This window comes from Vigna unguiculata, chromosome 3, assembly GCF_004118075.2.
Source record: "Vigna unguiculata cultivar IT97K-499-35 chromosome 3, ASM411807v1, whole genome shotgun sequence".
NCBI lineage: Eukaryota > Viridiplantae > Streptophyta > Magnoliopsida > Fabales > Fabaceae > Vigna > Vigna unguiculata.
The window spans coordinates 55,751,404-55,823,492 of record NC_040281.1 but is presented as its reverse complement, the minus strand read 5'-3'; the positions used below and the strand labels follow the sequence as shown (position 1 = coordinate 55,823,492).

Here is a 72,089-nt window from a genome sequence, read left to right as displayed (position 1 = left end):
GACATCATTTTTGCTTATCAATATTCGTGTTCCAACTTTAGTTAAAAGGAGGGGAAAAAACTCATTAAGAATTATCATTTGTTGAGAATTATATAGTTTGGGCCAAAAGTTTGGTGCTCCAATTGGGCTTGAATAAAGTCTTTAATTTGAGCCCAATTTTAGGTCTCATACAACTATAATTAAAGTCCAAAATTGCAATAAATTGACCGACTATTTTAGCTCTTTAATACTCTTGGAATTATCTTTGCATATTTTTGCTCATTTTCTTCTCCATTCATGCCCTTATCATAAGTGAGGGTTTAAATGAAAAAATAAACATGCTAGATAATTCACAATTTTTTAAGTTATAAGCTCATTAATGAATTTTGTCATCAAACATTTTGATTTGATCTAAGTTACTTAAATAAGCTAGTCTAAAGCTTGTTACTTGCCAAACCCACTTGCTTTAGTTATTAATTCGATTGTGCTACCCACTGACAGTAACTTATATATATCTGTACTTTTTGCAGTTTTATACGAGTTTTTGTAGCAAACTCGGAAGCATTATTTGGAAACCGGCAGGGAGCATGCGAAATTCTAACACGCTTAAGCAACTGACTATATAATCCAATCCTTTGAAGTTATGAACGATGCAAATCTGCTTAGAAGTGCACCGGGAGCTTCAGCTGGTCCCCGAGTATACTAAAAAGCTGGCATGCATGCTTTGTTGGCTTAATAATCTCGAGAGAAGGAAGGAAAAATACCTGTAATCCATTATTGGGTTCAGGGAGAAATATGTATAAAGAATAAACACAATGGAAACGATGATCTTGCTTTTCATCTCCACTTATGTCTCTGGGTTTGAGACATGCTCATTATGTATAAAAAAATATGCGTGTTTGATTAAGTATGAAGTGAAATTTAAGTTAACTTTTTTATTTTTTTATTTTTTAAAGGGTAAAGAATAGTGTGAAACTGTAAGAAAAATTCTGATTTCAATATTTTTAACCATACTACTACCATGATTTTGTGGGTGCAAAGTGTAGTCCTGTGTACTCAACCCCAAAATTACGCATTTTATTTGACATTTGTCGGAGCACTAGTGTACGTACCTACTTTACCACTTGTGTGGTCACTATCTAGACTGCATCATCTCTGCTTACACAAACAGCAATTGCGACATGCGATAATAATTTAATAACTCATCACATCTACAAACGACACTGATGATTTTATTGAGAATTTGATTTGAAAACACATTGGAATCATATTCTAAGTACAGCTACGTGGCCTTTTATCAAAGGAAACTAATGCATGGAAATTTTGAAAATATAATGAATAAGTGTGAATTAATAATTGTATAATTAATATAACTTTATCATATACATATTTACTGTTTTGAAAGTCAGTTATTTTAATTACTTTATATATCATTATTAAATTCATAACATTTTAAAAAATTATGATGATGAACAAAGCTTAGTAAGTTGTGAACACACACACACATTTAACTATTTAGTTATTCATCCCAAAAAATTATACTTTTTTTAGAATAAATCCTTTATACTTTTTATCTTTTCTTTACTTTTTAAAACTATTTTTTACCCTTTATCCAAATAGATTTCCCTTTCTATCTTTCCGTTGGACCAATCTTATTATACTTTATTTTTAGGTTAGTTTCTCCTTCACTTTAAACTTATCTTGCTTTTTCTTGTTGGTTTTATATGTGAATATCACAGGGTTTTACAGGTTTAATGAATTGAAAATGTCTTCTTTTGATTGAACTCTCATAATCAATGTTTTGGTTAGTTAGGTAGTATAACTTAGAGGTATGAAGACTTTTTTGGAAAAGGGGACAGGGGGTTCTAGTTCTTTGTTCCAATTTGAAATTATTATTGCTTGATAAATAAACAACTGTCACGTAAGGAGAATTAAACTGTGTATATGATGTTTTAAAGTAATTCTATTTACTGAGATTGCATATGGATATTTGAATGAATAATTTCTAGTATGACGTATGATTTCAAATTAATGATCAGTGTTTTGTTTTGGATTGGATTGGAGTGTTGAAAATACCTATAAGCAACAAATGATATAATTGTGGTTTGAATTGTTTGTTTTAGTTGTCGTTGAGATTAAAATGGGTCTGAATGAATAAGAGGTATTGAAAATTTGTTTTGCCAAATCTGCATAATTTTTTTGTTCGGCATATATGCCACTTCAGTGACACTCAAAAAATAGTATTTATTTTATGTACAGGATATTATTGGTCTTTTAAGCAATATAATTCCTCGTTCAAGTAATGGGTTGAAGTTAAAGTGAGAGAGATGTTAAAACATTTATAAGTCCTCTGAAATTTTCATTCCTCCAGCAATTGTTAGTTGTTCAAACGAGATGGGGTTTTGTAAAGAGATTTTGTAGCTTTGGATGCTTGAGTGATGAAACAATGCTTGAGTGAGGGAGAATATGTTGAAATTTGGAAATAGAAGAGATATATATTAAAAAATTGTAATTTATTTTATTCATATACTCTATTAATAAATTAAAAAAATAACCTAATATTAAATATATTTTTTATCTTTATGTAAGAGATATATTAAAAAATATATTCTTAAATACCAACTTAAATAGAATATAGACTTAATTATGTCTTGAGTCCTAGTAAATTTAGAAACTTTCAATTGAGTTCGTGATAAATTTTTGTTGTTTATTGAGTCATTATAATTTAAAATTTTTTTAATTCAATCCCTATATTTAATTGTTGCTATTGATTGTTTGTGATGTGGCAATTATTTTGCATCCTCACTTGAACGTCATCACGTAATATTTTGTTACAAGAGACTTGATGACAATATTTTTTTTGAATATTTATTGTATTTAATGAAAAATAATTTTATATTTAATTAAAACTATAAAATTAAAAAATATGAAAATAAAAAAATTTATAAAATATAAAATATATAATTATAAAATTATCAAATACAAAATTCTAAAATTATAAAATTAAAAATCTAAAAAATACAAAATTACAAAAGTTAACAAATTACAAAATTATAAAAATATATAATTTCATAATTATAAAATTATAAAATATATAATTATATAATTATATAATTATAAAACTATAAAATTATGAAATTATGGAAACACAAAATTATCAAATTATTAAATTGTAATTTTTTAATTTTGATTTTTGTAATTTTATAATTCATAATTTTATATTCATATATTTAATATTTTTATAATTTATATCTTTTTATTTTGAAATTTATAATTTTAATTAAAGTTAAAAATAATTTTTGTTAAATACAGTAAGTATTTGGGAAAAATCTCGTCAGCATAGTCTCTTATTGTAATAAAATATTATATGATGATATGTGACGACATTTAAGAAAGGTGACACTGCAAGATAACTGTCACATCACAAATTTGACAGAAACATACTCAATTGGAAAATTTTAAAATATTGAAGATTCAATAGACCAAAAATATTTATTAGAGACTCAATTAAAAATTCTCAAATTTATCAAAGACTCAAAACATAAATAAGCTGAAAATATATTAAGCAAATATTCTCAATTTTTTAGAAAGACCTAACACCAATAAGCATTGATATCATAGTTTACTCGTATAAGAATAAGTAATGAATAATGCTTATTAACAAAAAACTGTTAAAATTTACAAATAAAAAAGATATGCTATATGGAGGAATGTCTAATTTATTTTATTTGTATACTCTATTAATAAAATAAAAAGACAATGTAAAATGTTAGCTTTTTAAATATAAATGATAAACAAATATGTTTTTATCTTGTAAAATATATTTAAAAAAATTTTAAAAAATCTAAAAATTAATTTATTTCCTAAAATTTAGGGAAATACAACCAATGAGACATTAATCAATGCCACATAAGAAATTAACATCCTCTTCAACTCAAAATCTGACCACACTAAATTTATAGGTCATCTTCTTTACATGTTATTTAACTTTTTTATTTTTACTTAATATGAGACCTAGACTAACACTTAGATTCCTAACATGATAAATGTTAAAGTATGATTCTTCATCTATTTTATGCTCTTGGATGTCAAACTTCTTCAAGATATATCTATATTTCTTTTTGATTTGATCCTTCTTTGTCTTTGTTCCTTTTACATTTTGATTTGGATTATAGTGAGATTTTCAGGTTGACAGATCAACAATGTAATTCTCTTCCACATAAATCTAACTCCTCTTGATAAGTTTGCATTTTTGCAAGTCAGAGATAATAACTTTTGCCATCAAAGAATGGATAGAGACTTGTAAGAAATTTATTTTCTTTCTCCTTCTATTTCATTGATGTTGTAAAAACTAGAGTTTGATACCATTTTTTAAATGGAAAATCATATTTTAACTCCCACAATTTGATTATCATTTTTTACTCTCTAATGTGGCTTAGTGTGGAGCATTAATCAATATACTACTATCTTTTCCTTTGTAAGAATCAATGTCCAATACTAAGCCACATCAGGAAATACAAAACGAGAGTCAAATTGTGGGAGTCAAAATATCATTGTCCTTTTTAAATCTTTTAAGTTTTGAAAATATAAAAAATACATAAGATGAAGCAGCTTGTGATTTATTTTGTTCATGTACTTTGTTTATAGAGTAAAAATATAACAAAATATCAAATATTAATAATATTTTAGTCTTAACTTCCTAAATCTAAATAATAAATAAAAATAATTTTTTATCTTTGTGTAAAATAGATTTAAAGAAACTAAAATTTTCCTAAAAATAAATTAAATAAAAGATATTGAGTAAATATTATCAACAAAATCGGCATTAATTCTCTCTATTAGTAGTTTGAGTGCTCAAAATCAAATGAGATCATTTATAGTTCAAGAAACATTGTTCTATTAATATAAAAGTAAAAATATCACCACTTGAGTTAGTGATGTCAAAAAAATTTGTACCCGTGAGTATCTTCAGATAAAACTCGTAACGGGTAGAAGATGAATATTATAAATAGATACCCAAAGATGACGGGTATGAGTATTTTTTATACTCGCATGTTAACGAGTACGGATATTGTAGTATTCGTACTCGTGGATACCCGTACTCGCTATACTATAATTTAAATATAAAAAAAATAAAAAAAACATGACTAAAATATTAACACATTGATCTTGAATGAGTTATTTTATATCAATTGGTTTCAAAAAAATATTCATTTTTTTGTAAACTGTCATTCAACACTGTTTAAATGGGTTATTTGCACTTTGTTTGAAATGTATGAATGTTATGCATTGTATTTTTATTTAAATATATAGTTAAGATATATCGTTAAATATTAAATTTTTCTTCTGTAAATACCCGCGGTACCGTAGATATTAAAAAAATATGCAGGTACATGTTTATCAGATACTCGCACATATATGAATACAGTACGGGACAGATATTTATTTAATAGATAAGGTACAATAATAGATAAGACATGAATACGAGTATGGGACAGATATTTATGGGACAGATATTTAATAGATAAGATATGAATACGAGTACGCGTATCCTATCTGCCCCACCTGTCCTGTTTATTAATGTGTTTTTTTCATAATTGTCTTCTATTGCTCCTAATTGAAAGCTAAGAATATGTTTTTCCAATAGATACAACTTACGTTATTGATTATTAAAGAATGAAATCAAAAAGTGTGAGTAGATCATCTAGTATTTATAAATTATTATATTCAAGATATGTAATATATATTATGAGAGAGAAAAATTATTTAAACTTACGAATGTTTTGTGATAAATCAATAGTTCATAAATTTTATAGAGAGAACAGCCATTTTTTCTTTGAGTAAATTAAGTTGGTAGCTTCTCCCCATAAACAGAGAAAGGGTGATTTTGACTCATCCATGTCCACAAAAATCTTCCACTTCGCTGTCGGAATTTCGTAAGTCTTCACTGCCTATAGGCTCACACTGTCAGACCCACACCCACCCACCACTAAACACCAGAAATTTTTTTGGACAATTCTTTCACAGAAGAATTGAGGATCCAGAAACCTAAAGGAACACAGCTTAACGAAACAAGAAATGTAATCTGACAAAAATATTCTCATATTTATACCAGCATAAGAAAAATATATTTCCAAAGAAACTCTTTTTTGGCAACTAAACAAAAAATCTGGCGGTTTAAAATGTTTTCAGAGACGAATGGTTTGTGTATGTATTGTGCAATAATAAAAATAATATATGTAATTGTGTAAGATATCTGGACCAACATAATTTTATTTACATTCTTTATACGATGTACCCTTTCTTTCGTAAGGTGTCCTTCTACTTCTTTCTCACTCATCTTTGATTCATTTTGACCCAGTTGTTAATGCTGGCTTAGTTCTGCAGAGGGGCCAACCTTGTTTTGTTGCTCAGCCACACACCAAGTGGGTCTCCTTAGTACTTCCTTTAGCATGTCAGGGTTTCCCTTGTTCTCTTGTGGTTAAAAAAACTAACAAAACAACTATCTTTCCATCAAACTATAATGTCAACCACATCAACCGAAGTTTGAACAAAGAATCAAGTACATATTACAGTCAAGTTAATATGGGATTGATTGAAGGTTGATAATGTTAATTAGTTCATACTACACAGTTCACACACCAAGTACACTGAAAATTGCTCAAGCATAAACTATAGGCAAGCCGCTACAGTGTGTACCTAAAAGCTTTTATGATCAACTTAATTTCAGGGCTGAAAGAACTTGTTACCACATTTGCATTTCCAAGAGAGAAGATAGTAGCCCTCGTCTCTTTGAGCTGTTGTTGCCTTGTGAATGTGACTGACCCTGTGATGAGGGGAGATTACAAGAGCAGCCATGCAAGGCTTGCAACTCAAGCACTTGTTCAAACACCTTGGAGGCCTTGACCCCAACACTAACTTCTTTTGCTTCAGACCCTTCCCATCTTTCGTTGAACCTGACCCTACTGTTCACAAGTCAAGTCAAGAACATAATAACCATGTTAATCACACCAAGTAATGAAATGACACACACACACACAAGTTATTGATTCCATCATGTTGACACAGAAATATTTGGACACTCATGATGGTGTGTATGTTTTACCTGAATTAGAAGGAAATAGGGTGAGGGAAATTATGAGAATCAGAGTCACAAAAGTTTTTAGTCCACTGAGATATACGTTTGGAGAATCCATCAGTCTTATAAAAAAAAGTAATGATCAACAGAGAGAAGTTAGAAGATGGGGTTGTGGGAGAAAGAAATGGGAGGAATGGGTTGTGCAATAATATGGATGTAAAGGGGGTTGGTATTGAATGTGGTATCATTGATATTGATATGTATGAAAAATTGAAGGGTCCCAAAAAGATGAGTTTGGTGTTTGAAGTGTTTTAAGAGCAACAGGTGCTCTGACTCGAGGTTTTCAGTGTGAATGACCGAAGTCACAGTTTCTTTTCATCTTTTGCTGGCTGAATTGACTACCCTATGCTAACTTTTGAAATTATTGAAGTACTACACCATCTTTCCCTTGTCATCATCTAAGGAATGGCCATGAGCTTTTGGTCATTTGCACTTGGCTCTGCTCCTCAATAATACTATTACTAATACTACTATTATATGTTACCGCTACACAGTGTACACAGTGTTTGCCTCAATACAACAAACAAATAGAGGGCAAAAAATCAATTCAAATTCCACTCCATTCCATCACTATTATTTCCTTTCCACAAGGGACCACTTCATTCAATACAAGCCTCAACCCCATACTAGTTACTATTTCTATTCTCTTTCAAGCTCCTCAAATATTCACACTTTCTCTTCAACCCACTGTTCTAAATCACTTTAACCCAGGAATCAGAATCAGAATCAGAAAATAGGAACATAATATATATAATCACCCAAGAATGTAAGGTGAGTGAGAGAGGAACACAATCTTTCGATTCTCTGAAAATAGATTTTCCTTTTTTCTCAAGAACATATTTCTTTAACATACCTCTATATCACAACATTTGTATTATTTACACATTTTATTTTGGGCAAGGCTCCCACTAACCTCCATTCGTTTACCTCTGATTCTTAATTAGAAGGGTGAAAAATACAGCGATAAAACAGTTCAATAGGTTCATGAATAATGAGTGTGACTACAAAACAAATTTAGATACACAAAGCTGCATGTAGCTTACAAGGTAGATATATATTTATATATATACATATACATATATATAGATATATAACTATATATATATATACTACAGCTATATAGCTATGGCTATGTCTTATATATGCATGAGATGAGATGAGAGATTCCAGTGACTTGAAGGAGCAGAGCAGTGGTGTCGTTTCGCTCGTCTTAATATTACCACAGTATATATCTGCTGAATGCTGCTAACTTTTTTCGTCATCGAAAGGATAACTCTGCTTTCAATCTCAAACATGCATGCATCTTTTTCCTTTCTCATTGTTTTAATCTTTTTGTTTGAGAACACAGATATGAGATACTGTTTTCAAGAGATAATCTTATTTAAATCAAATGAAATGATCACCAACAAAAAATTTATTCTTTAAGAGATTCATATCCCAGATAAATAATTAAACTGAACTGATTGATCTTGTTTAGGGGTTCTTTCGCATTATTTTACATGATCTTATTAAAAATGGCTAAAGATGTGGTTTGATTAATAGACAAACAGGACATTGTTAAAAATATTATTTGATTCATAAGAGAGTAGAAAAATTATATTAAGAAAATATTTCAATAAATATTTCTTATTATAGGTGAATAATTACAACAACAAAAAATTAATGAAAATAAAATTCATTAAAGCACGCTTGTTATTGACATTTGTACAAAATTAGATACTAATTTCTTAAATACTTTTGTGATATATTAGTATAATTAGTTTCAGTTGTACCGTTATTGTTATTATCACCTAATAATTTTATACAAATATTTTCTAACGTAGAATTCACAAGTTAGGCAATTTTACGAGGAGAGGAAGAAACTGAGAAAAACAGTAAACAAATAAAATTAAATATTTAATTATTTGGTAAAGTAAGCGTATGTGAGGAATAAAAAGAAAATATTTTATTTTTTTGTGTAATTTAATTAATCTAAAAAAATTTGAAGAGAAATGTATGAATAAAAATAGGTTAAAAAAATGGTAAAATGACTTTTACTTACTTTTCAAAAATATTTTTTATTTTTCCAATCTCCAAACTCATAATATTAATTTATTTTTCTTTGTACTTTCTTCCTACCCTTTCCTTCTTAGAAAGTAACTTAATGTATGCTTTGTGAGACTCAATTTTAGGAATATGATAAAGGTTTCATGTCTTAGGCGATTAAGTTATGATCATATTAGTTTTTAAGTATATGAAAACCATTTTGTGCTAGGTGAGTATTATATTGATTTTGAAGTACCTAATGCAAAATGTTGTTTTAATATTTATAAGTGGTGTGGAACAAGCAGGTTTTGAAATGTTTTTTTCCCCTTCATATGTATATATTGTTTTTCTTAAGCAAGATATGCTACCTCAAACAAAAACAAAAATAAGACAGATATTTTATTTTTGTATCAAATTAATATAATTTTACTCAAACAAAAATTAGGTAAAGAGATTTAGTCTTTTTCTTTTTATGTATTTTTGTTCAAACTTGAATCTCGCTCCAATTAAAAATTGTGAAAAAAACAAATTCTCCTTTAAATTTTGTTTAAGTGAAAATTATTGTACTCAAACAACTTTTACATGATGAAATTAATGTTTTTAAATTTAAAAACATTATGAGTAGGTATATGTAAGTAGATGACTTTTTTATGAAGATGTCATTAATTAATTATGTAAGATATATGCATTCATATATTCAAACATATATACCTTTAAAAAGATATATTTAATTATCAAATTAATGTAATGATCTAAATCAAGAAAATTAAGAGATCAACTGATCAAAAGGTAAAAAAAAAAGTTCATATATATATATATATCCAAAACATTTGTAAATGTATAAATATTAATTACAATGAACTTTTCTTGATGTTTGATTCTATGATCTGTTGTATATCAAAGTCTTGGATTAATAAGTGTTTGTATCTTGTGGTACAGTTTATTAAGTCTTCTAATTCTAAAAGCATTTTTTTGACTTTTTTTATTTTATTTTGTATCCTGTTCTAATAGATAATATGGAGTTATTTGGCAATATACTTATATTATATTTTAATAAAAATGTCATCTCATATTTTTGTTTAATAGAGTTAGTTGGCAATATACTTATATTATATTTTAATAAAAATGTCATCTCATCTTTTTGTTTAATGAGTATCGATAACAACAAATCAGGTTAGGTATGGAGAGTGTCTATTCACAATTTGATCTGCAACAAAAAATTTCATTTGTTACCTCTCCTGCTGTTTGCGTGAGTATTTGTTTCAAAAATACCTGCATATATTTTAAAACTCACGGGTACCCGTAGGTACTCACAAATATTTTAAAAAATATATTTTATAATTATTTAAAATTAAATTCAAATAAAATTACAAAAAATGTAAAAGTAAATATAAATTAAATTAAATTTAATAAATTATAAATTAAATTTTAATTTTAATTAAATTTAACTTAATAAAATATAATTTTAATTTTAATTTTTTTACAGGTAACGGAGTAGTATGATACCCACACCCGACTCGTTTATAAGCAGATATTAAAATACCGACTACTCGCAAGTAACAAATACCCACATATACCAACTATTCGTCACGAATTTTATCTGTGGATATTCACAAATACAAATATTTTTGTCATCCCTAAATGAAATTGTTGTAATTTTATGATCATCTATTATTTTACACGGAAACACAAACTTTAGAAGAAATCATTACTATTTTTTAAATTATATATATATATATATATATATATATATATATATTATGAATAAATAGATTTAATGTATGAATAAAATTTTGCAAAATATTATAAGGCGTAAATAAAAGCAAATTATAAATAAAATATTCTCAAGAAGGACAACAACAGTGACGAGGTTGTCTTTTTTTAATCAGCCAAAGTTCATTAGTCTTAATCGAGTATCTTTTACTTTTTGAAATCGCGCTCTTAAAGTGATAATGAACAAACACCATTTGGCAAAGACAACAAAACATTGATATATCTAGTAATTAGTGGCTTTGTGTGTTTATACACTTTATAACATCATTAGTTTAAGAAACTAGTCATTTTTTAAATAAAATAATATTATTATCGTTTTTAAGAAGAAATGGATGTAACACGCACTATGACCAAAACCTTAAAACATTTTATAGTATTGTGTCATAATATGGTATCGTGGCAATGACCAGGTTATGGTAACTAACAGCAAGGAGAAAAGGATAAGATTATTATTACCGGTATGGTTTGAATCCTAAGATGACCAAGGTTAGGTCAGCAACATTAGGTTATTTTATTCTCCAAATAGAGACCAATTAATATGCACAGGTTCCCCCACCCAATTCTTAACCTACCTCCAATGCCCCCTGCAATTCACTGGGTTCATTATGATACTTACCGTGGTGGTGGAAACAAATTTTTTACATTACATGTTATGTAATATAATTAATATAATTAGGGATGTCAAGAGGGTAGGATACGGGTAATAACTCCACACATATCTTATATGTTAGATAAATATTTATCTCGTACTCGTATTTATATTCATCGAGTATCCATTATGTGGATATCTGCATAATTTTTTAATATCTATGGATATTCACGGATATCCGTGAATATTTAAAAAAATTAAAATAAATATTTAACAACATATTTTAATCATAAATTCAAATAAAATATAATATATAACATTCATAAATTTTAAACAAAGTCCAAATAACACATTTAAATAGTGTTGAATGACAGTTTACAAAGAAATGAATTTTTTTTAAACTACTTGATAAAGAAATAATTCATTCAAAATCAATATGTTAATATTTTAATCATGTTTTTTTATTTTGTTTAATTTAAATTAAAATATAAAAGGTATGAGTATCCACGGGTACGGATACTATGATACACGTACCCGCTCCGTTAACATACGGGTATTAAAAATACCCGTATTTGTTACCCACGGATATCCATTTACAATATTTATTTCCTTCCCGTTACGAATTTTATCCAAGATACTTTCGAATACGAAATTTTATGACATTCCTACATACAATCTATCCATAGGATGTTTTTATACGACCATGAATAGATAAACCTTTATATACGGTATACGGCACAGTATAAAAATTTAATTGTATATTTGACTTTTTAGTTTTTAGATTAAGATATTTTTATTCAATGTTAATATGCTATCTAGGTGTAAGCAAGGACTTCTAAATCTATATAACTTAATAAATTTATATTTTTTCATTGAAAATTATTTTAAATCACCAAATTAGAACTGGATTGAAAATGAATTCATAGATTTTAAAATAAGATCAATTTAACGTAATATGAGTACATAGTAAATATATAATACAAAGAAATTTATTTAATTTTATATTTTGTCAAATAATTATTATATATATACACTAGTGGAAACATATATGTTACGTGTATCATTTTATTAAAACAATTATGAAACTATAAAATATTTTTTATTAAAATTAATTATAAAAAAAATAATTTGTAATTTTTTATTATAAATAATTATTTGAATTTATAAAATAATTAAATTTAGATTAACGGTCACTAAAAGAATTAAAATAAAAATGTTATTATTTTAATATAAAATAACAGAATAAAATTGAAAAAAAATGTGTAAAAGTAACAAATCTTCTTTATATATATATATATATATATATATATATATATATATATATATATATATATATCATAAATATTATCATTATTTTGTAATTGTTAAAATATTTATTTTGAGATATGTTTCTCAATAAATTATTATTATTATTATTATTTAAAATTATTCAATCGAACTAAAGAAGTCTAAGTCTGACTTGGTTATTCATACTCTTCTGTGATTTGAATTGTACATTGAACCACTTTAATTAGAAAGACCCAATTGAATTATACACTTGAATTTGAATTTTAGACCATAATTGTGCATAAGATATAAGAATCAACTATTCTACAATTTTGTGTAAACGATTTTAGCCAAAAAGACGGAAACATATATTTGAGATCCAAATCTTGTTGATTGCAGTTTGAATTATAAGCCATTAAAAGCAACGTTTCAAATAAAGTCCATGTAATTAATTGATATCGATACATAGGCTATTATATTAAAGTAGGGATTTTTTCATATAATCAAGTTAGGGTTTTTGCCACAAACTAAAATCATAAATAATCAACTAGTAAGAATTTTGTATGTGCCCAATTCAAGTTAGAATCCATGATTGGGTGATATCCTAATTGTGTTTTTATTTATATATTGAAAATAGAGTGGTTAACATATTCGAATTTCACATTTTTAAGTATAACAAAATATCATTAATCATGTGTTTGGTCAAATGCTAGATACATTCCATGTATCTAGATAATGGTGAATGGTGAAAGGGCAACAAAAAATTATAGACTTCAAAATTTTCGGTTTAAAAGTACACAACTTTTTTTTTTGGGTAAAACAAATATAAATTATTAATCTTCATATCCGTATTAATTCTTCTAGTTCTGCACATTCTTTTCAACTCTACCCTTACTTTTTGTTGCTTGAATAATTGTAATCAAGCAATTAGCAAGCAGTTAAGAATTTGTTCTTTTAATATAACTAAGAACTTGTCAATTTTTCTACTTCTTGCTTTATCGATTAGGTGACCTGTGTGTTTGCGAAAGTCGCAGTCCAACATTTTGTTAACTTTACGAATCACACACGAAAATCTAAAGTTAATTTTTTTTTATAAACTAAAAAAAAAAATACTTAATTAAGAAAGTTGCACTAGCAAGAAAAACGTAAATAGGTGTATATTCTTTTCTACTATAGCACACCAGCAATACACACTTCTCTTCTGCATGCAGCAGTATATTATGCAGTAAGTGAAATCTACTCCCTAAGAAAGAGAAATTGCAATTACTTCATCACAATGACTTGTTGTATTGTTCATTCTGAGAGAGTATTTCTTTGAAGTATAGAATTAAAAACTGGTTTTGTTTTGACAGATTTTTTCACATATAAGTACTTAAATCGCATATATTCATGATGCATAAATACTAGAGAAGTTAAAACTCAGCATTGAGGCAGATGGTAATGGGAAGGCACAAGGCACAGAAACAGAGAGAGTGAAATCTGAAAAGTGGTGCAGAAGGTCCTTGTCTTTTGCTTGCTCTTGCCTTTTTGAGTAGGACAAAGTGAGGAAAAGACTATGAGCAGTTGTAGCAGATCCTCTGCAAACTATCCTTTTCTCCAACACACATTTTCTCACACACCAAACAAAGTTTATCATGCATGTATCTTGTTAATTACACAATCATTTTCCCTCTCTCTATCTCTCTATCACTCTCATAATATTTACCTTTCATCTTTGGCCCCTTTTAACCATGCCATTCCATCAACGTATGGGCATAATCCTCACCATTTCAAGTCCCAACAAGACCTTAACCTCCCATACCATAACCATGCATGGGGCACCCATGCTTTTCTCGTAATACAAAAAGTTGCATTTTGGTGACCTTAACTCAACCAACGTTATTGCTCCTAATTGTATAGGGTCGTCACCATTTATTTCAACAATGGAAACCAAACACATCATAATCATTGTTTTCATCATTGCCTATCATAGCTTTCCATTGCACTATATAACTTCTAAACCAGATTTTCATTTGCTACCCTGAAGAAATAACTAATGCGGAATGTGACAATTGACATCCACAAAACACCCATTACCTGACCAATATCTTCCATTGATTTCAGTTTGGTGGTACCAAAGCATATTGTAAAAGCTTTATTAACGACGTATTACACATTTAAAGTTTGTGTTTGTTTCACTCGGCTTTACTTTTCAATACACTTCTAAATGCTAGTTCATGTCTCTATAGGGTGTTTGATTTTCTATTTAGAAGCTTCAAAATGTTCATTTCAAGGATACTGCACCTATGAATTGAAAGGAATTTGATTTGGAATGTGTGAACTGATACAATACTCATAGATTGGCTTAGAGATGTGCATTTAAATTTTTGGTTCCTTCCATTGAACATAAATTCTCCCTGACACTAGAACTCCCATTTCGACATGCACTAGAAGAGAAAAACATACCGTGTATAAATTCTTATTTCCTTCCTTGAATTGTCCATGAGAATAAAATTCCCATTCAACATGCCTTAAAAAGTTAAAAATACTATCGTAAAAAAAGAGAGTATAAAGCACTAAAACCAAATGCTAAAAAGACAGTAGTTGCCGTTTTAAGTAAAGTAAATGCTAAAAACACATGCTATATCATTGCATATAGCATATATAAAATAGTAGTAATGAAATAAAAAATATTATTAATTGCATAATTATAAAAAAAGAGTTAAATACATAAAATATGTGAAACCATACGGAGTTAAACCATCGGAGGAATAACTCGTGTCTGTCCCCGAAACTGTAGGACGTGTTATTTAAATTCTAAAGGTGAAATATGTCAAAAGTAATTAACTTTAGATCGAGGCAGGTTAAGAGTTTTGAACAACCCCACCTACCATCTTTTCTGCCATCCAAATTCACTTCACCAGTACAAGATTCCATAATTCAACACAAAAAAAGAAACAACGTCGACAACATAGGTGCAAGAGAAAATTGCACTTTTATTATTGACGATAAGCAAAGTGGTCTGCTGAGTACAATTCAAAAGCCAGAGAAGCGTACAATAACAAGGGCTTGATTTAAAAGGAAAGAAAAAAAACGATAAAATAAAACAACCCAGACGATGGGGTTGTTGTGTTGTGGCAGACCGAAGCCCTTGAATCTGAGGCACCTAACCTTATAATCGCACAACATAACCACACTCACAAGACCAAAGGAAACCAAGTTAAACCTCTCTTCCACATTCAAGACATGGTTAAGAAGCTTCATTGGTATAAACTAAAGACACAGACCACATCAAAGGACATGAACTAAAGCTCAAATCTAAGCAACATCATAGTAAATGTGAGACAGAAGCTAAAACTGTTTTTTTTTTTATTATTATCAACATCCAGCGGTACAAAGTAAGATCTAGCATAAGCATGCACTATCTAGCAGTGGATACCATCAACCAGGACTTAGTAACTGCAATCTCAGGGGACCCAAGCCATGAAAGAAGTAGCCCAAGGCCAAAAGGGTTGTTGTAGGTTGGAACAAGCATTTTCAAGCTTGTGAAAAAATGGGTCATGAAGGAACACGCCAAAGTTCCCCCGGAAAACAACTAAGTCAACAAACTGCCACCAATCCACCTCGATAGACATATCAGCCAAAACCTGTGCTGAGTGCTGAGTGCTGAATGTGACCTGTACAGTTCCATCTCCTTCCCTGATTAAATCAGAATATCACATCTCCACAACTTCTCCACTAGCAACTCCATTGTGCTGCTGCTAATTGAGTTGCAGTTTTGAATATTTAATCCTATCAAGCTCTGGCCCAATATGGTCAGAAAAGGGAGACACTTGTTTGATACATCAGAGCAACCAGACAAGGAAAGTACTTGCAAGCTAAGCAGGCTGGCCCTAGAGAGAACAGCAATACCGGCATCAGTGATTGCGCACTTCGACACGTCTAGATCATTAAGCACCAGACAGTTGTTTGCAATTGTAATCAAGCTTGCATCAGTAATTTTCATGCATCCATCCAAATTTAGTACTTCTAGTGTTCCACCATGTAGCCTGGCCAAGGCTGAAACTATGTTATCTGTCAAGTTCCAACAACCGGCAAGGTTTACATTGACAAGTCCAGCCTCACAATTCTCCAGGAGGGGGAGAAGGCCAGCATCAGTTATGCCATAGAGTCCAGTAAGATTAAGATGCCGAAGTTGGGGGCATAATTTTCCAATCATGGCCAGGCTAGAACTACCAAAACCAGGGCACTTTTGAATGGCTAAAGATCGAAGCGACTCGCAAGGAGAAAGCATAGATACTTCCATATCGATATCCTTAACTCCAGAGCACTTCACAAGGGTAAGAGATCTCAACTTCGTTTTGATGTTTGAAAGAGCAACAATAATCCCAGACTGAGTAAACCTGTTGCACTCCTCCAACTGCAGGCTCTCAAGAGATACTGCAGCTTTGGCAAATGCTACCAATCCACTATCAGTAACAAAGCAACACCTGCGAAGGTACATCTGCTTCAGGTTGATGCAACCCTTACCTATGGCTTCTATGCTTTTATCAGTTACCCCCCTACAGGAAGTAACAGTAAGTGACACCAGTTTCTGCAGACCTTGAGCAGCCCCCATGACCCAGAACCCCCTTTCTGTGACATTTTTTAGACCAGAGAGGACCAGATTTGTTATCGCCCTTCCATAATGACAGATAACAGCCAGAGAGAAATCGGTAATATTCAAGGCCTGAAGCTTAACCCTTGACAAGTTGGAAGCCAAGGACAACAGATTAGATACTCCGTGATCCCCAACAAGAGGGCAATCCTTGATAGAGATTGACTGCAGCTTGGGACATAACTTTGCGAGAGCTTGCAGGCCCTCATTTCCAATATTTGGACATGATTCCATATTTAAGGTGGTCAAGTTGGGGCAGCCTTCAGCTATTGCAATCAAACCCTTGTTGGTGATCGAGGAACAATGACTCAAATCAAGCTTCTCCAACATATGACACCCTTTTGCTATCTGAGACAGACCCTCGTCCCCAATTGAAGATACATCCCACAAAGAAAGCGATCTGAGAGAAGGGCAACCGTGAGCAACTGCATAAAGGCCAAGGTCTGTGACACCACGCATAGAGTTGCTTCCTCTGATAGATAGCTTCCCTAGTCCCCCACGGGAACTAGTCCCAACTGCAATTGCAGCAAGCCTCACATCAGTGGCTTTCTTCCCATCCAGACACCTTGTAAGGTAACCATCACATTCAATATCTTGATTCTCATCTGAAGAAACCGTTGCAGCAAAAGAAGTAGTCCTCTCAATCTCATCTCTGCAAATAGAGCTCATAAGCATAAGCCACCGTTTAGATACACAGGCACATAAGCTCCTCTCTTTGCCACCGGGTAGCCGTCTGAATATCTCAAATAGGCATTCATCCGGAAGAACCTCAATACCAGGCTCTTGATAATGTTGCTCACCCTCAATAGCTTCAAGGATGGAGCGAGGTCTCTTGTTAGGAGGGTAGTACAAATCCAAATTGGAGCCAATAGTAGAGTACAAGCGACCCAACTCCATTGGACTTGAGCAGAAAGAACCCCCTGGGTACAGTTCATCATCACCTGATAAACCCATCCACAAAACCAAAGATCAGCCCAACAAAACAACAGCCTTCTACATTAAACACAATAGGATGTGCCACAATCAAAACTCAACATTCACCTAAAATCATACAAGAAAGATTGAAGCTTTCAACAGAAGATTTTCCTCGTGCATGCTCATTCCACCAAAGAGAAAGAAAAGGGAAAATATTTTCTTCAGAGAAAAAAAAAAATGAAGTGTTCTCGGTAAACACTTTCTGATGAGTAGTAGATCAAAGCAAGCTCTAAGAAAACAGTTTCTAAGCATCCCTCACAACAACACCCATGAAAATAAAAAAGAAAAACATTTGTTTCTCTTATCATGGTATTTTCCTCCCCATCCAACTCACAAACCTCATAACATATACATAAATTGAATCACCACATGCAAACCGAGCAATCACATATTAAATCGAAGAACAGATATGAGTAACACATATATAAAATAAAATAAAAAAAGATAAAACTTACCGCTGTAATTGACAAGGGCAGGCATGAGCACAGAGGATGAGTCCACAAGCAAGAAAATCTGCGAGGCAGCAGTTGAAAGCCCTTAAGATCAGAGAGAGGAAGAAGAAGAAGAAGAAGAAGAAGAAGGAAAAAACAGATTATAGAGAAAAGGGTGCAGAGCATTTGAGAGTGTAAACCCCACGGAGCAGGGCAAAAAATAGAAGAGGAAGAAGGAAGTTTGAAATGGATGAAGTGAGGTTTGGGGTGTGGGGGAATGTATTGTGTTTATATATGTGTGCATCGTGAAGAAACAAAGTCTTATATTGAAAAAGGAAGAAAAAGATATAGGTGTCGTCCACAGACACCACCACCCCACAGGTGCTTTGCTACTGCACATTCAGTATGCAATGAATCCTTCCCTAAAACCGGTTATTCCCCACATACAACACATCTCTCTCTTTCTCTCTCTCTGGTCCAACCAAACCAACCACCTCAGCATTTTGTAATACATTCTAGTAATCCTAATACCATTTCCTAGAAACTAATACCACCTACACTTTCTCTCTCTCTTTTCTTCCCAATTTTTTTTTATTTAATTAATCAAACTATATTAACATCACTCCAACTTGTGTAGTATTCGAAACCAGCTGATGCGTGAACTTTGAGGAAGATACTATGGACATACACTAATATGACTCTGTCTTTCTCTTCTTAGGTTGCCCCTACAACTACAAATCAATACCTTCTATGTCTGTTAGACCTAATAATACTTTCTTTAAAATAATATTTCATCTTTCACACAATTTATTGAATATATGTATCTCAAAAATTAAATAAAGCTCATCCATGTGTTCTTGGTCATCCATGGCTTTGTTTCAAATGTATAACATTAATAATGAATAATTAATATTCATATGCTAATAAACAAGATTTATAATATGCTAACAAAATATGCCTATTTGGTATTTGAAATTAACAAAATTTATACGATACACTGAGAAGATTTATTTACAAAAAAATGTCAACTTGGTAATATACGCCGCGTGCAGATGTCAGCTTTATATTTATTACAACACAGACTAAGAAAAGTATTTATTTTTTTCTCCAAACTACTTTTACCTTCAAAATTACGAAATTAGCTTAACTTAAAAACTTACCAAAATAAAAAGAATCCGTAGTTTCATAATCGGATCAGACCGGTCAATTAAATCAGTGAACTACTAAACCGATTCAATAGATCACTAAGACCATCCAAAGAAAAATGGATAAAGAATAGGATAAAGCTGGTAAAAATATTTTAAAAATCGGTTTAATTGAAAAATTTTAATAGTAAATCATTTTAACTTTAAAAAAATAAACATAAAATAATTATAAATAAACTCAAATTATTTTATTGAAATTTCAATTTAAATATTATAATAATATATTTATTTAAATATTTATATACTTTAAATTTTAAAACTCATAAATTTATGTTTTATCTCAAATTATAGAATCGTAAAATTATGATTGAATTATTAAATCTTAAATAAAATGCTGTAACTTGTTTGATAACCCATCCGTTTTTAAAATATTAGGTACAATATATAAAATAGGAAATTCTGCCGAACTTATTTTAACCATATCTATAACTTACTTTTAAACCAATCGTACATTCACCGTATGATTCACACTAAACTAAACTAATAGTTTTATTAAAAAATTATTCATTTTATTAAGACACTAGTATTGTTCTATGTGATATTTGAGTATACAAGATAAGGAAAAATTATGTAAGTTGTATCATGGATATATTTAATAATTCGCATGGATATTGAAAAAATATATTTGATAATTCGCATATCAGAGTAAAACTTAATTTTAAACGGTTTACACATTCAAGATAAATTTTGCAATAAATTAGTAAAAATTTTAAGTTTTACACAAAATTAATTAATAGTATAAAGTTAATTTAATAACGAAGTGAAAAACTTTAGTATGGACACTTGTTTTTCTTTATAAGAATAATAATATACGTCATTAGAGGTATTGACAATACATCATGCTTTCTAAAGTTAAATAAGTGTCTCAAATTAGTTAAATAAATTTATTATAATTTACAAATATTTACTCGACCTATTAAAAAAATAACATGGATAAATAAAAATATCTATATATATATATATATATATATATATATATATCTGTTAAAAAAAATATATTAAATGTTCACATTCAATGTTTGGCGATGTTTCAAACATGTCTCTTCGAGAAAATGGAGAGTTATTAAAAAATATATAAAATTTGAATAAGAACGAAAGAAAATAAGGTGTATAAATCAACAAAAGGTGCTACGACTTAGGAGAATTTTTTGAAAAATAAAATAAAGTATTAGTTGAAAAGTTAACTTTTAAATAAATAAAAAACTTTAAACAATAATAGAAGGGAAAAAAATGAAACAGAATGCAAAAAAACTCACCTCTGCACCAAGCCCTTTTGCACTTGAAAATCAAATAATGAGGAGTCCCAGAGTTATTCCTTAAAAATTCAACCAAGGTGATACTAGTTTTTTTTTTCGTTGGTGATTGTTTTCTTATGACTAAAACACTTCGAGAGCAACTCATTATATAAGGGAGATAAAAATATTAAAAATGTATGAATCTGATCACGTGGGACCTTTTAAAAGAGGTTGAAGGATAATTATTCTTAGGAAAATATTAAATATATACGTCTTATTTTCCATCTCATTCGGATAATTATTCTTAGGAAAATATTAAATATATACGTCTTATTTTCCATCTCATTCTTCACAAAATTTTATCTATCTTCACCTTCACTGTAGTTCATCTCATTTGGTAAAAAGAAACACCTTAGTAAGCTATTTATTAATTATTTAATTAGGTTCAGATCAAATTATGTAACAACAATAGGATGAAGAACCTGAATTTATATATATAACAATGTAATAAAGGATGTCTTTTTTTAATTTGATCACAAGTTTTGTTTTTTACATAAATATTTTTTTCTTTTATTCTGATCTCAGAATATCGTTATGTCCATTACCATGTATCTGAATTATTGTCTCTTTTGAAATATTTTCTTTGTCATGTTCACAATCTTAAAAGATGTCGTAGAGGATGAAAGGAAAAATAATACTTAAACTGTAACAGTTTAGACTTCTAAGTAAAATGAGTAATAATATCTTTATCTAATTTAACTTAAATAATCATATATGTAATACTTGTTTTACATTTGTTCACATTTATTGTTTTTATCTTGATATTTAATAATCAAATAAACGACTAAGATTCATTTTATTTTATACCGATCCTTGATAAATGAATTTGAATATATATATATATATATATATATATATATATATATATATATATGAATAAAAGGCAGAGTGAATGAAATTGTTGATTAATATGAATAGGTTTATATTTGGTAGGGTTTGAATTGGATTTGATGATAATGTGGTGAGTTTGTAAAATGAGAATAGACAGCTAGAAAACTTGAAAGGAGAGAATAAAAAGACATGCGAAAGTGCAAGTGCATCAATATGAACGTGTGATTAAATGTATTCAGCCGTTTAACCAAAAAAGTGAATTGAAACCATTACCTGTTAGTTGCACTCAGATTATGTATTTATTTTAACACACATTATTTAATTCACAAATTCATCCCCCCATTTCTGCCACCATTGCAAAAACACTTGCAACTTGTTACATGCACACCTATTTTTAAAATTATTTATTTATTTTTTATTTAATTATCAAAGTACTACTTTTTTCTTACAAAATTTTAGATAAATTTATATTCAATTTCATTTTAAATTATGAAAGGACAAAAATACAGTTAGATGTCTAGTGTCTCATCTTTCCATATGATAAAATGTCACTCCCAAAACAAATATATATATATATATATATATATATATATATATATATATATGTCCTTCCATATTTCTATAATACAAAGCATTCATACAAAATATAGGTGGTGGATGGATCATTAACATTCATTCAATAATTCAATAATTCAATATTTGACACTTTAACAACTTTTCTATATTGTCCAAACTTACACAGGTTGAATTTTATTCATTATTTGTCTTCATCAATTTTAAATATGCATGTAATTAATAAATATTCGTTGAAATGTTCTCTCTTATTTATTATGAACTTAGCTCCATGTGTATTTCTCTCTTCCACGTAAAATAATAATTCATTAATTTCACTATTTTAAGTAAATTCTAAAATAAGTAGTAGAAAGATCATTTATCTTTTCCGAAATATTGATTAACATTCATTACAAAAAGTAAAACAACAAATGATAAAACATGTATATAATAATTAATTAAACTGTTTTATAAAGAAATGTTTGTATATTTTGAGTTGAGAATCTATCCACTATTGAAAACTTGTATATTCATTGGAGTTTAGTAAAGTGTTATTAAATTTTTAAATAATTTAAATAAAATTAACAAATAAGTATAATGATTTATTTATATAATTATAATAGTGAATTTCACCTTTAAGCATATACATTAATCCACCAGTTATTCTAATATTTATAGAATTATTTATTTCATTTATTGAAAAGATTAAGATGTGTTCGCACGAAGGATTTGCGGGATAGAAAAATTTTGAATGATGGATTTGCGAGTATAATGACGTTCCGATCTATGAATTTGCAAGAGCAGAAAACCACGGATTTGAGGGATCACTTATTTTTTTTCATCTGACCAATATACAGAAGATATGAGAGGATTAATGAAATTTTTACATTAATAACTTTGTTGGAAACCAATTATGTATTAAAAAAGTATTGATAATAAATAATAATAATAATAGTCAATAAAAAATATAAATAAAAATAATAATATATATAAATATATATAATAATTAATAATTGTAATAATTATATACATAATAATTAATAATAATACTACATGTATATAATAGTTAAGAATAATACAATATATATAATAATAATTAAATATAACAATAAATTATTATTATTATTATAAAATTATAATAATATATTAACTTTAATTATAAGGGTAAAATAGTAATTTTATATTTTAATTACATTTTTTTATCTATCATATCAATCAAATTACTCACAAACTTCACTCCTAACTTCGTTCACTTTTATTTCCAAATCTCTTACATCATGTTATTTTTGGAGGATTTATTGTTCATATGGAATGGGAAGCAATGATTAATAGGTGATTAACGTGTTCCTTAGGGAGTAATAGAAGGTAATTTCGAGTAATGATTAGATGGATTCATTCCAAATGCAATCTCTTTGGCGAGATTAGAGGTTACGCACTTCAATTTACAAAATTACCCCTCATATTTAGTTTTTCTGCACGTGATTATTCATTTCTTCTTATTATGAAAATAACATAATAAAAATTTATTATGGTTATAATAAAAATTATTACTTATAAAATTACTATTAAAAATATATTATTCATTTTTTTATAATATCAATCGTTCAATAAAATTTATAAAAATATATATATCATTTTATATTACTTTTAACAATAGGGACATTTTGGTAACTTAACTTCTTCTATCTATTAAAAGATTTTTTATAATATGTCACTTTAGTCAATTCAATCACAAACTTGAGTCTCTAATCCATTTCAAAATCACCTTTAATTCTCTTAAAAGAAATCACCCCAACTTCACCCTTTCATCCTTCCGATCTTTCCCCCTCCTTAAAATCATTCATCCCAAAATAATAAAGCCTTCATCCACTCAAACTCATTTACAAGCTCTCCCTCTCTTAAATTCATTTATTCATAGGAACACCCTAAGGACGTCAATCACACTCTGGGACATGACTCAAGGATTTGAAAGGTCTAAACCAAAATTAAAAATGATGTTTTTTTATTTAAAATTTACCTTTCAAATTTTTTTATGCAAAATTATTTATTAAATTTTTGAAATTAATTTTATTCATCATTTATTTTTCATAAATAACAAGAATAATCTATTTAATATTTTTATATATTTTTAACCGTTATTATAAGTTTAAAAATCAAACTTATCCTCGTTACTATAGTTAATAACTACTTATTTTTATTTAATTTTGCTTTCACTTATATTTTTTTTTTGTTATTTAGTTTTGCTTTCACTTATATGTTTTAATTATTTTTCTTATATATTTTTATAAATTTACAAATTTATTCTGACTTGTTTTAAACTTGTCTATCTCTATTTTATGAAATAAAAATAAGAATGTTTGTTTAAGCCTTTGGAATAGGAAATGGAAAAGCAAGAAAACAAAACGAAATAGAATGAAAAATAAACTTATCTGAATTAAGGGAAAAGAAAGTTGACAAATGATAATAAATTAATAGAAAATTTATGAATAAGTTGCTTAATGTAATAGAACAAAAAAAATTGTAGTAATTACAGAATGACAAAATTGTTATTGTATTATAGATCATATTTCATTAAATATCAATAAATATTTAAATATTCATCACATAGATTATCTTAAAAATATGCTCTACTACGGTTCGAATATTCTCTTACAAAATGATTGTTAATTATTTCAAACCTGATATTGGTAATTTTGTAAAAATAATTAATTTGACGAAAAATAATAATTTAAAAAAATATATATAAAGTGAAATTGAAATAATTTTAAATCAAATTACAAAAGTCATTATAAAATCTTTATAGTGTGGTGGCCATAAGAAATGATTGTATAAAAGCAAAGGAAGAGATAATCCTAGCACATGATGAGCCTCACCAACTAGTTGTGCACGTGGTGTAGCTGGGAGGGCAAATCTGTAACATAAGATTCATAATGTTTTTAATCCCTAATCTCATCACTTCTCCGCCACAGTGCAATAAAGCTCGGTAGGTGTCCAGTTTTCTCAAAATTATTATTTTTTTTTCAGAAAAAGGTAAATCATTCTATTGATTTTTTTTTAAAGAGATCTCAAGTCGGTTTTTTTATCTGTCTAAATGTCGTATTTATTTTTAGAAAAAATTATTATAATCAAATTTTTTTAATAGTATATTAAAAATATTAATTTATGTGTCCGGCTCATATTTTTTTATTCATTTTTTAAAATTTTTACATTTTTATAATTTTTTAAAAAGAATATAAATTTTTTCATATGTCACATGACAAAGATAATATGAAATGGTAATGACAATATTATATGTATAATTGATGTAAAAAATCTCAATTTAATCTCTAAATTTATTATTTTATCTTAATTTCATCCTAAGTTTTTTATGAACTAAAACTATTTCATTCGTTCAAACTTCAGAATAAGTATAAATTTTATATAAATATTAAAATGATATTTTTATTATAATTAATATTTTTAAGTCAAATTATGCTTATTTAAATTTATATTTCGAATCTAACTATATTTAAATTTTATTTAAAATATTTATATATCTATAATTTCTAGACAAATTTTAGAGTTTAATTAGAAATAACAACTTTATCAATTTAAATAAAAACTTTTAAAACATTTTTTTAAAATTTAAAATAAATATATTTATTTAAAATTTTATTTAACAATTTATAACATTTTAAATTGTTACAACACTATTTTAAAAATTTACATTTCAATTTATGTAGTTGTTATTTTTAAATCAACTTAAACATTTGTCTAAAAATTATTGATATATAAATATTTGAAAAAAAAAGTTAAATAAAATTCAATGTAAAATATAAATCTATAACTATATATTAAAGGATTTCCTCTTTTGTGTTCATATTTCATAATTTCAATTTTATCCTTTATAATATAATTATTTTTCAACTTTTTTAAAATTGACCATTATTTTTATATGTTTTATGTGAAATTGTCTTCTCCTTTTTTTTTCGTATCCGTCAATAGTTACTTTTTATTATTTTCTCCATTCATCTCACTTTATTTTCAATAAATATAAATATATTTTGTATATTAATTTAATAATATTATAATATCATCACCTACTAATATAATATCATACATATTTTAAAAAATTGTACACACACAAGCTAGTTTAAATAAACCTAATTTTGTTAAAAATATCACTGTAACATTTATATAAAAGTTAAATTCGGTCTCAATTTGGATATGAATGAAATTGCCCCAATTTAACAAACAAATGGGACTAAAGTAAGACAAAATAACAAATATAGAGATTAAATTGATATTTTTCACATTCAACTGTGACCTAGCACTGACACTGTCATTTTCACATCACATTGTCACTACCACATGACACAACGTCAATTTGACATGTGACAAAGTTAATATTTTTAACAAAAATTATAAAAAAATTATAAATTAAAAAAAACACAAGCTGACACGTTACACGTAAGTTAACATGGTTAGTGCCCTACTAATGGAAAAAACTTGATTGCAACAGATTTTCCAAACTAGAGACAAATTGAGACAAATAAAAAAAACGATATAAGATTTCTCTAAAAAATGGAGACCAATGAAATGATTTAATATTTTCAAATCAAAACCTCAATATATCCGGATGTTAAAAGAAACATTATTTTATGAATTTACTTCCTAAATTAATAAGACAATTATCATTTTAGGTAGAATAAATAAAATGACATACAATAAGTTTATTTATATTGACTACGAAAACATAAATGTTGTCATGATTGTGTGTTCGTATTTTTTAATTTTCATATAAATTTGAATTAAAATAAATAAAAAATATATAATTAATTTTTAAAATATTTGTTAAATATAAAATTAGAAAAATAAAATATGTATAAAAAAAATGTTTTAAATGAACCGTTAAAGGCAAAAGAAGTTTTTTAAATGAACCGTTAAAGGCAAAAGAAGTTTTTAGAATAATAGTTAAAGGTAAAATATTTATAAAATAATTAATTTTTAAAATAATAATTAAGGGTAAAATTGAAATAACGAAACATGAAGACAAAAAAGATATCTCTATGTATTTCTATGTATTATTATAGATATTTATATTTATATTTATAATAATTTAATTTATAAATTATATAATTTTGGATAAAATAAAATAATTTAATTATTTATTAAATATTTCACATATCTTTATTTTTATATAGTATTTTACATGGTTATTAACTATAATCATATATTAAATATACATATTAACATATATTCTAACCGAGATTGTGACTTTATTTCATCTTTATTAAGATATATCATTCTAGCGGCAACGCTAAAGCTTAGAAGGATTATAGGAGGCCCTTGATCTTCTTAATTTTTTTTTTTAATATGTAAATTAATACAGAAATAAAAGTTTCATATTTTCAATTTTTTCAATTTTAGTATATTTTACGTATTAACACCTTTAAAATTTTTATTCATCTATCTCAATAATACCCTAAAATCATTTTCTAAAGATCACTGTTATCTAGTGACACGTTGTACAACGAATTCATATGGACAATGTGGTGGGGATGATGAAAGTAGCAATAATGGGTTTGTCAAAAATATTTGTGTCGAACGATCATGAACTGTTATAAGTGTTGACCCTTATCCCCTAAAAATCACGATATTGTTTTAGATGTCCATATCCTATTGTATATTCGAAAATATAATTTGTATTAGAAATAAAAATTGTACGAGCTAAAATAAATTTATCTATTTATGTGTAATATATATATATATATATATATATATATATATATATATATATATATATATATATTCAAATGTTTCTATTTTATCATTTTTAAGAAGAAAATAAAACATGTAAAAGTGAGAAAAAATATTGTAAATTTTATATAAAACAAGAAAGAACAAATTACACAATTTTGATTCTCCAAAATTTATCTATTTTATAAGATTGAATAAAAAAATAATTATTTTATATGTGATTAGTTAAGTTATTTGGAATGATTCAAATTTTAAAAAATACCTGCTATCAATTCATTTAAAAATAACCAATAACTAATATATATATATATATATATATATTGTATACTTTTATGTATATTTGAGTATAACAATAATAATATCTCAATAGAATAAAATTAGAATAATTATAATTTTACACTTTATATATTTTATATGATTCAACCGCATAATAAAAACATATTATTATTTCTCATGGTATGTTTCTTGAAATTAAAATGATTTGCTTTCTCTAATTATTTCTCATGGTATGTTTCTTAAAATTAAAATGATTTGCTTTATCTAAATATCGGTGAAAAGATTTATAATATTTTGGTCCATGTAAGTGAATTAAATGTATTAAAAAGATGTGAGAATAAATTTTACATATCTTGTAGGGGTAACAAAATGAGATAGTATGTTCTGTTTTGATTTGTTAAAAATAGTCTGGGACGAACCAATATGTTAACATAGCACAAGTCAAAAATTGCAACTCATTCTGTCTTTGGATTGATTGACGAGATAATGTTAGCCCGTCCTTTTTTATAAAATAAAATTGCAGGAAAATAAAAGATTAAGTGAGTGACCGTGAATGTGTTGATGCTGGCGTTGATTATGATCAACAATTATGTTTTCGATCAAGTGCATGCTAACAACGAACAATGTTGAAGAATATTAATGAAGGTACATCTAGGTGTGAATGAAGGAGAAAAGTCTCACGCTAGGAGGTGAGAGTGGTGCCAGTGACACTTATCATAACTCTAGTCGCGACAAAGTGGCAAATGGTGACACCAGTGAGTCGACTACAATGACACTGAGAAGAAAACTATAATTAATCTCATGTTAGGCTGTGTCCAATCTCAGTTTGTGTGAGGGGGAAATCCTAGCGACACCGCCGATCAACAATATAACGTTAGTGAAGCTTCTAAGCGGCAGTGATGAACGAGGTTTTGGTTTATGTTTTGATAAGTGAAGAAAAAGAAATCTTGATAATGAATAGAGGAAAAACCTCCGAATTTGACAAAGAAGAAGATGAAGAGATTGAGACAACCGGCAAGCCAACTTGTGGTCATCCCATTTTATGACCTAACGGATTAACAAACCAAATGAACTTGGTTGATACAGATTGACTAGTTTAATAAATTTACCTTTTTTTAATGAGTTGATAGATCAGGAGAGATCCGTTTTATCGTTTTTAATATTGTGATGGGAAGAAGTGAGACAATTTACCTAAAATTTAAAAAAAGAGATATGATATTATATGGATATAGGTCTCAATTTTGACAAGTGTATGTATAGCAATTGAAACTTTGATGGTACTCCGTTTGTTGAGATGTACAATGAATTTGATTTTCATCTTACCTATAGTAAATGGTGTGGGGTCCATTACAAAGGGACAACCAGCTTGTACATATTTAAAATTATTCAAACCGTGTACAACATTCCAAGACGATAACAACACGCAGTGGGTTAAAATCAATGCATCTATTTTATCTTCACTTATTAATTTTCCTGGATTTTTAGCCTCATTTCAAGCTTCATTTTTAAATTCTCGAATATTCAGGATTAATCTGTTGCACATGTTTAGATTTCTGCTTATTAAAGGTATAAAACTTGTCCATTATTTTTTAATTGTTCATAAATTGAATTATATATTTTTTAGTTGAAACAATTCAAATTGTTATAAAACAATTCAAATTATATATTGTCCATTAATTTCTGTTTTTTTTTTTCTTTTTCACGAGTCTCAATTTGATTTCTGTTTTAAAAAATTTGATACAAATTTTGGTAGAAAAAGGTAAAATAATATTTATTTTTTCTTTTAAGTTGTCAACCCAAACTTATAACACAACGACAGTGAAAATTGTTTTGTTAAATATTTTGTTTCTTAGTTGAGTAATAAGTTATATAAACTAAATTGCATATTTCCAAACCATTCAAAACACCATTTAAACTATTATTATGATTTAAAACAATACTAATTATACATACAATCAACATATCTTCCTATTTTCTAAATTTCTAAATGCAAATATGTATCCATTCACACATGAACACACACATTCAACGATTTCAAAACATTGATTAAATATAAAAATATTAAATCTTTTTACCTAAATTCAAACGTTGCTACCTTTTAATAAACATTTTCGCTTAACCTTTTAGAACTCCAAGGACAATTTAGATAAGTTTCCAAAAATCAAATTTAAAACTCAATTCCAATTTATTCATATTACGAGCTTCCTCTTCGAGTTATAATACGACAAAATAACAACCGTAAAAATATTTTATAAGCTTAAAGAAAATTTAAATAATTTTTTTTCAGAAAGATAAAATTTTGAATGAAATAGAAAATAAACATCTATCATCTTCTATTTATAATTTTTCACATATGTATTCATTCAAAATTATATTAAAAAAATTAAGTTCGTGTTAATATTTTCCTTTATGTTTCATTATTTATAAAAAAAAATTATTCATGTGTGATTTCTCATATTAATATTTTTTTATGATTTATATTCAATTTTTCATTTCGTTAAAAATATAAACAAATATATAACATATTAAAAATAATTGAAAATAATAAGTCCTACTTAAGTTGTCAATCTATTATATTCAAGCTTTGAAAAAAGTAGCATAACATATAAACATTCATTTGAGGACACATTTCATCATCTCGACTCTTCCCAATCCATTGCATTTGCTACATTCTCAATCACCATCAATTTATAATTTATGCAATAAGTTCTTTTAGAAATAATCTATTTGTATATAATATTGAGATTGGTAACTTTGATGTAATTACTCTAACTGAAATAAATTTTTTTGCTGACGAATTTTCTGGTGCATGAACAATAATATTCGTTGAACTACCATAAACAAACACAAGATACGAAATCAAAGATTTCTTTTTCAAAATGACATCAATGGAATATACATTAATGGATGTGATCCAAATATGTTGACACTTTAATGAAATACACTCCAAAACAATGTATATTTTAGGTTTACAATGTTAGGATTCATATAAATTCTGTTGAATTCTTGACAAGACTCACTAACTTTCATAATTAGTAGTATTACCTAATTTTGGTGTCTCAATAAATGAACTTCATTTCAGAAAAAAATTAAATGATTAATATTGTAGGTTTTAAAATTTCAATATTTTCGGTTTTAAATATTTAAGAATGATACACTTGAATAATAAACTGTAAGAATTTAATTTATTAAATTTTAACTTATAAAAAATTAATTATCAACAATTCTCTTGAAATGATTTTGGATTGCTTTAGTAAGTTGATTTGTGACTTATCAAATATGAAATTTTTAATATAAATAATAAATATTTTTGACATGTCACTCAAAGAATTCAACAATAATTGATGTACACCATTTGACGTTATTCAATGACTATTTGACAATTTGTATAAAAATAAAATAATTTTAACAAAAGTTAATTTTTATATTTTAAAAAAAAAGAAAAAATAAATAGTTATGAGGAACAATATCAAATGATAGTAAAAAAAAAATGATGACAAAATACCGGTGTCCAAACTCAACAATAATTGATGTACACCATGAGAGTATTATTACATGAGTTCATGGTAGAATATGAGAATTTTTGGAAGATTTTATATCTCATAATTAGTGAAAATATTGTAAATATTTCAAAGTGCAGAGGGACAAGTTTTACATTACCTAAAAACAGAAAAACAAATTCGGTGAACAACATAAAAAAAACTCACATCCTAATTCTAACTAATGTAAAGTTTTGAATTAAAATTAATCTCATATTTTTATTTTCATAAATTGACTAATCACTCCATAGATCCAAATATTCTCAATTTTGTACCATTTTTTTCGGTCTATTCATTAAAGTTTTTTGATCAATATATAAGAAAATCTTAATATAAGGTTAAAAATATATTTAATTCCTAAACTTGAAGATAAAATTAAAATTCTTCCATATCTTAAATTTTATATATTTTGGTTTAAAAACTTAAAAAATTAGATATAATCTTTTTAGTCTAACAACGTTAATCATTTTTTTATATATTAAATGACTTTTAAGACTAACATTAAACTGAAATGTAAATGGGATAAATAATTCAAATTTTAATATAAAATCTTATTTGACACCTCAAAAAATTTTAACGTTTTTATTTATTTTTAAAATTTGAACCAAAGTATATTAAAATTAAAAAAAAATGAATTTCACACCTATGACAAATCCCAATGCGATCACGGGTTGCCCATACCCAGTCAGTTTGGGTTGTTGATTGAGCATGGCTGACATTCATAGATAAGAGTTTTTCCTTTGTGTTATTTTTAATTAGGAAAAAAGTATAATGAATTGGGAAGAAGATGATGAATGGGACCATATCAAAAGGTACAGCAAAACTGCTACATGAATGGCTAGAAACATTGGACCTCTCTTATTTAATTAACCATCTTCCCACCTTCCCCACTTCCCACAACCTCTATTCTCTCTTCAATTTTCTTTTTTTCCCAAAACAACATCTTCTAAGTACTCTTTTGCTCAAGCATGTAACCCACCACTTGCCCACAATTACTTGCATCAAATCAACTAACACACACTAAATAAGGTAACTCGCTCTTCACATCTTTTATACTACATTTTCTGTTTATTTTAAATGTTTTTTTGTCTTCTCTTGTTTTATATTTTGCATCAATGACATCATATTAAAAATGAATAAATGTATTTTTTTTCCTTGAACTTTGATGCGAAATTAAAATTTGTCAACGTTCGAAATTTTGAATATATTATAATTCTAAACTTTAAAAATAAATAAATATAATTATTTTAATCTAATTATATTAAAAAAAATTATGTGTTAAGATACGCTTTATATTAATATTTGAGTTGTTTACACTACTTGACACGTTCTCGTTTCAATGTTAATTGAAAAACACGGTTGATATGTTAAAAAAAATTAAAGTAATTAAGTTAAAAGTACTATATGCCTTTATTTTTTAAATTTGATGTCCAAATTTAAGGACTAAAAATATATTTAATTTTATTAAAAATAATTATTTATCATATTTTAATTTTTTTGTTTTTCTCTTTTGGTTGTCGAAGATAAATAGAATATGCATTTATTTATCATGATGGCAATGACAAATGAAGGCATTTTTTTTGCAATGAAATTGTAAAGATGGCATGTCCCTTCATGTAGGTTTGTTTTGGAATGTTTCTCCACCTGTGCTTGGTCCACATTTATATAATATTGTCTCTTCTTTTGGCAACGTTTTCCCCAATTGGATGTGGAATTTCAGCATTTGTTTTAATTTCAATATTCAGATGACCTCTTTTTGCATCATTCATTGCGATGTATTTCTGAATTTTGAATGTGTGTAAGACCTGCCTTTGCCTTTTTCAGACACCCACGCCAACTTCGCGGCTCCTTCCACTGCATTTGCACCATGCAAACCTCAAAATAAATAAATAAATTAAATATTTTAACTTTGCTTCACTTTTAGTGTACACGTCCCCCATTTCAATATACATAAAATCTCATTCACTTTATAACAAAAAAAACATGAAAAAAAAGAAAATAATTTTTAACTTAGTGAAAGTAGAAAAAAATGAACGTAAGAAAATTAAAACCCTCAAATAATCATGGGTAACTTCCTATCATACAAGTAAAAATAACCGGTCATAAAACAAGTGACATACAGTCATAAAAGTAGAATAAGTTAAAAAGTTTCTTATAATACTTCCAAAAATTATATTTATTATTTTTTATAAGATATAATCTTTTGCGATAATTATTTTGAAATGAAGGTTCCTTTTAATTAATTCGTAATATATAAATATTTATTTTAAAATTTCTTTAATGTTACGACGAATAAATAATTTAAAAAATATATTTTTTAGTCATTATTATAGTTTATTTTGAAAAAATTATGAAAAATTCATAAAATAAGATATAGTATGTGAATATTGTATTTTATAACTACGAGTTGGTTAGGGATAAAGATGTGTTCATATCAATTCTGAAAAAATTATGAAAAATCCATAAAATCAGATATAGTCTGCAAATATTGGATTTTATAACCGGGAGTTGTTTACGAATAGTTGTTGTTTTCAATATTTAACTTTTTTTCAAAAAATAAGAAAACACTCGAAAAAAGAAACACTTCTATTAAAGGAATTCATAAGGTTAAGGTTCGCTTTAACATATTTTCGTTTACAGTAAAAAAAAATCAGAATTTATGTAGTTTTGAATGAAAATATATTTAAATTTTTTTAAAAGTTAACCCAATAAAAAATTATCCTGTTATTATGTATTTTCATTCACAAAGAACAATCATAGATCACATAGTTTTTACATACTATTTGAGAAAAATCGATTTCTAATTTTTTGAAAATTTTATATTTCTTTTGTATTTTTTAATTATTTGAAAATGGTTCGATAGAAAAAAATGTTTAAGATAAATTATAAATAAATATTTTATCATTTTAAAAAGAATTATATATAATGTGCATAAAATTATATATATATATATATATATATATATATATATATATATATATATATATATATATATATATATATATATATATATATATATATATATATATATATATATATATAAACTCAAAATCTTCAATTTTTCCTCAATTTCTTTTACTTTGTATTTGGATAGAAAATTTCAACAATTTCAAGAAATTAAAATAGATAGTACTTTAATTACTTACAATTGAATTCTCTTAATTTCTTACATAATTTGTTTGGATAGAATAATACAAATATCTTATATTTCATTTTTTTTGTTTGGATAAAATAATTTAATTTGTATTTTAAGGCAACTTTTGATTTGGGACGACTCGTTTAAACTTTTGGACCGAGTCAACTCGAGACGATTTGGCTTCAGCCAACTCGGCCCAAGCTTTGACCTGGGATGACTCATCTTGACGTTCTACCCAGACTGACATGACACAAACTTCAGCACGACCTTTGGTTCGAGTCAACTCAGTTCGACATTTGACCTAGGCCGTCTCGAATTGACTTTCAAGCTGAGTTGACTCAACTTGAACTTTGGTTAAAGATGATTGGGCTCAACGCGACTCGACCTTCGCCTTGAGCCTACCTTCTATCTTGGTCACAAGTCAAACATAGTAGGTCTAAATTGAAAGTATAGCCAAGTCACTCGAGACGAAAGTCATGATGAGTTGCTCATGGCTATAAATAAAGACGAGTCAACTTTAGCAAATGTTGAGTCAAGTCGATTTAGGCTCATAGTCGAGTCGAGTCGACCTAGACTAGATGTCAAAACAACTCGGTCTGAGCTGAAATTTGGTATGAGTCAACTTTTTGGATTTGTAACTTTTTTTATCGTGACCAATAAAAAATTTTTACAACTCGTAGAATTTCAATTTCATTTTTTTTGGAAAGAATTTCAATTTTTTTTTAATTATTTGAAATATCTTTTTAAAATTCGTCAATTTTAATTTCTTTTTTATTTCCTCATCTAAAAGTCATTTTATAAAAAAAAAATCTCAAAATAAATAAATTACTCTCTTAAATTCTTTCATCCAACATAACATTAAAGAATTTTCCCCTTTATTTAGAACACATGACCTAGAATGGACGATATTTATTAGTATAACTGATAATTTTTTTTTTTGTTTTTGATTAAGTTCTTTTTTCTCTTTTTGGTGTTTCAATTTTCTTTTTATACGGGCATTATTAATCTTTTGCATACATAATTTGAGTTAAAAAAATTGAATTTATGGTAATGTAATCTATAGTGATGTGGTTGATTATTGAGTTGAGCTTTCCTTTCATTAAGACTTTCTTAACTCTTCTCTTGTTTTCAAAATGTTTTTCTTCAATAACACAAGATTTAAAAGTAAAAAATTATTGTAATTTAATTAAACTGAATGAATTTGAGGACTATCATGAGAGAATATGTTTTGATTTGAGTGAGGTATTGATTTTTGATAAACATGTTTAATACATTTCTGCTAGAATGTGTTGAGTCACAAGTCTAATTATAATTAATTTTGGTTTTAGACCTCGGTTAATAGATAAATTTGTGACTATAGAAGAATAATAATAGGGAATGACTATGTTTGAGAAAGGATGTTATGTGAAAGTTCTATGTTTGTGTTTTTTTTTTTTTGAATTAATTACATTACATTTATGGACTTATAATAACAGCTATTACAAGAGCAAATGATACTACGTATTTAAATAGCAGACCTATAACCAACATGGAAAGTTGTGAATAAAATATATATATATATATATATATATATATATATATATATATATATATACACGTTTGACTTTTAAAAATATATTTATTGCGATATTTTTTAATTAAACAATAAATAATTTATATTATGTATAACTTATCAAGCTATGTTAACGATGTTTTATTTGTAAATATATGTTAGATATATTATTCATATTTAAAAAAATAATATATTGATATTTTCAATTGTAAATATAAATATTTATACTAAAAAAATCATTTACAAAGGAAAACAAAATTGTTAACTCCACTTGTTTAAATCAACTTTTTCTTAAGAGCGGAAACCCTTTTATCTGATGAACCGATGACTTAAAAATTCATATATATATATATATATATATATATATATATATATTAATGAAATTTAAAATTTACACAACTTGCATTTTAATTAATATTTATTTGAAATAAAATTAAATAGCTTTTTTGTTCCAGAATATCTTGATAAAACTCTTGATAAAACTGTTGACCCGTAAAAGAACGTGACACGAAAAGAAGACTGATTCAGAGAAGAGAATGATAAAGTTAAAAAATATGAGAAGACGAGCCTACTAAGAGAGGAGTCAAAAAGACCGGATACATTGTAATGTTTTATATTAATGTATTATGTCATGAGTTTTCTGTCAAAGCCTCACCTTTTATAAGATTTTTCATAATGTTTTCTTACATGAATACTTGCGTGAACCAAAACATTTTGAAATCTCTTCGTTACTTCAGGAACCAACCACTGTATTGGATAAGAAAAATGCATGCATTTTTCACAGTTTTGTACCCGAGTTGTACATTTGTGTGCGTATATTATTGACTAAATTGCACACCAAAATCCAAACAGAAAATGAGTCCATTACATTGCATTCATTCGCAACTAATTAGAGTCAAATAACATGGCTAGCTATGCATTTGAATCCGATTGGATTGATAAAAAAATTCTGATTAATTCAGATAAATTTATTCCAGAAGATTCATAAACAAAACTGGTTTAGACGAAATATATCTCAGAGTAATTATGAAGGATGGTACTAAAAAAATCTACAGTAATCTTTTTTTCATCTAATATGTGCAAATTATAAAATAATATCATTTACCATGCAACAGAATGAGAAAGTATTTTTCATATATTAAACCATAGAAATCAGGCTTAACCCAATGTCATTAAACTAGTTTAAAAATGAGATATTTGTTTTCATTTATATTACGAAAAAGATAGATATGTCTTAGTTTTGTTATCAAAAATAATTTGAAATAAATTGTTACCATTTTTTAAAAACATTTTTTATAAAATAATTTGTAAAAGATATTCGTAAGTTTTATAATTTTATAGAAATAATTATCCAAAAAGTAATTATTTATTGATTAAAACTCTTAAAAAAATCTTGCAAAACTTAATAATAAATTTGTAAAAAAAACTCATAAAATATAAAAAAAATATTGTAGTGTATATTATAATTTATATTCTCTCGCACCAAGAAAATATGGTATTTATATCGAGGCTATAAAGCATAAAAAATTGAGATAAAGTAAAAAATAGTCAAAATTTAATTTAAAATAGACTGAAAATGATTATGATATTATATTATTTAAGGAATTTATCTTTCTTATATATATTTAGTCGATGTAAAGTGTATAACACTACGAAGATATCAAACATAAAAATGAATGAAGATGTAAAGTGTGTAACACTAGGAAGATATCAAACATAAAAATGAATGAAGATCCGATAATAGACCAAACAAAGTTTTTCAAATGCTATTTGCACATAATTTTCAAGTGTTAGCAGATTTCTTCATCATATCAGTAGCACGTACGGTGATCGAATTATATGCTATTATCAATCAAACTAACTACTTAAAAAATTATATTTATTTTAATTTTACCATTTAATCTCGATAGAAAACATTTTCATATAATAGCATACTGTGTTTATATTATATACACGAAAGTTTCACAATGTGGTGTTATATCTTCTATCAAAGTGTTTCTTGAAGAGGATCAGCTTTTACGACAAGATTCATCGCACTTAGTGACCCTATTGTTGCGTATCATTACTTACACGAGAATCCCAAATTGAATCAAAACCTAGTTGCGTGATAATGGACGTGATTATTTTTGTTTTTGTAAAGATTAGATGATAGTTTAGTTTCCCATTTGGTGTTATATCATTTTCAGACAACTTTTATTACAGGATCATTAGCTTTTATGCGAGATTCATCGTACCTATTGACCAATTTTTCAACCGATAGATGCAATGTTAAGAGAGTGATATGCAATATTATTATTATTTGTACAGTATCACGAGTATCTCAGAATGAATCAAAACTTGAATTATACAAGCATTGAAAAAATTATTTTGGGTTCTGTCAAGATTCATTGGGTGAGGCTGATTTCTTGAATTGCGTTAAAAATCTTCATCTCTTGGAGGTTCACGCATGACCGAGAGAGTATGGTAGAGACACAACCAAATCTGGACTTAGAAAATTCCGAGAATTTATTTGAATATTCAACAAAACAAACAAGCCAAATCTTACCCTGTTCCCTTGTTTGATGCAATCAGAGGAGGTTGTGATTGCATCAGATATTTTCCCTTTTCACAAATTTTTTCAGATTCTTCACTTTGTGAGGCCAACAATGAACGGTCACAAATCTTGTTCTTAATGGACACGCAAGCAATCTGATTTTATCTCTAAAAAACACTAATTAAATTCTTCCTTATCCTCAATCATACACCTGTTCAATCAAAGCAAATAAAACTAAGTGGGTGTCAAAATTTAACTTTTGAAGAGTGAAATAAGAGAGAAAAACACATAAATTTTGTGGCATCCATGTTTTTTTTTTTCTCTTGGAATCCATCATAGGATCACCAGATTGTTGTGGTAAGATTCTGACAATTACAATGTAACCATGTGAACAATGTTTGTTCTATTGTTGTTCAGTTGAGAAAATTTAAATATTTTCACACCAAATAATAGATTTGCCAGCGTGATTTAAATTCAGATGTGCACGTCTTTAAATTCTTTAGACCATATGACTTATGACATTTCATCAAACATTGTGTCAAAAACTCATTGGCATATGGGTCCTCTATCGACACCAGCCGTCCAGATTTTAAGAATTTCAAATATATGTCTAAAGTTTTATGCATCATTTTGCATTGGTTAAGTGTATCTAAGGAAATCAATTCATTTATACATACGTGCGTGATTAAAATGTGATATCACTGTTACTACACGATGCTTTTTAAAAGGAAATTATGTAAAATAGTTTATTTTTTGGTTGGCTACGCAATACTAAGATATAACAAAAAATAATATATATATATATATATATATATATATATATATATATATATATATATATATATATATATATATATATATATATATATATATAACATCTTTTTATTCCATGTATTATACTATAAGACGGACAATAAATACCAAATAAAATAATGTAAAATTTACTATAACTTTTTTTTTAATATTAGTTACCTTCATGTATTGCAAAATGATGTATATGTGTAAGTGTGAGTGTTTTATTTAATAAATGCAGAGGTTTCGTGTTCCTAATACAAAGTTATTAAATGAGAGAGTGAGAGAGAAAAAAAAATGGAGAGACAAGAGAAAGAAAATATAGATATTTAATGTGAAATAATGTTCCTTTTATGCTTCTTTTGTGTATCTAAAGATATTGTACGTGCTTTGTTGGAACGGTGAAGCGGTTGAAGAATTCAACCTTAATACGAACAATTGCCACGATGATCATGTTTCTTATTATTTGTTTGTTACGTCGTTTTCATTTTAGAAGCCTAACAATGGAGCACAAGTTGTAGAGCCCTTTAATTGTGAAGAGATGGATCCAAAATATCTCACTTTGTGGTCCAAACTCCTTTTTCTGGGCTTGGACTTAGATAAACACATCCTGGGCAATCTCTTTTTTGCTGCCCTCTATACTAATTTTTTAGTCAAACACAAATTAATTATTTTTGGAGTCGCGAATACTATTGTTTTAGTCAATCAAAAAAAACTTTGCTCAAAATAGTTAAGAAGACAAACTCGTAAATTAAAAGAAATATAGACCCTTAACTTAAAGCTCAGCTAATTATTTATTTGTAAGAAAAAGTGGCTGAGCGAGGAGGTAGTTGCAAACTTCCAGGGACTTGAAGACAGTTTCCCAATAAATAAAGAAAAAGATATTTGAATGTGTGTACCTTATGTATTAATTCACATTAATGCTGGTAAACACTTACCTACTTTTGCTAAATATTTGGCATCATCACTGTACACTAAAAATAATCCCATACGATTGCAACAATTTAAACTTTTTACCTGCTATAACTAAAACTTCTTTTTTTTTTTTTCTTTTATAAAAATAGCGACGTCAAGTATATTGATAAATATAGACTGGGCCAAGTTAACCATGTTGTTCGGCCCACCTGGGGTCGGCCTGCAATGGACCGGGCCAAGTTACTATAACAAAGAGTTATCAAATAATTTATGAGAATTTATCTTCCCCTTTACTACTGTGAATTACTGTCAAAACATAACACATGAAACGAAACTAGATCAATCCAACTTGTTAATATAATATATTAACTTTAATATGGGGATAGCTAAATTGTATATTCAGAAAATATAACACAATTATGCATAGTTAGAGCCTTAATGGTAACAGTAATAACTTGTGCATTCAGCAATTCAGATTTTAGTTTGAAAATGGTATAGATTCATTTACATGAGGGCAAAAACAAAAGGATTGCCTTTGGTGTTTTAAATTACAAAGGAAGAACAAACTTGTGTTTGATCTTTTAATATTCTCTGCACAACTATACACGAAAGCCTTTCACCAGTCAAATACATCATTCAAATATAAACAAACTTAAAGCCACTCAGCAGTTTCACTTCTCAAAGTTTCAACCATACATCCCTTCACGTTCCCAAACATCCACCAGGAATTCCACCATTTCCTATTTATGGAAGATCAAATTATCAACTTGTAATTTTGCAATCTCACGTCAAAAATCCCAGAAAAAATATACACAGGCCACTTACAGATAAAGGTATGGACTTGGGGAAAGGTTGTCTGGTCCCAAGCAAACTTTCGTAAGTTGCATTCCAACTACACAACAAACACAATGACTATTAAGTCATCTACATGGAAGAAACTATGACAAAGGGAAAGCAAATATGATGGAGACTTTGGCTTTGTAAAAGGCCATATATATAAACAGAAAATATATTCATTTGAATCATATTAAGTGTTCCACCAGCCCCCAAAAAATATAAAGTGAATAAGGTAAGATCATGGCTCCGTGTGTATTTAGAGTGGCTTAAAGAATATTCAGTTAATTGGGGACCAAATGAAATGCATTTGACATACTTCAGTCTGGGTTCACGTTTTTGTTGTTGGCTAGGCTTGCTAGATTTTTCACTTCCAATCCACTGAAGCCTACTTTCATTCCAGAGAAGAAGACCTGAAATAAGCAACATGTATGTCTTTATTTTCGCCTTAAGTAAGGAAATAAGGAAAGTAATTCTTGCAAACAATATACAGTCAAAATGTATAGTACAATAATATATCATTTCCAACATTTTTGTCATGCAAACCTTGGTAACATGAATGGATCGTACGGGATGGAGTTCGTGCTATGGTAAAAGTATAGATGAATATTTCAATATTAATTCATCCGGAAAATAGAAAAATATAATATAGAACTTGCCTGGGTTTACAAATTCAGAATTGGTGCCTGTAGTAGAAGTTCCACCACTATGATAGAGAATTTGATTTAATGTACTGACAGACGAGATACTTCTCTGAGATTGAATGTTGGCATTATCCAGATCACAAGTGCTGGAACTCCAGAAACCATCTGATATATGTGGTTTTCTCACAGTCTGGCCCTGAATTCTTAGTCCCTTTGCCGGCTCATCCACAGCAATAATTGGTGTTGGTTTCATACAACATCCAAAGCAACCACTGTTCTGTATAAATCAAGTTAAATAACAGAAAAACCAAAGGCTAACATAAAGACAACAAGTGCATGTTTTCCTTATGTGATGTATTTCTTTCAACCCTGATTTGTTTCCTTATGTGATGTGGAACTTAAACCTCGAGACTCTCCCACCTAAATAGATTACTCTATTGGGTTGGACTCTCCTCTGGTGCTTAAGCCTTACAATCGGTGCTTTCATTGAGTGTTAAACCACAGAAAGGGTTACTTATAGGTTGAATTAAGGTGCAAACTGAATACTGATGTGAGTAAAGCCTTTTCTCAAAGAGAAAAGGGCTAACACCGACTCAGTGTTACATTGAGTATCCAATTAATGATGCTTCCATGGATATTGGCCCTTAATGGGAGTGACAATGTTGGGAGTCTAACACTGAGCATTATCAGAAAGAAGTAACATTCTCTTAAAAAGTATTGTATTGCTTCACCTAAATAGTACATTTTTCAGTTTTAATACTTTGACCGAGCAGGCTAACACCTCAAAAAAATAAAAGTATTTTTTCTCACACAAAATAGTAGTTTTTATTCATTTCACAGCAAAGCCAAACAATCTCAAAATCCGGGAGAAATTTTTACACAATCAAAGGGATGTTTGATACTATTGTGTGATCCTCATCATGCTAGCAGTATATTAAAGTTGACCTTTGATATGCTTTTAAACACAACTAGTGAATAATGGACGATGTAGAATACAGAAACGAGCTCCTTCTAAGAAAAATCAATCCATATTTTTTTTTATGAATACTCCATTGAAGGGATTATCTTTTAAAATATTCTGACCACTTAGAGTTATTCCATTTAAATACTTTAAGAAAAAGAAAAAATAGAAGACAAGATTTCTACTTTCAGCTCTCTAGCAGACTCTAATAACCAATACTGCAAGGCTAGAGGAATTAAATACATAACCAAGAACTAAGTAAGGAGTCCTATAGGTAGAAATCCACTCTTCTACGTTAGGTTCAATCAGAAATTAAAATCCACTAATCAATGAACCCTCAATAACTAAAATTGGAGTCAAATGCTGACACAGCCAATAAAGAAAACGATTTTCGCTTCTTCCATTCCTCCACTAATCAGTCATTGGGAAGCAAAATAACATTAAACCGCTAATGAATCTTGGTCCATTTTTAATCGGCAAAGCAAATCATCAAACAAGGATTTGAGTAGTCATCACCAACAAGGATGAAACAACCGACGTCAGCTTCAAAATAGTACACAAACTGCATTGCTTTGAGTAGTCATCACCGAAAACCTAACTCGGTTTCTCAAGAGAACTTTAATCCAAAATCCCAAACCCCGGAATCCTTTCCACGAACAATTGAAAGGTGAAGGCAAATCCACTCTTATTTGATACCAACCAGAATTTACCTAAAGTTTCGGTCGCACATGACAGACCATATACCCAAAAGGCCAAAACGTAAACCCATTCATTGAATTGAATCAAAGCAAGCAAATTGATTACAAATATTCATAATCCAAGAGTCTAAGAATATAAAAATAAAATAAAATAAAATAAATAAGCAATATTGGGAATGGAGGGCCTCACCCCATACAAGCGAAGAGGTCAGCGATCCAAGCAGTAATCATCACCATCTCCACCACCACATAGAATTTTGAGAGGTGCAAAGAGCCACAGCAACAAGAAGAAGAAGAAGAAGAAAGGAAATTTCGCAGTGGAAACTGATAAACGAATGGGTTTGTTACCTTTTATTTTATCGTGTCTGCTGCACTACTGTCACTGTCTGTCGTTTAACGGACGCTTGACATAACACACCACTTGCCTCGCTTCTTTTTTTCTTTTTTATTCATTCATTGATTCCAATATTACCATCATCACAACACAAACACCTTAAGGTTTTTGATTTTGGTAGTGAGAGATGAAGTGAAGATAACCTAATGCAGTGATGAATACCAATTATTAGTGTCTCCTTTATTGCCTCTTACTCTGACCAATAATACCTAAGACCAACACCATCGAATCGCCACCTGCCACCTCCATTAATAAATAATAATCTTCACAATTTAACTCTTTCAACGCAGAACCATTTGATAAAGACGTCCAACCAAGTCTTCAAATTTGAATTCACAAAAAAAAAGTACATTTTTTTTTTCTGACCAAATATAAAACTTATTAACCATGCTTTATTTTTTACTTTCTCGAAAAAAAATCTTTTTTTAATGTATTTTTTAGAATAATTTTTATCCTTCTATATTATAAAAAAATTGTGGGACTTGGATGAAGAGTACAGCTCATTTTGTGCCTCCGTTTCTTTGATTCTTCCCAACAATATTTTGGTTTTGGTGTTGACAATAATTATTTTTCTGCAATAAAACTATTACTTCACACATCTGATCTGACCCCAACACTTTATTTCTTTTGGACCAATCAATTTATTTCTTTATTCTCTGTAATTTGTCATCAAACAAACACTTTTATTAACCTACTTTTTATTGCTCTATGTTTCTTTGTATTTTCGTATCAGTTTTTTTTACCAAACCTAGTGTTTGTCCACCACTTTTGTTTTTCCTTCTATACTACAAAATTCTATTGATAAAGTCGTTCACTGTAGGTATAATTAGATTGCGAATGGATTACTAATACTCGTAACAATTAGATGTTACTTGACCTGTTTAAAATTTTGTTTTGTTACTCTTTTAATAAATAAAAATACATAATAATAATAATAATATCTGTTAGAACCCACTAACTACCCCTCTCCACACACTCTCTTCTACCACAGAAAACACTCCACTCCATGTATTCCTTCTCTCTAAACCCTCTCACAACCTCCCTCTGAAGCAAGCCATTCCCTCTTCTAATCACTTCCACTCTGTTGCAGCTGCTGAAACCCGGAACCAGGAGAGGAACTTCTCCTCAAGCTGAGCCATCTCCCCTTCCGGTAAGACAAATTCAGTTCCTCCCAATTCTCTTCAATTCTGGGATTTTTGGATTTGATGCTTACCAAACCGAATTAAGGTCTTAAACTCACCCTGAGTTATGAATTTCAGCCCCTTAGGTTGAGGACTTGAGGTGCCCTTGTGTTAGAGCCTTGCTTGTGGTGTTTTTTTTTAAGGTAAGGGAAGCTAACCGATATTTTGTCCATTTGAGCTGTAAATTATGTTTTGTATGAGATTGGTGTGTTGAATTGATTTCTGGAAATGTTTGTGCGCGTGTATGATCATGTTTGTCTCGAAATTTCGTTCTTGCATGTAAAAACAGTGGGATGATCTGTTATTTTCGCCTAGGCGGGCTGTTTTCGCCTGAACGAGAATATCAGGAAGACCTTCTCTGCTACCAAGTGAAATCTCGCCTAGGCGAGCTGGAGTCGCTTAAGCGAGACACACTCTCGTTTAAGCGAGCCAGTTTAGCCTGAGCGAGAGTTCGCTCAGTTTTAATGTTTGCCACTGTTTGATGTCTCGCCTAGGCGAGGTAGCCTCGCCTAAGCGAGATGGTTTCTCGCCTGGGCTAGATTGCCTAGCTTAAGCGAGATTCACTGCAGTAGAGTACCTCAACTTCTGTTTTAAAGGAAAAAAATGACATGTTTTGCCATGATTCTATGCGAGGAAGCTTTCACATGTTTAATAAGTCATTAATTATTGAATTGTGTGATGAGATTTGAAGAGTATGAATATATAATGTGATGGTTGTAATGGAATTTCAAGGGAAGTTCATGTGAGTTGTTAGAGTGTAAGGACGTGTGGAATCCATATTTGGTTGGTATCCTGAAACTCCAATAATCATTCACGCTCAGATAGAGTAGAATGGATTATGTCGTGAGGAGTAGCAGGAGGTCCTAGTCTTTGGATTGATCTAGTCCTAGATGCGAAGGGGACTTACCCTGGGAACGGTCGGGTGATAACCCCTTGTGTCCAGACTCTGCAGAGTCTGGGAACCGTTGCAGGTGCAAACCACCAAGAGCTCCAATGTCGCTTACACAATCCGGATATCGAGTCTAGAATTTTAATTACTAATCTATGTGTTGTGAGTGATGTACATGATGTTTTGCATTATCTTTCTTTTCTTTCAGTTAGCTTACCCTTTCTTTTGTTCATGTGGTTTTGCGCTCGCGGTTTCTCCTTTGCTATGATCGCCTACTGTCGGTGTGAGCAGAGCCTAGCCCAGTTGATGATGCCCCCCTTCAGAGCAGGAACTGACCTTTCTTACTTAAAGCTGTAGTAGTTTTGAACCAGGCTTTTGAGGAGTCTTTTCTAGACAAGTTGTTAGGCCCCCTTCTTATACTTTTGGATGACTGTACCAAACACGTATACAGTATATATATATATATATATATATATATATATATATATATATATATATATATAACTGCTAACTCTACTATCTGCTATGCTTGATCACGAACTAATGTTTTGTTTGATAGTGTGAAAGACTATTAAATGGGACATTACAATATCAGTACAAATAAATTATTATCTTTTAAATTAATTAAATAAATTGCACAATAAAATAAAGTATAAGTCTAAACAAAATTAATTTCTTCAAAAGAAATTAATATAAACTTATAAAATTAAATTCTAAATAATTTGTTAGTAGTTGATATTTTTTACACTGATAATTTTATTTTGATATCTTGATTTTTAAAAATATATCCAAATAAAAAAGAATTGGGACTAATGGTTACCCTTTGCAACAATTAATTGAGATGTGATAGGGTCTAACACTTTTGGTCATTAATATATGTCAATTGTGATCTTTTATTACGCTTACCGCGTCTAAATTGATCAAATATTTGATTGTAGTTAGGTTGGGAGATTATTGTAAATTGCAATTACTAGAATACTAAAGTTTAAAATTTTTCACTAAAATATATGTTCATACTTAAAAATAAACTAAAAAAAATTGTAGTAATAGTTTTAATGTGTGCCACATGGGTTAATTATACTACAAAGATAAGGAAGACACATTAAGATAGAAATTGTTCAAAAGAACTCACTCTTGTAAGTGTGGTTGTGTCCTTAGAGATGTAAGATTTCTGTCCAAAAAAAGAAAAAAAGAAATCGCATCATATATTTGCTTATAGGGTGGGGTGCGACCAGGCGTAAGAGAAGGCCTATATAATGTCTTTTATTTCCTAAACATTACAACCATTTTTAAACAATATTTTATACTGAATTAGGAAAATTATCTTCATAAAAGTTGTAGAACAGTCATAAAAAAATAAAATAAAATAAATTAAAAATATCCCAATGTAATCACGAAAGGTTCCAAACTAACTGCATTCATAACCATAAAACGTTCCCAAAATAAATTCATTCATAATCATAATGCACATTTGGTTTAACTGAAACCACTTTTCAATTTAGCTGAAAATAACATTTAAAAAGGCAAGGTCTTAGAAAATAGTGTTCAATACTCATATTTTATAAAAAAAAATAATAACATACTATTTTTGTAATATATAATATGAAAGAAATAAACTACCTTTTTCTCAAAGAAAAAAATATGTACAATTATTTTTTATTTTAAAAAGTTTATAACAATAATGCTTGAATATTATTATTTAATTTTAAAATATAAAGTCCTGTCAATTGTTACATGCTGATTTAGTTAACACTAAACGCCAAATATTCTTAGGAGGTTACATTCTGATGACCATATTCTTGACGGAGAAACAAAATTCTTGACGTACATAACTTGCTCATAACAAAAAAAGTTTGAGACAACTTCATCAACCAATACAAAGAAATGAGAGTATAAAGACATAGGCCTTCATCTAGAACCGTTGACTATCTATCTCTTCACACTTATTTCTTGTTATGTTCGGACTTTCAAGGTTACTAATTACTTTTGCTACTTCATAGAAAAAATAGAGGCCAATCCCACCCTCCATCCATACAACGTAGACAAGCTGTGCCTTTGAGGAGTAGCAGAAATCATACTTGGTCTCAGAATTTGAAAGGGCTTAAGTACCATCTTGCAGCTACTTGTCTCTGAGGAGGACCTGAATTGATTTTAAAGTTCAGAAATCAAGTAACTAGAATTCAATGGTATTATACCAAGAGTAGATGAAACATACAGAATTAGAGCAGCATTTGGATGTTCATAAGTTAATACTTAAGAGAATTCAATAATTATTTTCCGCATGAATTCAATGGGTATTATATTAAGAGCGCATGAAACATAAATCAGCAATCTCTATGGTAGACTGTTAACAAGCACAGTAGAAGAAATTCATGCAGATCCACAACAGCATTGGTCCAAGTGAATATCCATGACAAGTGGAATTTGGAGAGAGTTGCAAAAAAAATGATGGCAACACACCCTACTACAGGAAATAGTCTCTGTATAAGGATTTTATTCAGTCCTTCAATCACAGATTGCAAAGTAATAGTCAATTTGTTAACTTCGAGAACAATTAGCCTAAGAGACATACTCAGATTTCTAATTAGTTGACCTTCAATTTCCATACAGAAAGAGCGTAGAGGTTAAACTAAATTACTGTTAGGAAAATAAAACGAGCACTTCAAAATTGAATGCATACTCAAGTAATTTAGTGGAATCGGAATGTAATTCCCTCAATACCAAGGAGCATGTTGAAGAAAATGCTAAAAAAGAATGTATTGCTAGGATTCCTCTTGCAAGAAAACTAAAATTGAGTTATAATACGATATCCCTAAAAATCAACAACTACTGCTCGTTCTACACACCACATGGCAATTCAGAACCAGAAAAAGAAAAGGTAAACAGAAGACATACACGGGAGGAGGTGGGACTTCACTTGCAAATGTTGCCAAGCCTTGCCGTTGCTTGTGCTTAGGGTTCCCTGAGCAAATCACATAGATACGTCCTCGACGTTTAACTATCTGACAAAATACACACATCTTCTTCACAGATGACCGCACCTTCATGGCTTCTGAAGAAGGAAAAACCAACAAACAACGATAAACATTCAGAAGCATATTACACTACACCTTAGACGGGTTATAGAAACAAAACATTCCACAACAAGCACATAAATATACGACAATGGAATTAAGTATATAACTATCAATTTCAGTATCATAACCATGTTGATTCGTTGTATAATTGTGCACCTAAAGCAAACAAAAAACTTATGAAGCAAACCAAATGGTGAGTGTTTCTAATAAATCCCTAATCGGTATATCGTGCGAGATTGGAAGTTAATAAAATTGTGTGAAGGTATGGAGTCACTGATGATCTTCTGCTAATAAGATGCATAAGAAACAAATTGTGAGAAAATCGAAAGAAAGGGAAGAAAGAATAGAGATACATGGGTCACAGAATAATTTTAAAAAGTCGAATGAGAATGTGAACGGGGGAACATGGGAAAGAGACGAACCTTGTAGTGAGAGAATGCGAAAGAGGTGAAGAGAGAGGGTATAGGGCAACTGAAACAGCTATGACAATATTTCAAAGCGGTGTCGTCAAAAGTGAGGATAGATTGAGAAGTAGAAAAAAGGTTCTGGGCTTTGGGCAACAAAGACTAAGATTTTACTTCCTACACCCCCTCAATTACTTCCGGCATCCCCAACTTTTCAAAATAACTATTTTACCCCTAGGAAAAGTTATTTGGGATTACATATTTCGGAAATTTTTTGAAACTAATTTTTGGAAATTTTCGGAAGAATATTTCAAGAATAAAAATTTCTAAACAAAATTTCTGAAATAAACTTTTACAATATCATTTTCAAAACAGAATTTCCAAAATATATTTCGAAATAAATTGTTCAGAATGGGTTTTTCGGAAAAAAAAAATCCAAAACTTACAAAATGATTTTTAGAATTTTTCCAAAATATTTGTACATGAGATATATTTCGGAAAGATTTTTCCGAAACACATGAAATATATTTTGAAAAAAAAAATGAATTAAAGTTTTTTTCTGCATTTTTTCTTTTTTTCTTCCTACGCAGTTTTCTCTTTCTTCTTTTAATTTTGCAGCAAGCGGTGACTATGGAGAAAATGATGGTGTATAAGTTTTTTTTCTGCATTTTTTTTTTCTTCCTACCCAGTTTTTTCTCTTGTTTTGCAGCAAGAGGTGACGATGGTGAAAGTGATGGTGTGATGTGGTGCAATGATGAAAAATATTCGAGTCTTTTCCTAGTACTGTAAGGTGCATTTAGTAATTATGGGAATGCAGGAAATAATGGGCCTAAGGCAAATGGATTGTGGCTAGAATCAGGCCCACTATGCATCAGTGGGTATTAGGGGTGGCAAACGGGCCAGCCCGGCCCGTTTTGGCCCGGCCCGTTTTGGCCCGGCCCGTATGTGGCCCGTCAAAAAACGAACCGGGACGGGCCAGCCCGTCAAATAGAAACGGGCCAATAATCACAACCCGTCCCGTATAGGACGAGCTAACGGACCGGGCCGGGCTGACCCGTCTAGTTTTTTTTTTTTAATTTTTTTAATTTTTTTAATTAGTTTTCAAATTTTTTAATTTGTTTTATTTTTAAATTTGTTTATATATACATATAAATTATTATTAAAGTCATACTTAATCAAATAAAATATTATTTTAAATTTTAATTGATTAGTTAATGTTTTTAATTAGATAAATTAAAATAATTATTAAATTTACATATTAAATTATTCAATTATAACTAATAATTCAAACTTAATTTGTAGGTGTTGATGATTTAAATTACAATACTATTATATATTTCTACATTTAAAATATATAATCTAAAAAGTTAATCTTTTTAATTATTTTTATTTTATTTTATTTTTTTAAAACGGGCCAACGGGCCAGGACGGGCCAGCCTGTACTTTGGCCCGTCAAATTGACGGGCTGGACGGGACGGACCAGAATGGGCTGACGGGTTGAAATCTTCAACCCAGCCCGTTCCTTTTAGCACGGGCTGACGGGCTGGCCCGTTGGGCCCAGCCCGTTTTGCCACCCCTAGTGGGTATAAAGCCCGTCATCTCATCTTCCTAATGAGATTATTTCAATTTTAATAAATTAATTTGCATTCATCATAAAACTTTTATTAATGAATACAACTCTTTTACATAAGATAACATAAACCTAATTTGACACTGGGTTTTATTTGACGCGGGAAATCAGAGTTGTAGTTCTTAATTGTAATTTTGATTACAATTACCAACGTAAGTTAGTTATAAAATTATAATTTTTTTCATTTGAGCATTTAGAATGAATAAATAGATTATTTATATTAACTTTTTTTTGTTAAATTATGTCATTCTACTTGTCAAGCAATATCAATTTGGTTGTCATTCTATTTGTCAAGCAATATCAATTTGGTTCTCAATTTTTTTTTGTCTTAATTTGGTCCTTATTTTCTTATAAATGATTTAATTTAGTCCTTACCGTTAGTTTGAATGGACGGTGTTAAAGTCAATGTCATGTGTCAATTTCTGATTATTTTGAATTTTTGAATTTTTTTTTACACGTGTCACTTCACATGTGTGCCACGTGTCAAAATGATTCAATTTGGTATCTAAATTTATTTTTAGTTTCAACTTAGTCCAAATTTTTGTAAAAAATTAAGTAATATTTTCCCTCCTTAAATTGACACTCAACTTAGTTTTTTATAAATCCTATGGTGATATTATTACTAAAATTAACGTTTTTATTAATTATTTTTAGAAATATTTTAAATTAACTTTAAATTCTATACAAAACATTAAACTTTGGTTTTGTTTTGAACTTGAAATTTAGTTTCTAAATTTATGTGTGATAAGTTATATGATTTAATCTTCACTAAGTTTGTATAATATCATATGGTACATTTGATGTATTTATATATGATGACATAATTGTTAATTGTTGAAATTAAGTTTGGGGTTTAACTTTGTTTAATAATAACACTAACAAAAATTTGTTTAAAAATATTTCTACAAATATTTAATAAAAATGTCACTTTTAGTAAGAATATCATCATAAGATTTATAAAAAAGTAAATTGAGTGTCAATTTAAGAAGGGACAATATTACTTTATTTTTACAAAAATTGGGACTAACTTGAAACTAAAAACAAGTATAGGGACCAAATTAAATTATTTTGACACGTGACACAATTGTGAAGTGACATGTGTAAAAAAAATTTAAAAAAAAATCTAAAAATTAAAAAAACAAAAATTCAATAAAACCATAAATGGACACGTGACGTTGACTTTAACACCATTTGATAAAAATTATCGTCAATGACCAAATTAAATCATTTTTACAAAAACAAGAACCAAATTGAGACAACAAAATATTGAATAACTAATTTAACACTACTTGACAAATACAAGGAGTAAAATAATAATTTAACTTTTTCGATATTAAAGTGCTACACAGATAAAAAAAAATAATATCATTTATACTAACATTCTATTAAATTAGGTCTAGATGAAAATTTCACATTACAGTAGTTGCAATTTAAATTTAAATTATAATTTCACTATGATCCAGATTAGCCATATACATACACTATGTTATAAGTCATCAACATTTTTTAAAGTGAAATTAGCGGTTTGATTGTGCTTTTTATTTGTTATTCTTGTGATTATCTGGCCACACGTTTAAATTTAACACAGAATAAACATTTAAATAATTTAAAATTTCTTTGCCAAAATACTTGCGTCGGTTTTTATTAATGGATAACAGCTTACCATGTTTTTTTTTTTTTCACTCAAATTAAAGAACCGCAAAAAATTATATAAAATGAATCGAAATACAGAAAAATTTAAAAGAAAAATACTTTCTATGATTTTTTTTCTGTAAATTCTTTAATATTTGAGAGAATATTTGGAGAAAAAGTGAGTAAAGAGCAACAGAATTAAAAGGCGAAAGCATATGGGAAAATTTGGTATTAAAGTGGTGAAAGACCTACCTCTGTTCCTAACAACGCTAGCTTTGTGTTAATTATGAATAATTTTGTACACGGATTCTCGCCCTACCTGCTCCCATTCCTCCATTTGTAACATCCGTGTCCAAATTGGAAGGAAATTACTAGACACAGCCACACACTTTGTTACTAAAAGTTTTTTGTTCAGATATTTGCAAGTTGTGTACCAGTACCACTATCAATATGCCAACTAAAAATTACTTCATCTTCCAAGCTATCATCAATAAAATAATAATGCATTTCGATATTTTAATTCATTTATGTGTAAAACTAGGTTAATCGTTATGTAGAAGAGTTTGATTATCATAAAACAATAGCGTATGACACATGTTGTATCTCAAAACAACTCAAAAGGGATTATAACTCACATATAGTACTTGTCGTAGATTTATATTCGTCTTTTCCCAAAGTATTAACCAAACATAATTATATTCTTTTACGTTATTTTATATTTATCGTCTAGTTTAGTTTATTAAACATTTTTTAAATTATTGGATTAATTTATTAACTTGAAACTTACAAATTAGAAAATTATTAAATCACAACTAATTTATCAATTAATTTTAGGAGATAGACGATCTTATTATGTTGCATAGATCCAATTCCTATATATAAAAAAATACACTCAGTAATATGTTCTTTAATTTGATGAAACATTTTTTATTCTCACAATGGTCAAAGATTCAAATCATGTTACATAAATAACAGATTAACTGATGTCATTAGAGCACAAGCATTCCAAATTATTTTTAAATGGCATTTGACGCCGCCCCTGTTTACCGGTCATATGGTAAAGAAACTCTTTGCTTACGTTACATGATTTAAATTTTAAAAATTTCATTGAGACTAAACTTATACTTATATTTTTTTAAAATAGTTAATTTTTACATGTTTAAATATGAATTATAATATTATATTTTCAATTTAACTTCATATTAAAAAAAAGAGTTTCGATATTTATAAATAAGATTGACATAATTTCAAAATTTATATTTTAAAAATGATTTTTAATTTGAAATAAGTATATATTTCATTTTATAAGAACTATCATCACATTACATTATTTTTAAACGTTGTATATACATTTTTTCTGTATCTTTGACTTCATTTTTCATCTGCTTGAAAATTAGAGTACATCATTAGACTTTTGGTGTCAAGATCTACAATCCTACCCGATCAGAATCTTGAACAAAGTAAATTCATCTCTTCCTCTTCTTTTAATTCTTGTCAGTAAATTTGCTACATGTTGGGTACAAGGGTTTGTGTGTAATGTTAAAGAACTCAAGGTGAATCTTTATTTAGTTATAAGTGTGTTTTGATCGTTGATCAAAGTTTTGTATGTGAGATAGATAAACTTGTGTGAGGTAGAATTGTGTGAAACACATTTTGAGTTTAGAAGAGTTTATCGAGCTAAAAGAAGCTAAATTAAATTTAAATAGCACTATTAAATGATTGTGAGCCTTGATGATCTGATTTTGAGATTAAAATTAATTGAGAAATTTAATGATTGATTATATGCTTGGTATATGCTTTAATTGAATATCTAATGTGATATTTGATTGCTTTAAATGGTTTTATGATATAATCTTTAAGTTAAGAATGACTATAGATTGATCATACTTAGATGTATTGGATTGACAATTTGTTATGATAGGTTTTAGATGCAAATATATAATTGAATTGTCTATATTGTTGGTTTGACTGATGATCAGAAATTGTTGAAACATCAAATTTACCAAATTTATACTTGTTGAGTTAAAATAGAGTTATAGTTCATTCACGTGAAATATGTTAGGTGGTAAATTGTTGGGTATTGGGCTCCCTTCCTATGTGGAGAAAAGGCCCAAAATTTGAGAAGCCCATGTCTCACTTAAACCTAGTGGAGAGGAGGCTATAAAATAAAGAGAGAGGCAGAACAATAGAGTGAGAATACACTGAAAGCCCTAACACATAGAGGGAGAGGTAGAGGGAAAATTCTGTTCACGTTTTTCATAGAGCTGTCGCAGTAAATTCGGCGCTGCGGATTCGTTCACCGTTGGATCGGGCTGAAATTTTTACAGCAGGTTCGGAACTCATTGCTCTTCATTCTGACCGGTCGGATCTTTGATACGAGGTCTGAGTTGGGAGATATTAATTTCGCACTGCAGCAGTGATTTGTAGAGGTTTTCCTCTCTTGTTCTTCTCTATTTGAAAGCTTTGTTGCTTTGTTATTTGGTTGGGTGTTGGCACTAATTTGTGCTATTGATTAAGACTCTTTTGTACTCTTGTTGATCATAGTGAAGCTATTTCTTTGGTCTGGACGACTCGTGGTTTTTACCCTTGATTTGAGGGGTTTTCCACGTTAAAAATCTTGGTGCCTTTATTTGTGCTTTTGGTGGTTTATTATTGCTGCTCTTTGATTATTGCTCCTCATAGATTCTTGCAAGTTAGGGGAAATTATATCCGCTGCATTCTCTGGTATATTGTTTGTTATTGTTTTCCCCATCAGAGTGGTATCAGAGCTCTTGGTTGGGCTATATTTACTTGCTTGAATGATGGAGGCAAATGCAAAGATGGTTGCTTTGAATGGTACAAATTATCATTTGTGGAAGGGCAAGATGAAAGATTTATTATTTGTCAAGAAATTGCATCTTCCGGTCTTTGCTACACAGAAGCCAGATTCTATGTCTGAAGAAGAATGGGACTTTGAGCACCAACAGGTATGTGGTTTTATTCGGCAATATGTTGAAGATAATGTTTATAATCATATTGCTAATGAGACACATGCCAGAGCTTTGTGGGAGAAGATTGAGTCTTTGTATGCTTCTAAGTCGGGCAATAATAAATTGTATTTGTTAAATTGCTTGATGAATTTGAGGTACAGGGAGAATTCTTCTATTTCTGATCACTTAAATGAGTTTCAAGGGCTCCTAGATCAATTGTCAGGAATGGGCATAAAGTTTGATGACGAAGTTATGGGATTATGGTTGCTTAATACTCTACCAGAGTCTTGGGAGGTATTTCGGGTTTCAATTACGAACTCTGCCTCGAATGGTGTTGTTTCTTTTCAGATGGCAAAGAGCGGTGCTCTTAATGAAGAGATGAGAAGGAAGGCACATGGTTCTTCATCTCAGTCTGAGATGCTTGTTACAGAAGCTAGGGGGAGAAGTCAGAAAAAGGAACATAAAGGTGGTAGAGAGAAGAGTAGGAGCAAGTCCAAGTCAAGATACAAGAATTTAGAGTGCCATTTTTGTCATAAAACTGGACACATTCAGAAATACTGTTTTAAGTGGAAAAAGGAGAACAAAGACAAGAAGGGCAAACAGAGAGAGAATGATCATGATGATGATGATCGTGTCACTACTGCTACAGATGGTGATCTTGTTCTTCTTCGTGACTTTGAGTCCGTTAATCTTGTATCTGATGAGAGCATGTGGATTATTGATAGTGGTGCTACACTGCATGTTACACCTAGGAAGGAGTTCTTCACATCTTACACTTCTGGTGATTTTGGAGTGTTGAAGATGGGTAATGATGGTGAGTCTAAAGTGATTGGTGTTGGTGATGTTTGCCTGCAAACCAACATGGGAGTGCAGTTGTTGCTTAAAGGAGTCAAACATGCTCCGGATGTCCGTTTTAATTTAATCTCTGTGCAGTTGCTTGATGATTGTGGTTATGACAATCACTTTGGTTCTAGTAAATGGAAGCTCACTAAAGGTAACTTGGTTATGGCCAGAGGGGAGAAACAATCTAAATTGTATTGGACTAAAGCTTTGGTTGCTAAAGACAGTGTGAATGCTATGTATATGGAGGCATCTTTGTGGCACCGGAGGCTTGGTCATATAAGTGAGAAAGGGCTTAACTGCTTAGCTAAAAAGGATGTGCTTATGGGATTGAGAAATGCAGAATTGGAGAAATGTTCTCATTGCATGGCTGGTAAACAAACCAGAGTATCTTTTAAGAAGCATCCACCCTCAAGGAAGTCAGAATTACTTGAATTGGTGCATTCTGACGTTTGTGGCCCATTAAAGGTAAAGTCATTTAGTGGTGCACTTTACTTTGTTACTTTTATTGATGATTGTTCCAGGAAGCTATGGGTCTATGCTCTTCAGCGGAAAGGTCAAGTACTTGAAAAGTTCAAGGAATTTCATGCTATGGTTGAGAGGCAATCAGGCAAGAAGCTGAAATGCATCCGTAGTGATAATGGTGGTGAGTACCGTGGACCTTTTGATGTTTATTGCAGGCAGCATGGTATTAGACACGAGAAGACTCCTCCTAAAACTCCTCAGTTGAATGGTCTAGCGGAGAGGATGAACAGGACCTTGGTTGAAAGGGTTACATGTATGCTTTCGGAAGCAAAGTTGCCTAAGCACTTTTGGGGAGAGGCATTGCTTGCAGCTGTGCATGTTATTAATCTCAGTCCCGCAGTTGCTTTGAATACTGAGGTGCCAGACAAAATTTGGTTTGGTAAGAATGTTAGCTATGATCATTTGCGTGTCTTTGGTTGCAGGGCATTTGTTCATGTTCCTAAGGATGAAAGATCCAAGTTAGATAAAAAGACAAGGCAATGTATCTTTATTGGCTATGGTGAGGATGAATTTGGCTACAGGTTTTATGATCCTGTTGAGAAGAAGCTTGTTAGAAGCCGTGATGTACAATTCATGGAAGATCAGACCATTGAAGACATTGATAAGGTGAAGAAGACCACACCCGAGAAAGACAGTAATCTCACTGATGGTAATCCGATGAGGTTGCCCGCTCACAATTTGGAGAATGTTGAAACGGAAGCTCAAGACAATGAGCAACATGGTGATGTTGATGATCAACAGTTTGGAAGTGGAGTAGAGGTTCCAATTGATGATGCTCAAGAGGAACATGATGATGATGACGATCTTGGTGATATACCTGAATCACCTCAAGTCCAACTCAGGAGGTCTAATAGACAGAAACAACCTTCTACAAGGTATTCCTGTGATGAGTACATAACCTTGACTGACGGTGGAGAACCTGAGTGTTTTGAAGAGGCTTTGGATAGTGAAGAGAAGAAACAGTGGCTGGATGCAATGCAAGATGAGATGAAATCTTTGCATGATAATCACACTTACGACTTGGTGAAATTGCCTAAGGGCAAAAGGGCATTGGAAACTAGGTGGATTTTCAGGGTGAAACAAGATTCAAATTCTACGCTTCCAAGGTACAAGGCCAGATTAGTGGTGAAAGGTTTCAGACAGAAAAAGGGTGTTGATTTCAATGAGATTTTCTCACCTGTGGTGAAAATGTCATCCATCAGAACTGTGCTAAGTTTAGCTGCTACTCTTGATTTGGAGGTTGAGCAGATGGATGTGAAGACAGCTTTCCTTCATGGTAATTTGGAGGAAGAGATATACATGAAGCAACCTGATGGTTTTCTTGTTAAAGGCAAGGAAGATTATGTGTGTAGACTAAGGAAGAGTCTATACGGTTTGAAGCAGGCTCCAAGGCAGTGGTATAAGAAGTTTGAGTCTTTTATGTGTGAGCAGGGTTACATGAAGACTACTTCTGATCATTGTGTCTTTGTTAAAAGGTTTTCTAATGATGACTTTATTATCCTGTTATTATATGTTGATGACATGCTTATTGTTGGGAAAGATATTTCCAGAATTGACAGGTTAAAGAAGACACTTGGCGAGTCTTTTGCCATGAAAGACTTGGGAGCTGCTAAAAGGATTCTTGGCATACATATCTCACGTGATAGGAGAGAAAAGAAGATTTATCTATCACAAGAGCAATACATTAGGAAGGTGTTGCAGAGATTCCAGATGGAAAATGCTAAAGCTGTGAGTACTCCTCTTGCTACTCATTTTAAACTGAGTGTTAAACAGAGTCCTTCAAATGAAGTTGAGAAGACCAATATGAGTAGAGTTCCTTATGCATCTGCGGTGGGCAGTTTGATGTATGCGATGGTGTGTACAAGACCAGATATTGCACATGCTGTTGGTACAGTTAGTCGATTTTTGTCAAACCCAGGTAGAGAGCATTGGAATGCTGTGAAATGGATTTTGAGGTATCTTCATGGTACAGTTGATATGAAGCTTTGTTTTGGAGGTGATAAACCTACTTTGATGGGTTACTCAGACTCAGATATGGCTGGGGATATTGATTCCAGAAAGTCCACTTCGGGCTATTTGATAAAGTTTGCAGGAGGAGCTGTGGCTTGGCAATCAAGACTACAAAGGTGTGTAGCGTTGTCTACTACAGAGGCAGAGTTCATTGCTATTACTGAAGCATGCAAGGAGGTGTTATGGTTGAAGAAATTCTTGCAGGAGCTTGGTTTTAGGCAAGATAACTATTCATTGTTTGTTGATAGCCAAAGTGCTATCCATCTTGGTAAGAATCCAACTTTTCATTCTAGATCCAAACATATTGATGTGAGGTATCATTGGATACGTGATGCTTTGGATGCTAAGTTGTTGGAGTTGAAAAAGGTTCATACAGATGATAATGGTGCTGATATGATGACTAAAGCATTGCCAAGAGGAAAGTTTGAAGTTTGTTGTGAGATCGCCGGTTTGGCGGTTATCTCCACATAGTTGTGAGGGGGAGATTTGTTGGGTATTGGGCTCCCTTCCTATGTGGAGAAAAGGCCCAAAATTTGAGAAGCCCATGTCTCACTTAAACCTAGTGGAGAGGAGGCTATAAAATAAAGAGAGAGGCAGAACAATAGAGTGAGAATACACTGAAAGCCCTAACACATAGAGGGAGAGGTAGAGGGAAAATTCTGTTCACGTTTTTCATAGAGCTGTCGCAGTAAATTCGGCGCTGCGGATTCGTTCACCGTTGGATCGGGCTGAAATTTTTACAGCAGGTTCGGAACTCATTGCTCTTCATTCTGACCGGTCGGATCTTTGATACGAGGTCTGAGTTGGGAGATATTAATTTCGCACTGCAGCAGTGATTTGTAGAGGTTTTCCTCTCTTGTTCTTCTCTATTTGAAAGCTTTGTTGCTTTGTTATTTGGTTGGGTGTTGGCACTAATTTGTGCTATTGATTAAGACTCTTTTGTACTCTTGTTGATCATAGTGAAGCTATTTCTTTGGTCTGGACGACTCGTGGTTTTTACCCTTGATTTGAGGGGTTTTCCACGTTAAAAATCTTGGTGCCTTTATTTGTGCTTTTGGTGGTTTATTATTGCTGCTCTTTGATTATTGCTCCTCATAGATTCTTGCAAGTTAGGGGAAATTATATCCGCTGCATTCTCTGGTATATTGTTTGTTATTGTTTTCCCCATCATAAATAGCTCAAAAATAATCAAATTGATCAATCAAATCTCATAGAGAAACATAGTTTTCTAATGTAGTTACGTTTGACGTCAATCAAACACTATCTCACTATCTTAATTGCACTAGGCGAAACTTTAGTACTCTGTGGATGCAAATGTGGCACAAAGCTCACTAACTTGTTAACTTTGAGCGTCACCAAAAAGACCATTGAGTGCAACTTGTAATTTAAAGTTCAAGAACCTCGAAGAATTTTGACATATACGATACTGAAAAAAAAAACTTGATATTGACAAAAAAAACTTTGACGTGTATGAGATTTTGATTTGTCCAATACCAGATAACCATTTCCGATACTAAAAAAAAAAGACAATTCTATTTGATATTGATTGAAAAATAATTTTTAAGAAACGTATTTTCTTGTGTATAATTCTTTAAAAAATGAAAGGTGGTTGGTTAATGGCAGATTGTTGAAAAGAACAATATAAATTGAAAATTTTCCAAATTCACTTTTTTCTTTAAACCCTTGTATAATTATCCCAATAGGTGCTTGCTTGCCGATTCCCAGACAAAATAAGTAACTTTTTTTACATGGCGAACATATCAAACACAACACAACCATAACTATCATAGATATAGAAGAGGTAAATCAGGAGAACATTATTGGTTGGCATTGTTTACACATAAAAAGAAGGAATGGTCGATAACCTCCATCTAGGTAAAAAACATGCCATCTTTTCTTTTCTTCACAACATAGAGAGAGCCACGTACCCATTGCATGACCCACATGGAAAGAACCCTATGTTTCCGAGAAGCTTCCTTTTTCTTTTCCTTCTACAAAAAATAAGTTGATGAAGTCACAGAGAAAGTGAATCTACTATGAATGGGTCAGATTTGCATATGTCATATTGCTTTGTGGCTGCCGTTTTTGAATGCGAGGGTGTGTCACACCCCACCCAAATTGGCTTTTCCCAACTGAGTTTTCATTAGTTTTCACTTAAAACCCCCCACATCACCAACCACGGACAACATTGCTGCCAATAAGAGTCTCAAAGGTAAAGGGTCACCACGACCACCAATGATTTCAGTAATATATTATATATCAAGGCGCACCACATGTTTGAATAAAAAAACTTTATCTTGGGGATCCCTTGTCACTCTAGTTTTCAAATCATAGCAGCATAGCGAACACCAATAATATGCTTCCAAGTTCCTAGGACTAAGAAACTAAACGAACATCCATCCAACCACGCTGTTCAATTTTTCGCATTACTGAATAACCATAGAAGATACCCTCGTTAGGATAATTAGACAAGGGGACCATGCACAGGTAAAATCTCAATTCATCTATAGCTAATATGTGCTAATATGTTCATTGACAATAACTATTTTTTGTCAAAATCATACGAGTTAGATAAAAATTTGTGTGGAAAAAGTTGGAACAAAGCATATCCTCACCGATCATTACTCTTATCCTTAGCTAAAAAGTGTCGCGGTTCTTTTCCAACATGAGATTTCACGGTTGGGCCATTAATATCAACTTTTTTCTTTTCGAAGAGTGTGCAATGGATAATGGGTAATTTGTTTCTCTCATGTCTGTTTTGGCAGATCAAAGAAAGCTATAAAGAAGCTGAGAGAATTCCATAATTGCAGGGATTTCCACTTCTTTAACCATTGTTTAATCAGAAGAGCCTGCCAAGGAAAGAAATAAGAGTATTTTAATGCAACGTTCAAGACTTTTCGGGCCCTGGAGGGCCAAAGTTAGTTTTAAAATATTTTATATTCACAAATCACATGGTTTTGTTGCCTTCTATATTTCAAACTGAATGATTGCCGCACTGTCATGCTGCACACTGCTTTTATTTTTATTGTATAGTTCATAATTTTACCCCTTACCAAAAAAGCTTTCTCCTAATTTTGTTGCTATTAACATCACTCTGGTCCCAAATTATAATTTATGAATTTTAACCGGTTCAAATCAATCAGAAATCCTTGTAATTTGTAAACAGACCTCCTAAACTCATAGTTAAGTGGTAATTATGCAGAGACATTTACAATAAAACGCTATTACTTGTTTTTTTTAATATTATTATTTTGCTGGTTTTCCCAGCCGAAAGAATTTACCTTTTGATTGTTTGTCCCTGGGGTGAAATATGATTGGGTCAAGTTGCAACCAGTGGCACGAGAAGTTCACATGGGTTGTCCAATGATAACAGAAGCATGTTGGGGTGATGAAAGGGGGATGTAGACATGGTGGTGCCATTCCAATTTCTCTTGTTTCTGATTGGTTGGGCTGATCAGTCAAACACTGAATATGTGTTTGTTTGGCTACCGACCCCTTGGAATTTTGGAACATGCAACTACTTTCACGCCAACAATGCCGAATAATTTATTGCTAAAATAAACCATAATGACGTAAGATACAAAAAAGAGAGCGAGAAATTATGGGACGCACAGATAGGGTAAGAGCCCCCACACACTGCAAACTCGTAAATTTGCTTTCAAATACATGCAGGGCTAGAAGGAATGAGACAAAGGAGCTGATCTAAAGATTCTGTTCCGCAATGAATGCAAAACAACTTAACTAACCAATTTTTCTGTTGCCCATGTTGCTCTCTGGAGCCCTTCTGCTTTTGCTTGTCTCCAACACCCATTAGCTATGTCTATGTGTCTTAATAAGCTGGTTTTGGCGACAACCCAACAAATTTCAGATTTTACACAATAGCTTCTTGCTTTCATCCTTTTCCCCCTCTCTTTTTGGGGCTGGTAACGTTGGAGTTGTCGATTTTACAATTAAAAATGTTTTTGGGAATACACTCTCCAATAGATTGTATTGAATGAAACTGAAATTGAGACAGACACTTAAGTCTTGTTCAGTGGAAAAGATAAAAAGAAACAGTCCATGAGTTTCACTTGGGTCCTGAAAACCAGTGGTGATAAAAAGAAAAGGACTAAAATTCAACCTTAAAATATCGGGCAAATTTAGGTCTCAGATTTTTTAATGTTTGGTTGTGAGTTTGGGTGAATTTGGAAAGTAATGGACAATTTGTTAGATTTAATATTATCATGAGGTGAACACGAGAATTTGTTTAAGTGACGTTAATGAGGTTAGGTCAATTTCAGTTCTTAATTTAACAAGTGCGTTGCTTGTGGAGAAAGAAAGGCAACTCTGTTTTGCCCATGCTCATCTTCATACTGCAGTAACTATACATAACTTAGAAGAAGTCATAAATATCTTGACGAATAAAAAGCACACAACATTTTGTAAAATTATCCCACGCGAGGCAGAGATATATGAAGGAGAAAAACAGAAAGTTACAAGCAACTGCATCCGTGTTAGGATCCTCCATCAATAAAAACCACACAGTTCTTTCTTTACATTCAAAGTGAACACAAAATAATTGTTCTACGGAGAAAGAGAAAAAGTAGTTGTATATGTACAAGAAAAATTACTTGAATCTGGCGAGAAATGGATGTGTTGAGCAGAAATTAATGTGGAGAGGGGGCAGAAGAAGATTATCCAAAAATATGAATAAAATCCTCTTCACGATTCACAAGGCACTAAACCCTGTGTCCAATCACCTCATCGAAGAGAGCAACCGTGAGGGTTTGTGGTGGACCCTCCCGCAGCAGCTTCTACACTAGTTGTTATAAAAGAGGAAAGAGAGAAGCATAATCACAGAATATTCAGTCTTTTGAGTCACAGAAAAACCAAAATCAACAAGAGTAGGCCAATCGCTGGGCCACACGATCCCTGAGAATTCCATTATACAGAGCAACCCTGTTCGTGGGCATTTCTCCATTCTTCATATCCTCGTTGGAACTCTTCAGAACCTTCTTCGATCGCGATATTCGGTTCCTGAACTCTTGTCCGTCTCTGCAGGACTCAACCACGTCCTCCGCGAAGTGCACGCGTTTCATCTTCTTCTTCTTGCTCTTCTTCCCAGCTGCACAAGAACAACCCCACAACAACTGTGTCAGCAAAATATAGCAGTGCAAAAACAAAAGACAGGTTCTTGGGCGTGTGTTTGTGAATGTGTTAGCGTGGAGAAACAGAGTGGAGGCGGGGACCCACCGTTGGATATGCAAGATCGCAGAACCGGCGGCGAAGAAGGCGGGATTTGGTGAAGGGCGAACTGGGGAGGCGGAAAAGATTTCTGCAGGCGGAGAGCGAGGAGGATGACTGTGCCGGAGACGGCCATGGCGGTGGCGACCGCCACCCCTTGCGCGCTTATCATCGAACACATGGGTGAAAGAAAGAAAAGAGAAGTTTTTTGGGTTGTGATGAATGAATGGGTTGTTGTGAAGAAGTGGAGAATGATGAATGCGAAGTTTTTGTGTGTGGGGATGACCAATTTTATATAGTAATGGGTGAAGTATAAGTGCAGCAGCAGTTGCCAGCGATAATTACTATAATATAATAATAATATTGTCTTAATAATATTTTAAACAAAATAAAATAAATGCAACACAACACTATTTATTAATATTAAAGAATGACTTCAGAGATGAGGTAGACGGGGAATACTACGCCCTGTTGCTGGTATTTTATATCTTTACTGTCGCATTAATATTTTTATAAAATTTAAGGTGATTGATTAATTAGTAACGATGTTCATACAAGAATATTTGATAAAAATTTGTTCTTAAAGCTTGTGAAAATAAGGATTGTGTGATTTGATTTTGAAGGAAGAAGGAAAGACAATAGGATAGGATGTGGTTTTGCAAATTGCAACCCAATGATGTGATGCACAGTAATACCCACAGTACTGAGTGGCGCGTGGCTTGCACACTCCTTTTAGAAATGGATAATAAGCTACATTGTAATTATTGGATGTGAGAATAAAAGACCACTGAAGATTCCTTTCACAATGGATAAATTGTCTCAGCTTCATTATTAACATCTAATTTAATTTGACAGATCCCAGATTTTTGTCTCTGTTTCATTTTTAAAACCCTAACTATTTAAATTGTCTGACATTGTTTACGTGTTTTTCTTCTCCAAAGTTGTTATGTGAGAATACGAGTAAACATATTCATTTTTATTAAGGTTATTATTCCAATTATCATTCCACGTGTTTGGATGAGTAAAAGTATTTTTATAAATAAATATTCCACGATTAGAATTAAGTTATTTATCAATTATTCTATCGTTATTCTCTTACATAACTTTTAATTTATTCAAAAACTAAATCATATGCACGAAATATTTTTTGCTTTCTATTTCTATTTTTATTGAGTTGTCCTCAGAGTATTTATGAATAAATTGTCTAAACATTTGGAACAAAAATTCAACCGAACATAACACAATCATCTTTACATTCAAATCTTATAGATTACAATTTATTGTTAAGAGTGTTTTGATTTTAATAATGCCAAAAAAAATCAAAATTTATTTCATTTTTTTTCAAACGTAATATATACAAATACAAATGAAAAATAGAATAAATAACAATAGTAATATTACAAAATTAATTACATGTCCACCAAATTAGCTACTAACAACATCTTAAATAATAAGTCATATTATTAATTACATGTCCATCGAATAAATGAACATTATTAGTACATTAATCTATTAATGTATTTAAGTAAGATTAAGTTCAATTTTTTTACTAAATTTTTTTGTGTCATTTTTTTTAGTATTAAAAACACATTATTGTAGTACTTTAAAGATAATTTTAATATATTTTAAAATTAATGATTATATGGGAAAGAAACAACAGAAAAGCAGTAGAAAAAAAAATAATATAAAACTCAAACTCATGTATATAATAAAATGCATTTCTTTATTAACCTTTGAACACGTAAATCAACTTAAATGATACTGCTTCAATCTTATCAATAAACTCGAATTCAAACTTTGAGTATAAAATTACATAATACTTAAAAGACAAATTTCATTTTTATAACAGGAATAAATATTACAAAAAAATGCAATTTTTTTGAATGATTACTTTTTATTTAAAATATTTGAAAGACTATTTTATTGCATCCCTCACTTTTGATATGAAAACAATTTTTAATATACAAAATTTTACATTTTTTTATGACTAGTTATTCATTTCAAAACCGTGACAAATGCTGAAAACAGACACATTCATGCCTTTTGCTCATATTAACGAAACAGGTTCATGCTTTTATTTTTTTTCTCCACCCAATTATCTCAATCTCGTTTCATTTTCATTTGTTTTTTTCTTAAAAAGTTTACACAACTATACTACACTTAATCTTAAACACATATTTTATATTAAATTAAAAATAATGATATTGTTATATATTTTATAAATCTACATTCATGTTTTTCTATTTTAAAAAAGCCACACAATTACAACCTTCTGTGTTTTATTAAACAATTACAACACTCAATTGCAGTGAAATGTTATATTATAAACTTTTAAAGCATAAAAAATTATAATTATAGATATCTGATTTGTCAAAATCAATATACATATCATTGATATGATATTAAAAATTGAATTAATAGAAGAAGTGTATGTAAAATGTTATTAAAGATATTATTATTCACCTAGAACTACTCATCGAATACCAATATTTCAGTTATAATCTAAGATATATTTGTTTGTTTAATGGCGATAGTTAAAAATAACGGAAAAATAAAACATAAAAATGCCTTTTTTATAAAGCAATGTTGCTTCTAAAAACTAGTTTTCTATTTTGATTTGTTTTTCTTATTTTATTAAACGAATTATATAATTGTGTTAATAATTTATTAGAAGGTTATCTTTTGCCAAGAAACTGCCCTGTCTTTAATTTCGTCAACATTTGAAAACCGACACATGAAACAGATGTAAACTTTATTTAATGATTATATAACAGGATAAGAGAATATAACATAATAAGATAAAAAATATAATAAAAGAATAAATCATAATAGTATATAAAACGGTGGATAATATAGTTTGAATTTGTGTGCCACAATAATTATAATACATACATAATATGATAAATAAAAACTTGTCCATTTTTTTTATATAAATTAGTAATATCCCAATTATATTTTTTATATAGCAGCTTTTTTCCTAAAAGTATAAACTAATTGTATAAACCATCATATTATAATTTAAACATACAGGTCATGATTATTTATAAAAAGTCAATCTTATTAAATCAATCCAACTTTTCTTTAAAATAACTATTTTATTTCGATCGATATAATAAATTAACATTCAGAAATGATAACGAGTCGGTTAGACATAAATACCTGCAACTTAATTTGCAATAAAAAATTTTACTTGCTATTCATATTAGTATTCGTCTAAGCGAATATTTTAAAATCTAAACATATCTATAGATATTTGCAAATATTTAAAAAAATATATTTTATAAATATTTAAAATTAAATGTAAATAAAATTACAAAAAAGGTAAAATTAAATTAAATTAAATTAAAATTTCATTTCATTTCATTTAATAAAATTTAATTTTAATTAAATTAATTTAATAAAACATAAATTTAGTTTTAATTTTAATTTTTTAGATACCACTGATACAGGTACAGGTAGTATGATACTCGTATCCAACCTATTTGTAAATGAATACTTTTCGTTACTTGAGAATAACAATTATCCATGAATATCAACTATTTGTCACGAATTTTATCAGCAGATATCCAATATTTTTACTAGGGGTAGGCATGGATTGGATATTTAATGATCCAATCCACATCCATTTTATATCCAAATAATTGGATTAGATTTTTGACCCAAATCCATTTTTTTAGCAAAAGTAGTTTGGATTTTTTTAGAATCCAGATCCAAATATTTGGATTAAGATTTAAATCCAATCCAAATATTTGGATCAAGTTTAAAATCCAGAATCCATTTTTAATAAAAGAAATTTAAATTGAATTTCTTAAAACTTGTGTCATTAAGGCCCGAATGACTCGGATGAGATCGACGATCCGGACGGACCCGACAACCTGGACGATCAAGACTGGCCCGATGACCCGAACGGGCTCGACAACCCGAACGGGCCGGACAATCCGAACGGGCCCGAAAACACAAACAGGCTCGACGACGCGAACGGGCCGGACGACCCGAATGGGACCAACGACCCAGACGACCCGAACGGACAGGTCCAAATAGTCGGGCCCAATCGGGTAGTCGGGCACGATCGAATCGTGGGGCCATCTGGGTCGTCAGGTACGTCAAGGTCATCAGGCCCGTCTGAGTCGTCGGGCCCATCCGGGTCATAGGGCCCGTTCGGGACGTCGAGCCCGTCTAGGTCGTAGGGCCCGTCCGGGTCGTAGGGCTCGTTCGTGTCATCGTGTCATCCGGGTCGTAAGGCCCGTGTAGGTCGTCAGGCTCATCCGGGTCGCCAGGCCCGTTAGGGTCGTCCAAGTTGTCATGTCCGTCCGGATCGTCGGGCCCATTTGGGTCGTCCGACCCGTTCGTGTCGCCGTGCCCATCCGGGTCGTAAGGCCCGTGTAGGTTGTTAGACCCATCCTGGTCGTCGGGCCCGTACGGGTCTTCGGGCCCGTCCGGGTCATCGGGTCGTCTGGGTCGTCATGACCATTCGGGTCGTCTGGCCCGTACGGGTCATTGGGCCCGTCTGGGTCATCGGGCCATCTGGGTCGTCAGTCCCATCCGGGTCGTCAGGCCCGTACGAGTCTTCGGGCCCGTCCGGGTCATCGGGTCGTCTGGGTCGTCAGGCCCATCCGGGTCGTCGTGCCCGTCCGGGTCGCCAGGTCGTCCGGCCCATCCGGGTCTTCGGGCCCGTTCAGGTTGTCAGGCATGTTCAGGTTTTTGGGCCTACCTGACTCATTCGAGTCTTTAGGCTGCCTAACCTGTTTTCGTCATTGGTTCTGCCTGGTCCGTTCGGGTTTTCGAGTCCGTGTGACTCATCAGGTCATTGGGCCTGATCGACTCGTTCGGTTTGTCGGGCCTGCCTATCTCGTTCATATCTTTAGGCCCGCCCAACCTCTTATGGTTGTCGGGCCTGTTCGATCCGTATAGGTCGTCGAGCAAGGCCCATCCAAGTCTGAATTTAGTATAGTTCCTCTCAACCTTTAGTCTAACCCAACTAAAAATTTAAATTGAAAATTTGGATTGGATTTTTTGGATTATCCATATTTAAAAATCTTGATTTATAAAATGGATATCCAATCCATAAGATATATCAAATGTAAATTAGATTGGAATCCATATCCATTAAATGAATTTTAAATGGATTAGATTTTTAATAAAATGAATTATAAATGGAGTGGATTGGAGCAAAAATGGATTGAATCAAGAAAATTAAATTTTTTGTCCACCCCTAATTTTTACCATCTCTAATTATATTATATCATGCAGATAGAATAAATAATAAAATATAATAATTATTCCATTATATTGTGCACACAAAACAGCTTAAAATTTGCATACACAACTTGCATAGCAGAAGCAGAAAGAAAGGCAGAAAATAATGTCTGAAACAGAAGAATGTGAGTGTCAGCATAAGCGTGAATGTCATTATCGTACGAAGAAAAGAAAGAGAAAGTAAAGAAGAAGAAAAGGAAATGGGAAAAAGCAAAGGAAAGCACCATTTATTCCAATAAACCAATCTTCTGTCATCCATGACGTCAATGTCAGGCCCATAGACTCTAATCACACTGGGCCCATAGTCTAATCTCACTGGGCCCACATTTTTTTTTCAAAAATAATATTTAAAGCCTTTATAACATTTTTTTAATGAACAACTTTTACGTATGATTCCAGAACCAGCTACATCATACTACATTCGTAGACTTTGAATTTTAAATGTGAATTAAACTCGGTTCTTTCAACATCGACTTACGTTTAATTTCATTTTAAAAGTATAGTATATTTCTTATCTTAAAAAATGTGAACTAGGTTAAGTAGAATAGATAAGTTATACATGTAATTAATATAATTGAAATATTTTAAATTAATCGTTAGTTAAAAGTATTTAAATCATAATACTAATTTTAGAAATCTTATATTTTATAATTTTAAGAAAAAATATATTCCTTATCAGAAGCCTTCTCTACAATCATTTTCCATCATTTTCCTCACCTCTTACTTTCTCTCTTTGTTTTGACCAACCTCTTCCACCAATTTCATAACATCTTCTGCAATTTCAAAACATTATCTCTCTTGGTGTTGCCCTCACTTTCATCTCTTCCTTTTCTTTAAACAAATATTTCTTTTTCTTGCTAGAAATGGTTTTATAAAATAAATATTGAAAACAAAAACAGAATATTTTTAAAAGAGTTTTCTCTCGTCATTATTTTTTTCTCCGTCCATTTTATCTTACATTAGCTCTTTTAGTATTTTTTTTTTTATGATAGATGATTTTTCTTGAATCCTATGGTACAGAAGAGATGTGACAAAATTGAAGTTGTAACTAGATTTTCAGAAAACTTGTAGTCGATAAATTCCCTTAGAATAGACTGAAAAGTTGGTGAAGAAAATGTAACCATAAAACATTTCGTATTACTAACTTACTCTTCTTATTATCATATGTTGAGTATAATTTGTAGTAGCTTAGGGATTTTGGAAGCATTAGTAATCCATTAATCAATGTTATTATTTCCCGTCAATAAATACGTAACCCTGTTCCAAACGCAACCTCCACTCTCCCTCTCACACACAATTATTATAATGAAAAATATCTTTTGAATTGTAAACCAATTTTAACTTAGAAGAATAAATTATTTTATGTATAACAATTTTAGTGTGAAATGAGATGTTCACTCATTTATCATGAGTGTGAATACATTTATTTTGTCATTGCCAATATAAATCATTTTTATTGATTGGAAATGATGTATTGGATTATGCATAGTATTATTAAATATAAGTACAATCGTATACTTTAATTTTGTGGTATATATACTCTAAAATATAAATTTATGAAAATATTAATTTAAACTAATCAATTTAGTCATTTATATATATAATACAATATGAAGGTTGTATCTTTATATTTTTTATTAGATTCTATGAGTACTCGTTTTTGTGTTGAATATAAGTGTGTGAAATAAATTAAAAATGATAATTAGCTTTAGTGTGTTGTAAAAAAGTTATTATGCCCTTAAGTA

The 72,089-nt window shown here is 30.2% G+C and overlaps 6 protein-coding genes and 1 long non-coding RNA gene across 12 annotated transcripts in view; 2 read left to right on the top strand and 5 right to left on the bottom strand.

Annotated features, from left to right (window-relative positions):
• The window catches only part of LOC114177969 (CBL-interacting serine/threonine-protein kinase 24), a 7,041-nt gene extending 6,100 nt beyond the window's left edge, over nt 1-941 (top strand). Inside the window, exon 15 of one of the 2 annotated variants that reach the window (XR_003603253.1) lies at nt 510-941. Coding sequence is in view for 1 of the 2 variants with exons in the window: in XM_028063596.1 (XP_027919397.1) it covers nt 510-605 (96 nt within the window). In the remaining variant the exon portion in view is untranslated. The remainder of the gene's footprint in view (nt 1-509) is intronic. The other variant, XM_028063596.1, reaches the window with a different exon arrangement.
• Nucleotides 942-5,924: 4,983 nt separating this feature from the next.
• On the bottom strand, nt 5,925-7,391 carry LOC114179746 (EPIDERMAL PATTERNING FACTOR-like protein 8). Of its 2 annotated transcripts, none has more exons than XM_028066173.1 (2): nt 7,085-7,391; nt 5,925-6,941 (listed from the first exon to the last, which is right to left on the bottom strand). In XM_028066173.1, the coding sequence occupies exons 1-2, from the start codon at nt 7,173-7,175 to the stop codon at nt 6,706-6,708; spliced, it is 327 nt and encodes a 108-aa protein (XP_027921974.1). In that variant the 5' UTR covers nt 7,176-7,391; the 3' UTR covers nt 5,925-6,705. The 2 variants fall into 2 exon arrangements, with proteins under 2 accessions (XP_027921974.1, XP_027921972.1); XM_028066171.1 differs by having other exon boundaries at nt 6,506-6,944; nt 7,085-7,374.
• An 8,323-nt stretch (nt 7,392-15,714) lies between these two features.
• On the bottom strand, nt 15,715-19,309 carry LOC114177637 (EIN3-binding F-box protein 1-like). The gene is made up of 2 exons (XM_028063063.1): nt 18,837-19,309; nt 15,715-18,347 (listed from the first exon to the last, which is right to left on the bottom strand). Exons 1-2 carry the CDS (start codon nt 18,859-18,861, stop codon nt 16,453-16,455), a joined length of 1,920 nt encoding a protein of 639 aa, XP_027918864.1. The 5' UTR covers nt 18,862-19,309; the 3' UTR covers nt 15,715-16,452.
• A 22,303-nt stretch (nt 19,310-41,612) lies between these two features.
• LOC114178873 lies at nt 41,613-44,915 on the bottom strand. Of its 3 annotated transcripts, none has more exons than XM_028065000.1 (5): nt 44,663-44,915; nt 42,671-42,927; nt 42,331-42,424; nt 42,003-42,069; nt 41,613-41,917 (listed from the first exon to the last, which is right to left on the bottom strand). In XM_028065000.1, exons 2-5 carry the CDS (start codon nt 42,906-42,908, stop codon nt 41,864-41,866), a joined length of 453 nt encoding a protein of 150 aa, XP_027920801.1. In that variant the 5' UTR covers nt 42,909-42,927; nt 44,663-44,915; the 3' UTR covers nt 41,613-41,863. The 3 variants fall into 3 exon arrangements, with proteins under 3 accessions (XP_027920801.1, XP_027920800.1, XP_027920799.1); XM_028064999.1 differs by having other exon boundaries at nt 42,671-42,932; nt 44,505-44,912; XM_028064998.1 differs by having other exon boundaries at nt 44,505-44,908.
• Nucleotides 44,916-45,667: 752 nt separating this feature from the next.
• On the top strand, nt 45,668-47,228 carry LOC114179790. Its single transcript, XR_003603527.1, has 3 exons — nt 45,668-45,858; nt 45,968-46,032; nt 47,070-47,228. It is a non-coding gene; the product is annotated as an uncharacterized LOC114179790 (long non-coding RNA).
• A 1,219-nt stretch (nt 47,229-48,447) lies between these two features.
• Nucleotides 48,448-50,371, bottom strand: LOC114176604. 2 transcript variants are annotated; one of them, XM_028061687.1, is made up of 3 exons: nt 50,278-50,371; nt 49,674-49,830; nt 48,448-48,918 (listed from the first exon to the last, which is right to left on the bottom strand). In XM_028061687.1, exons 2-3 carry the CDS (start codon nt 49,823-49,825, stop codon nt 48,768-48,770), a joined length of 303 nt encoding a protein of 100 aa, XP_027917488.1. In that variant the 5' UTR covers nt 49,826-49,830; nt 50,278-50,371; the 3' UTR covers nt 48,448-48,767. The 2 variants fall into 2 exon arrangements, with proteins under 2 accessions (XP_027917488.1, XP_027917489.1); XM_028061688.1 differs by lacking the exon at nt 50,278-50,371 and adding an exon at nt 50,209-50,232.
• Nucleotides 50,372-64,237: 13,866 nt separating this feature from the next.
• On the bottom strand, nt 64,238-65,370 carry LOC114179540. Its single transcript, XM_028065910.1, has 2 exons — nt 65,098-65,370; nt 64,238-64,969 (listed from the first exon to the last, which is right to left on the bottom strand). The coding sequence occupies exons 1-2, from the start codon at nt 65,267-65,269 to the stop codon at nt 64,740-64,742; spliced, it is 402 nt and encodes a 133-aa protein (XP_027921711.1). The 5' UTR covers nt 65,270-65,370; the 3' UTR covers nt 64,238-64,739.
• Nucleotides 65,371-72,089: the final 6,719 nt, after the last annotated feature.

Excerpts from the sequence above, each read along its gene's own strand:
- LOC114179746 (XM_028066171.1), bottom strand. The coding sequence starts at position 7,175 with ATGGATTCTCCAAACGTATATCTCAGTGGACTAAAAACTTTTGTGACT. Across the intron at positions 6,945-7,084 it reads CCTATTTCCTTCTAATTCAG|TAGGGTCAGGTTCAACGAAA; the intron begins GTAAAACATACA and ends ACTTGTGAACAG.
- LOC114177637 (XM_028063063.1), bottom strand. The coding sequence starts at position 18,861 with ATGCCTGCCCTTGTCAATTACAGCG. Across the intron at positions 18,348-18,836 it reads TGCCCTTGTCAATTACAGCG|GTGATGATGAACTGTACCCA; the intron begins GTAAGTTTTATC and ends TGGGTTTATCAG.
- LOC114178873 (XM_028064998.1), bottom strand. The coding sequence starts at position 44,551 with ATGGTGATGATTACTGCTTGGATCGCTGACCTCTTCGCTTGTATGGG. Across the intron at positions 42,928-44,504 it reads GACCTCTTCGCTTGTATGGG|TGGTTGCTTTGGATGTTGTA; the intron begins GTGAGGCCCTCC and ends TATACAGAACAG. Across the intron at positions 42,070-42,330 it reads AAACGTGAACCCAGACTGAA|TTGGAATGCAACTTACGAAA; the intron begins GTATGTCAAATG and ends TTTGTTGTGTAG.
- LOC114176604 (XM_028061687.1), bottom strand. The coding sequence starts at position 49,825 with ATGAAGGTGCGGTCATCTGTGAAGAAGATGTGTGTATTTTGTCAGATA. Across the intron at positions 48,919-49,673 it reads GAAGTCCCACCTCCTCCCGT|GTCCTCCTCAGAGACAAGTA; the intron begins GTATGTCTTCTG and ends AAATCAATTCAG.
- LOC114179540 (XM_028065910.1), bottom strand. The coding sequence starts at position 65,269 with ATGTGTTCGATGATAAGCGCGCAAGGGGTGGCGGTCGCCACCGCCATG. Across the intron at positions 64,970-65,097 it reads GCGATCTTGCATATCCAACG|CTGGGAAGAAGAGCAAGAAG; the intron begins GTGGGTCCCCGC and ends GTTCTTGTGCAG.